Below are 60,948 nucleotides of genomic sequence, written 5' to 3'. Positions count from 1 at the left end.
TGTCTGTTGTTTTTGTTTGGTGGTATTCCATGTATGTTTCCTGTTTCCTCTTTTTTTTAAAGCTATATGTTCTGGTTTGGGGATTTTTATGTGTGGTTACCATTAGGTTTATGAAAAATGAAGTTGCATATTGTCAGGGTCAGGTCAATTCTCATTGGTGGGGCAGACAGAGGAGCCTTGAGAGGTTGTGGGTCTATAAGAATGAGTCTTTGCCGAAACCAGTTTGGCTCAGCGGATAGAGCGTCGGCCTGCGGACTGAAAGGTCCCAGGTTCGATTCCGGTCAAGGGCATGTACCTTGGTTGCGGGCACATCCCCAGTGGGAGATGTGCAGGAGGCAGCTGATCGATGTTTCTCTCCCATCGATGTTTCTAACTCTCTATCTCTCTCCCTTCCTCTCTGTAAAAAATCAATAAAATATATTAAAAAAAAAAAGAATGAGTCTTTATTGCACAAGCCAGTGGCCATATAGCCATCAGATAAAACAGTTCTTTACAACAAAGTCCATACAGGCAGGCAGCCGGACACCAGTTGGCTAACATGTACCTCTTTCCCACAAAGCCGTAGCAATCTCTGTGCTCACAGCTGTTATCTGAGCCGCTGCACGCTGCCCCCTAGACGCACCTCCTCACATCACAGCGGTACCTAAGCTCTCTGCCTCCGCAGCTTCTCTAGCCTCTCTGGCTCAGCAGCTGCTCCTGTCTCCCTGCCCAGCACACTGGCTGGTCTCTGCAGCCTCACACAGTAACTACCTCTGAGCTCTCTATGAGCTCTTATTCTTACATCATATCAGCAGCTCTCAGCTTCGTCTGAGCTCTCGAGCCTCTCCTGCACACATAGGAGCTACATTCTCTGTGCCTACTGCCTGTGCTTCTCTGAGCTCCCTCTCCTCTCTCTCATCAGTAACCTGTATATTACTCCAGAGACAAAGAAGGCTAGCTGCCAACAGTGACATCAATCATTTTGGCTACAGAAGGGCACAGCGTACCGTGAGATCACTGTGGCCTTGTAGCTGTTTATGTATCTTGGTCTTGGGCACCCCTATTAGGCTCATGCTCAGAGCACTCTTGGCCATCCTGGTGAATTGACAATGAGGCCTCTGTGCTCCCATTGGCCTGACTATCCTGGGACCCATATATATATGGGTTCCCACACGTATATATCGTAGTTTTTTTCTTTTGAGTTCATCTGCTCTTCATCTTCTTTGCCAGTTCAGACCTTTCCCCTCTCCCTTTTTATGTTTTTGTTGTCACAAATGATCCCTGTTTATGCTATAAAGTTTTTGGTGATCTTACTTGTAGTGTTGTGACTTTGTGTTCTTTGATTTAGGCAGAATTACTCCCTTGAGTATTTCCTGCATTTGAGGCTTTCTGGTGATAAAATCTCTTAGCTTCTGCATGTCTGGGAATGTCTTTATGTCTCCTTCATATTTAAAGGAAAATTTTGCTGGATATATCACTCATGGCTGGTAATTTCTCTCTTTCAGATGTTTGAATACTTGGTTTAACTCTCTTCTGGCTTGTAGAGTTTCTGCTGAGAAGTCAGGTGAAATTTTGAGCCAAACCGGCTGGGCAGTAGTTCACTCTTTTTTTAAAAAAAAAATATTGTATTGATTTTTTACAGAGAGGAAGGGAGAGGGATAGAGAGTTAGAAACATCGATGAGAGAGAAGCATCGATCAGCTGCCTCCTGCACACCCCTTACTGGGGATTTGCCCACAACCAAGGTACATGCCCTTGACTGGAATCGAACCTGGGACCCTTCAGTCTGCAGGCTGACGCTCTATCCACTGAGCCAAACCAGTTAGGGCAGTAGTTCACTCTTAATCTCCTTAATTGCATGCTTCATTTCCAGGATTATGGATTGGTTCTTTTTTAAAGTTTAATCTCTTTAGTAAAGTTACTTGTTTTGTCCATTAATTTGTTTTCTGAGGGCACTGAATTGCCTGTGAGTATTTTCTCACATCTTGTTGAGTATTTTCAAAACTGCAACCTTGAAATCTCTGTCATTTATATCACACATTTCCATGTGTTCCCGCTTGCTTTCTAGGGATTTTTCATTTTCTTTCTGGTCATTGTCATTACTGATTCTTCATGGTATTTGCTGTCCTCCTTTGCTTACACATGATCTCTGATGAGCTTTCTACTATTTTCCAGTAGATGGCACTGAATTGCAAGATTTTTTACCTCTGTGGTCTCCCAGTCTTGACCCTCTGGGTTCTGTAAGACAGCACTGCCACACTGCTTGGGAGTAGGGTTGTTTGCCCTCGCTGGAATGGCGACCCCTGACCTCCATGGGGTTCCACCCCAAGCACCCTTCCTGGGGATCAGTCACAGAGGGAAACAGTGGTTCTATGCAACAGCTCTTGGTTTACAGACAATGTGCTCCTGGACCCGACTCCAAGGGCAATGGGACTTGAGCTTGGGGAGTCCAAGTGGCGGCACAGCTCTGTGGTTCTGTGTCTTTGTCTGAAGCACCACTGCCTGGCCCGACAGGGGAGAGCCGCACGGCAGAATCTTGTGCTCTGTCAGGTGTCTGCTAGCTCAGACTCTGTTCGCTCTCTTACCACTCACCCTGCTGGGCTGCCTCCGTAGCTCTCTGTTCCTCCTGCCAAAGGAAGTGCCTCTACCACAGCCCTCTCCCGTCTCCCGGCCGGCCGAGCTGTGGGCGCCTAGCTGCGGGGCTGTGTCTGCGGGCTCCTAGCTGCGGGGCTGCGTCTGCGGGCTCCTAGCTGCGGGGCTGCATCTGCGGGGCTGCGTCTGCGGGCTCCTACTGTGGGGCTGCATCTGTGGGCTCCTAGCTGCGGGGCTGTGTCTGTGGGCTCCTACTGTGGGGCTGCATCTGTGGGCTCCTAGGTGCGGGGCTGTGTCTGCGGGCTCCTACTGTGGGGCTGCATCTGTGGGCTCCTAGGTGCGGGGCTGTGTCTGCGGGCTCCTACTGTGGGGCTGTGTCTGCGGGCTCCTAGCTGCGGGGCTGCATGTGCGGGCTCCTAGCTGCGGGGCTGCATGTGCGGGGCTGCGTCTGCGGGCTCCTACTGTGGGGCTGTGTCTGCGGGCTCCTAGCTGAGGGCTGTGTCTGCGGGCTCCTAGCTGCGGGGCTGCGTCTGCGGGCTCCTACTGTGGGGCTGTGTCTGCGGGCTCCTAGCTGCGGGGCTGCATCTGTGGGCTCCTAGCTGCGGGGCTGCGTCTGTGGGCTCCTAGCTGCGGGGCTGCATCTGTGGGCTCCTAGCTGCGGGGCTGTGTCTGTGGGCTCCTAGCTGCGGGGCTGCATCTGTGGGCTCCTAGCTGCGGGGCTGCGCCTGCGGCTCATCTCCCTGTTTACTCCCCGTTCCCCACCTTTAGCGGTTTCAGGGTGCGGGTCTCTCAGGCGTGCGTCTGGGTTGAGCAGGCATTCCTTGATCTAACTACATTGGTTAGCTTGTTGAAATTTCAGCGGGAGAGGAAAAGGTGTGCTCTCACAGGGCCATTCCTCTGACATCACTCCTGAGCCTCCAGGTGGGACCCTTCCTCACCCCCTGCAGCTCCCGGTGGTTCCGATGCTCCTTGGCTTATGGCCGCCTCAGGCCAGTCTCTCCCCTTCTCCTCTTACAAGGACAGCGGTCATATTGGCTTAGCGCCCACCCTACCTCAGTAGGCCTCATCGTAAACTCATCACATTGGCAAAGACTGCATTTGTAAATACGGTCACATTCCTAGGGACCAGGGGTGAGGACGGATACAGTTTGGGGGCAATGATTCAGCTATGATAGGGACTTGTGCAGAGGCCATGTGACAGGGCCGAGGGCTGAAGACAAGGATTAAGGGCAGCGACAGAGTCGGTGAATGAGGGGCTCTCACCCCGAAACACCCAGACCCTCAGGGAGGATGTCATGTGGTGATGATGTGGTGACAGTGATGGCCAGTTCACTGGCTCTACTTTGCTTCCACACGATATTGTTTTCTAATTCTCACCCGAGGATATGTTTATTGATCTTAGAGAGAGAGGAAGGGAGAGGGAGAAGGAAGGAGAGACGTCCACCAGTTGCCTCCCATATGCAACCCAACTGGGGATTGAACCGCAACCTAGGTATGTGCCTGGCTGGGAATTGAACCTGCCACCTGTCAGTGCACAGACGACACTCGCACCACTGAGCCCGTGCCCAGGCAGGAGTCTTTCTGAAGGGCATGGGCAGTGATCAGGCCTGCGCTGGAGCCAAGCTCCATGGGCTGCAGAAGTAGCCACAGGCCTGAAGCAGGTGATGGTGGCGCTTCAGTTGGGCTTGTCCAGGTAGAGCTCAAGTGAAAACATGTAGTTTCCGAGTAAGACACGGGGTGGCGCTCCTCCACCACACTGAGCTGGGCCTGGCTGAGCAGGACCCGGGACTGGGAGTGGAGCTCAGGCAGCTTTTCCCTTCTTCGTTCCTGCGCATTTAACGCCGGCTGGGCCTTCCCTCCCGGGTCCCATGTCATTGCATTGTTTTCATTATTTTACTGCCTCTTAAGCTGAAGCTATTTTTTTCAGTCAAAGTTAGGAAATGTTTCTAAAGGATAAAACGAGGCTGCCTGGCTCCGTCGCCTCTTCTTTCGTGTTCGGGGGACGTAGAGACGAGGTGTCTGAATTAAAAGGAACGTCCACAGGCTCCTGCGCAAAGGCTCACGTCAACGGTCCACTCAGAACCACCGGAGCCACTGTGCCGGGAAGTTCACAGAATCAGGTGACAGAGTGAAAGGGCTTTTAAAAACCAACAAGTGCCCAGAACAGAGGTGGCCGGTGGTGCTTTTGTTGTAAGGGTCGCCTGGGCAGGAGGCTGAAGTGCCTTCAAACTGCTGAGGACTTGGCCGGTCTCCTGCCGCGGAGCAAACCGCGGAGAGCCCTGCTGCCCCGGTGCGTCCGGCAGGGCCGTCCCTTGGCCCTGGGTGAGCCGCGGCACCTCCCCCTGTTCACCGGAGCCTGGCACGTCACCTCCTCCTGAGCAAAGAGCCCCGTCTGCTCCCTGGCGTCTCCTGCCTCACGTCCCCGCATCGCGGTGCCGGCTGAGCTCCCGCTCTGGTCCTTCTCGCGCCTGCAGATGCAGCTGTAAACTCGGTTGTAAAAGGGGGCGGCCCTGGTGCGCTTGGTCTTGTTCCGCGCGGACCGCCTTTGTTTCTTACTTTTCCGTTGCTTTGAGGCTCCCACTCCTTAGACACACCCCTCGGCTGTGTCTCCTTCTCTTTAACTGCGTCCCAAAGCCTCCGTGGCACGGAGTGGCCCCGTGTGCCGGCCGCCGGCGACGCTGCGCCGTGGGCCTCCTCCAGCTACTTCCTCTCTGCGGAAGCCAAACTTCTGAGCTGTGAAGCGGAGAAATTTAAAGAAACTACGAATAAGCCTCTTAGCAACATGCCCAGTGCAGTCAGCACCATAAGGTGTGATTCCCAGTTTCCCATCCACGTCAGTTCCACATGCATTGTCCACATGCCTGCAGACGCTTGGCCCTTGGAGCTGGACGGACCATGGTCGGCCGCAGCCCTTGCCCGAGAAACTGCGGGCCAAAGCCACGGGTCGGCGGGAGCAGGTGTGTCGCTGACACCTGAAAAGCAACACACCTTCGAGCCAGCTGTCGGAAGAGGGTCGGGGAGACCCAGCTCACAGCCTCTGTAATGGGGGCCGGGCGCTGTTTAATCTCAGGTCTCAACTGTTCATTCTTAAGACAACAGCTCGGGCCCCCCGTCCCCTGTCCTCCTCATGTTACAGGGCAGGGGACGAGATAGAGAGGGTGGGGCACCCGTGAGGAGTCCTGGCCCTCAGAGGGGTGTCCCGGGAGGTGGGACAGCTTGCCAGTCCCGGAAGCAGACCACACACAGGTCTTTGCCAAAAGCCCCGTCAGCTGTGGGCACCCGGCCTGCGAGGCAGGGACACCCAGGGCCGCTCAGGACATCCGTGGCTCTGCTCCTGCGTTGGCATCACGCTGACTGCAGTTGAGGGGCCCCTGGCCGACCCCGGGGAAGGGGGTCGTTTGGGCAGCAGCCACTGGGGCAGAGCAGGGAGTTCCTTCTCCCGCGCCCTCACCCTTTGCCCACACGCCAGCCTTCCTCAGGCCCGGGTCAGGCGTGCAGGTCAGAGCCTGCTTCTCTGCGCCCAGCGCAGCCTCCTCCCATCCCGGCCCGGGCCATCCGAGAGGCGAGGGACCGCGCAGGCCGGCTTTCCCTGTGACTTCCTGGGCGTCCTGGCCCCCCCCTGCCCTGAGCAAGGCCCCTTCCAGCTCCTTTCCAGCACCTGAGAGCGTGGCGACGTGGACCTGCGTGTGGACAGGGCAGGCAGTGGGGGGAGACGAGACTGCTCCTGGCCCAGAGCCGCATCCTGCCTGCTGCCCGTGCCCACGTCCCGCATTCCCCACCCTGTGTCCCCGGGGGGGCGGGGGGGTGTTGGGCCCAGCAGATGTTCGCTAAGTGCATGACTTCCAGCCTGCGCCGCGCCTGCCTGGCAGGGCTCCAAGGGCCTGCAGAACCAGATGGCTGTCCCCAGGTCCCCTCGCTTCCCCTGGGTGCAGGGGAGCACGTAGCCCAGAGGCAGGGCCCCGGGGGGGGGGGGGCGAGGAGAGGAGAGGGACTGGTGTGTCACTGTCTCCATGTGTCTGGACACATTCGGCACCGTCTGCCCCCTGCCCACCTCTGACCCCAGGGCACAAAGACAAAGCTGACACTGAACAGCCCGTGGCTTCTTCGCCCTGTGGTCCCACAAACACCGAAAAGACGGGCCCCTCAGCCCTGACTGCAGGCGGTGCGGCCTGGGAAAGCTGCAGCGGGAAGCCGTGTGTTGTCGGGCAGCACGCACTCGCCTCTGAGATGGACCTGCAGGAACTGCTGGTGTGGGGGCCGTGCCAGCGTTAGGACTGAGCTGACTGGGCTCCCGCTGCTGCCTGGGTTTGCGGAGTGACAAAACTCGCAGCCTGCCCGCCTCCCCGCTCATGGCCTCAGCTGTTCTCCCTGCGCCCCGCGGTGCTCAGCTGCGGACACGCTGGTTCCCCACAGCGTGAGGGTGGGTGGGGTGACACAGGGTCACTGTTGCGGAACACAGCCAGACCGGGACACGCGTGGACACCTACTCACCCTGCCAACCAGCTGCTCCAGCAGCCCTGCCACTGGCCCCGCCCCGCACCTCGCGTTGCGGCCGCCTCGTCCGTGGGAGGCGTTGGTGGCCGGCGCCTGTGTCTCACCCCTGTCTGCAGGTTCTCGACTCCTGTCACTCGGTGCCCCTCTGTTGTTACATCTCCTCTGACGTCACTGCAGCCTCGACCCCAGTGGGCCTGTGACCTGAAGGCTGCTGCCTCGTTTCCCGCCCGCCGCCTCTCTGACGCCGCTTCCTGGCCCTGGGCATCCTTCCTGCCCCGTGCCCGGACCAGGTGTCCGCTCCCCGCCCGCCTTGCTGTGACAGTGCAGGCCCCCGGCCTCCCGGGACCACCCCACGGCCTCCGTGTCTCGGTGCCATCTCCTGCCACCGGGTGAAGACGTGTCCCTTGCCCAAGGACCAGCACCAGGGCTGGGGCCCTCTGACAGACGCAGAGCAGGTGGCGTGGGAGCCAGCGCCGAGAGCCACGGTCAGGCTGGCTGTCGGCAAGGCCAGTGAGGAGGTCTTGATTCTGAGGCCAGGTGTAGGATGAGTTGACGGGAGAAGAGTGAACTATTAGTGAGAAAGTTACGGCTCATCTGTTGCTCCAAACAATCACTTTTTAAAGTAATGGCTGTTCAATACTCATTGACTCTACATGGCTTGATGAATATGCTTTTATTTTTAAAAAAAGGAATAGTAGCCGGGCCAGTGTGGCTCAGTGGTTGAGCATCAACCTATGAACCAGGAGGTCATGGTTCAGTTCCCAGTCAAGGGCACGTGCCCGGGTTGTGGGCTCGATCCCCAGTGGGCGGCGTGCAGGAGGCAGCCGATCCATGATTCTCTCTCATCGTTGTTTCTCTCTCTCCCTCTCCCTTCCTCTCTGAAATAAAAACGAAAGGGGTAGTGAATGCCTGCTGTGCTTGGGCACAGGGCCCCTCGGACTCAGCAGGGGCGGCTGTGTCACTTCATCCGTAGCCACGCGCGGCCCTCACCTCCCCCATCACCCACAGGGCAGCCTGTCTACCAAATGTTGGTCAACTTCTTGAAAGACAAGCAACTCCTTGAGAATTTGCTGTTTAAAACTGAAGTGGCTGCAAGTCCCCGGCGCAGGGCTTGCCAGAGGCCTGTGTGGGGTCAGTCCTCGACCCCCAGCCGGCGGTTCCTGCCCTTGGGAATCAGTCAGGTGGGAGCTCAGAAAGCCCTGCTCGCGGCTCAGGCCATTCATCAGTGTCCCGGGGGTGGGGACAGGCCTTCTCACCACAATTCCTTTTGTTTTTTCCAAACATTGTAATGTTTAAAAAATTTTTAAATTGATTTGAGAAAGGGAGAGAGAGAGAGAGAGAGAGAGAGAGAGAGAAATCAACTGGCTGCTTCCAGGGACTGAACCCGCAACCTGGGTTCGTGGCCTGACTGGGATCCAACCGGCGGCCTTTCGGTGCATGGACGGCGCGCCAACCACTGAGCCCCAGCCAGCGCCTCGCCATTATTCTTTTAATGCTTCGGCATCTCAGTCGCCTGAGGGCTTGTTAGGACACAGGTCTGTGTCTCACCTGAGTTTCTAATCCGAGGTTGGCGTGAGGCCGGGAAGTCCATGTTTCCGGTACTTTCCCCGGTGCTGTTGGGGAAGTCCATGTTTCCGGCACTTTCCCCGGTGCTGTTGGGGAAGTCCATGTTTCCAGCACTTTTCCCGGTGCTGTTGGGGAAGTCCATGTTTCTGGTACTTTCCCCGGTGCTGTTGGGGAAGTCCATGTTTCTGGTACTTTCCCCGGTGCTGTTGGGTTGGTCTGGGGCTGTGCTCTGGGGGCCCGGGTTGTCTCTCCACCCAAAGCAATGACCTTGCTGTTCACAGCATTCTATCAGAAGGCGAGTGAGCCGCGCCTCAGACTGACGTGTGCCCGTCCATGCTCGGCGTTTTTGCAAGAAAAAGGGTTGGCCATACCTCCTCCTGTCCCTGTCCTCAGGGCGGGCACAGGTGTGCGGGGCGGGCACAGGTGCGTGTGGCGGGCACAGGTTTGTGGGGTGGGCACAGGTGCGTGTGGCGGGAACAGGTGTGCGGGGCGGGCACAGGTGCCTGTGGCGGGCACAGGTGCGTGGGGTGGGCACAGGTGTGTGTGGCGGGCACAGGTGCGTGGGGCGGGCACAGGTGCGCGGGGCGGGCACAGGTGTGCGGGGTGGGCACAGGTGTGCGGGGTGGGCACAGGTTTGTGGGGCGGGCACAGGTGTGCGGGGTGGGCACAGGTTTGTGGGGCGGGCACAGGTGTGCGGGGTGGGCACAGGTGTGCGGGGTGGGCATAGGTTTGTGGGGTGGGCACAGGTGTGCGGGGTGGGCATAGGTTTGTGGGGTGGGCACAGGTGTGCGGGGTGGGCATAGGTTTGTGGGGTGGGCACAGGTGTGTGGGGTGGGCATAGGTTTGTGGGGTGGGCACAGGTGTGCGGGGTGGGCATAGGTTTGTGGGGTGGGCACAGGTGTGCGGGGTGGGCATAGGTTTGTGGGGTGGGCACAGGTGTGCGGGGTGGGCATAGGTTTGTGGGGTGGGCACAGGTGTGCGGGGTGGGCACAGGTTTGTGGGGTGGGCACAGGTGTATGGGGCGGGCACAGGTGTGTGGGGTGGGCACAAGTTTGTGGGATGGGCACAGGTGCGTGTGGCGGGCACAGGTGCGTGGGGTGGGCACAGGTGTGCGGGGCGGGAACAGGTTGCGGGGCGGGAACAGGTATGTGGGGCGGGAACAGGTGTGTGGGGGCGGGCACAGGTGTGTGGGGCGGGGCACAGGTTTGTGGGGTGGGCACAGGTTTGTGGGGTGGGCACAGGTGTACGGGGCGGGCACAGGTGTGTGGGGTGGGCACAGGTGTACGGGGCGGGCACAGGTGTGTGGGGTGGGCACAGGTGTACGGGGCGGGCACAGGTGTGTGGGGTGGGCACAGGTGTACGGGGCGGGGCACAGGTGTGTGGGGTGGGCACAGGTGTACGGGGCGGGCACAGGTGCGCGGGGTGGGCACAGGTGCACATGTCTGTAGAGAAAAAGCGGCACATTTAAAACTTTGGCTGGAGTTTCCGTCTTGTCTGCATCTCCTCCAGAGGCAAGGCAGCTGTCAGCGAGGGTCCTGGACAGTTTCTAACCCCAGTTTCCTGGCCCTTAGGTAATGGTGATGCTGAGAAAATGCTCATTTTCCTGAAACAAAGTTTCTTGTTCTCCGGGATCCATGAGGGAGCTCTTTTCCGAGGTTGGTGGCGGTGGTCCCCGAGGGGCTGTGGCGGAGAGAGGCCTCCACGTCCCTGGGAGGTTGTTCATGCTCCAGTCCAGCGCCCACAGCAGGCGGGGCCGGGCTCAAGCGCTGACCTTGCTCCTCTCCAGCTTCTATTTTGGTCTTCCTTGTAAACAGATTAGCCCAGATGGATGGTATTCGTCCTCCAACCATGGCCTGTTGGGGTTAGAATAATCCGGAAATGTAGGGGCAGGGCTGTGTTCTTTCTCCAACGCCTCAGGCCAATCGGCACTAGTTGCACTGGCTGCTGCCCCCAGGTCCCAGGGAGGGTCTGCCCCCAGGTCCCAGGGAGGGTCTGCCCGCTCAGTGGCCGGCTCACTGTCCATCTATGGTCTGGAGGATCAGGGCTTTGCAGAGACAAGGCCACGGGGCCCGAGATTCTCTGGCCCGTTTCCTCTGCTGAGTCCTCTGGCCCTGAGTGTCTGTCAGACGTCCTGCTATCCCCCAGGTAGGGGGCGGCGGGGTCCCCAAGACTCATGGTCCAGGAGACGGTCGAGTCCCGACGCGGCCGACAGGGCTCTGGTGCCCCGATTTCCCCGGTGCAGGCCACGCAGGCTCCCCGAGTTGGTTCTGCTCCTGCACCCAAACCATGGACAAGCGACGGAGCCGTCTAATGCAGGGGCCGCGGTGGCCTGACCTCACTCCCTCAGTCACAGGAAGTGACACGTTTCATGCCACGGTACCTGCTGAGCACCCACGGCAGTGAGTCTGGCACGCACTCCGCGGGGACACGGTGGGCTCCCTGCCGCCAGTCATCACCGAGCGAAGCACGTGGCAGAGAATTCCTTCAAGCTGGTGGAGGAAGCACCACATGACGGAGGCGCCGCGGGGTCACCCCTCCCCAGCTTCTCCTGACCTGGCCCCGCTCTGCCCGCCGTGTCCCGGGCCTGGGAGGGAGGGCAGGCCCCACGGGACAGGGCGCTCGGCTCCGCCCCCAGCGCCACCTCCTTAGCACGTCACCGCGTGAACTGCTGGGCGTGGAAATCGGGAACTTGGGAGCCGGGCCTGTGTGATGGGAAGACAAGACGGGTCCCCATGTCCCCCAGACACTCGCGCTCCCCAGGACTTGGTGCCTGAGCCACTCGCTGGACCCGGGACACAGGGACCGAAGCGACAAAAATGGAGACCAGCCACTTGCCGTCGTCCGAGCCTCAGCGCGTCCTGGGAGAGGACACGGGCACACGGAGGAGTCGTGTTAAAGGCCCTTCACAGCGCCCGGGGCCTGTGCCTCTCAGAGGAGGGGAGAGCAGCCTGGACGGTGCGTCACAATTCCCCCGAGGAAGCCCTCCCCGCCCCAGCCCGGGGACGTCCGGTGCAGGATGTTTTCTGGTCCTTTGGGGTCAGGACAGGAGCAACATGGCTGCGGGGCGCTGGGGACCCCACGAAAGCCATATGGTCTGGGTTGCAAATGGGGGCCAGGGCGTGGGGACACTGTCTGGGCCTGTGTGGGGTGAGCATCGCCTGACAGGGCATAGGGACCACTGACGCGGCTTTAGGTCCGGACCATGGATCACAGCGAGGCCCAGATTCAGGCACGTCCTCTGCTTCTTGCTTAATTGCAGGTGTTTTTAAGCAGATGGGCCCCTTAATGGCCACTTAGGTTTTGGCGGGGAGGTCACAGCCGGGCTCCCGTCTGCTCCCGGTGGGAGGGGAGTGCCTGGGCCCTGGCAGCCTGAGGGGCGGAGACTGGGCTGGGGAGACAGACGGCCGGTGCTGCCTGGACCAGAGGGAGCCCAGGACACCTCCCGGGACGCGGCAGTGACTGTGAGCTGGCAGGGGCACCGCCGGCTCTGTCGTGACGAGGGCTGCTGTGGGCTCCTTGGGGCAGCGCCGGAGGGCAGGTGCTGGTGTGACTGCGTCGGGCGGCCGGAGCCCCAGGTCGCCTCTGCTGTCCTCTTCTCGAGTCACCGTGATTAGAGGGAAAACAGGGTTCTCCTCGGTCAGCGAGTCTACTGAGCGGTGGGCTCTGACCAGCCCCTGAATGATTGGACGGGCCCAGTGTCGAGAGTGGGACATACTATTTCCACGTCACGGAGGCAGACACGGAGGCAGCGGGTGAAGCCCTTGGACGTGGTGTGTCCGGCACCAGCCTCTCCCAATGGCGCTCCGCCCGGCGTGGCCCCGCTGGTCTCCAACCCACACCCTTGAGCCACATCTGCTCCTTTTCCATCAGAGGAAGGAGACATGTCCTCTTCTGTTTCTCTCGGAGACGAGGATGGAACAATGGCATCACCGTCAGCGTGAAGAAGCCCAGCTCCCGCTCCCTCCCCTCATCCCCTGCTTCTGGGGGCCCCAGCGGAGCAGTTTCAGGCAGGAGCGCAGGAGCGGCTGTGCGCGTCCTCGCTGCACAGGCCTTGGCGGGCCTCCCGCGAAGGTTCCAGGCAGGAGATGCGGGAGGCAGCCCGGGAGCGAAGACGGGCCGGCCTCGGCCTCCTCTTTCCCGATAGGTTGGAGGTAGGCCTTCCTCTGGCTTGAACCGGACACATGGTTCCAGCTGAATGGTCAGAGGTGGGCATGCAGGCAAATGGAGATACTCATTAAATCGGCGGCATTTTAACACTAAGGTTTCCTCCCCCTCTGTGCATGGGCCCCACGTGCAAACAGCGCCACGTGCTCCACGGCGAGAGGCGTGGTGCCTCTGAGAACTGGCAGGGGTGCTCTCGCTTCTTCCCGTTGGAAGCAGTGCTCAGGCCTCTGGACCGACGTGCTTCGCTGGCGGTGGAACCAGGACGTCGGGGACTGAGTGAGCCGCGGGGTCGGCGTCTGCACTTCAGCCGCCTGCCGCTCACATCCCGGCCGTGGAAACTGCTTGGTGTCTCACGTCTCTGAGCCTCCGTTTCCACCTGTCCCATGAGGACACGGCACATCCCAGGGTCAGTGTGAAGAGCCAGTACGATCATGTGTGATGTGCACGGTGGACCGAGTGCTGCTGACCCACCTGCGTCCTGAGAGCCCTGAGCTGCGGACCCACCAACGTTCTGTGGTGCTGGCCTGCGGGATGGCCCTCCCTGCCCAGTCCCCACCCTGTCCCGCTCCGTCTCTGCTCCACTTAAAGGTGGAGAAAACCTCCCTCCCAGCATGAGACTCCACCTTCAGGTGTCCGTTGGTGTCAGTCACCCGGTGTCCTCAAATGCCTCCCGTTCCTTCCTCTCCTGCCTGACCCTCGGCACTCCCGCCGTCCAGGTTTAACGCAGGCCCGTGCTCAGGAGGACAGGGGACGCTGCAGCTTCTCTTCGGCACCAGGACCCGATGCCCTCGTCCTGCTGAGCTCAAGTCCTTCGGAAAGGAGGGCGGTCACGTCTGCCCTGCAGCTGCGTCCCCAGGGTGGGCGGGAACCTGGGAGACGTGCTTCGTGTTCTTGGTTTGGGGCAGTTGGGGACTTCAGGTCCTTCTTAGTCCTGGGCCGTCCCTGGGCACAAACATTACACCGCGTGGATGCGAAAGGCCCTGACAGCAGTCCCATGTCTCCTTCCAGACGGGCAGGTGGGAAGGAAATACTCGGGTTGAGGCTGACGCACAGGTGCAGAAGCAGACACTGGGCTTACTTATCAGAGGAGTCTTTGAAGATGCTTTTATCATGAGCACAGTGTTGATTCATTTATTTAACTTTCATTGATCCATTCCCAACTCGTCGGAATGGTTGTCAGTATGCTACATCTACATATAATATAGTATAATATAATATAACCCTTTAAGATTATGTTTTAAGACTATATATCTATATATCTGTAATGACACAGAGCTAAAATCCAATGGTTCAATATTAAATAATTTGATTCAGGAATCAAATCTCTTATAATGTATAATCCCAATTTTATAAAAATTATAGCTGTGCCTAAAACAGATAAACCAAAATACTAACAGGGATTGTCTGGGCTTACTATTGGTTTTGTTTGCTTGTTTATTTTTTTCATTATACTTTGCTGTGCTTTCTAACTTTTCTACCATAAAAGGTATATTTGTTTAATTAGAAAATGTCATGTTAAAAAGGAGATGTAGAAAGGATTTTCAGAACTTTCTGAGTTAATGAAATGCAAAATATTTCAGGAATTTTTTTCACAAACTTCCCTCATTCTTCCTGTGGGAGATAAAATTGGCATTACAGATGGCTTAAAGATTAAACATAAAAATAGCAACATTTCCCCAGGAAAGCGCTGGTTGCTATACTGCTCATCTTGGAATGAGCAAGCCTTCAGGCGAGAGAGAGGAACCCGAGTCCCGTGGAAAATGTTTGACGTGTTTCACTGCATAAAGAGTTTCTTAAAAAATCTGTTTGGCAAGAAGAAATGCCTCAAGTAACGTTAAAAGTCAAACCACCAAGAAGAAAGCCTTTTGTAGCAGACGTGATGGCTAACTAATCGTCTTCACTTACAAAGAGGCCATCTCAGTCATTAGGAAAAGAGACCTCAGGAACATGGGCAAAGGGGTTTCTGCTTTTCCGGGAGCAGGCTGGTGCTGTAGACCCACCATCTCGTCCTGATAGGGCCCAGAAGGTAAAGGAGAGCTTACAACATGCCGGGGAACTGGGGGCAGGGTCCAGGGCGACCGGGATCCCCCGGTGAGCCGGGGCCTTGACCGTCGGGAAAGGGCGGCGAGGCGAGGGGACACTGCCCTGAGCGCAGCCGGGCAGGGAGGGTGGGGGAATGTTGATTCCAAGACGATGGAGTCAGCTGCCTGCCATGGGCACACAATGAAAGGCTGAGGGTAACTGATCACAGGCGTCAAGGCGATTATGAAAGACGGGGATCTTCTCCGCTACAGAAGGACCTGAGCAGCAGGCCAGGACTAGTTGTCAGGGTAGCAGAGGTGCAGAGGAAGTTGACTTCGAAGCTGAGCCGCTGTCGTGACAGCAACCCTTGAGGGAGCCGGTGAGCCTCGATGGCACGTGGCTTCCAAGAGATGCCTCCCCCTGCCCCTCCACTCGGTGTTCCACTCGCCGCCTGGTCACCTCTTGTCCTTCGCTCCTAGTGAGGACCTGGTCCCCTGTATCTTGCAGCCTTTCTGCAGTTTGAGGTTCACCCTCTACCGTGTCCGTCCGGGAGGTGGAGCTTAAGCCGGGCTCCACCGATCATTGGTGTGACAGCGGGCGAGTGAACACAGTTTATCTAAGGCCAAGTACAAGCAGACCCCTCTCACAATTCTCCGAAACCCGGAGAAACAGATGTGGAGGAGGTTAAAGAATGTCTGAGAAGTTGCTGGTCAGGGTACCAGCCCAGAGCCACCTGTACCCCAAACCCATTCCGTGGTCGGCCTCAGAGTCTCCGGGTGGAACATGCGAATAATCACGCTGCCTCGTGGACCGTGGGGAAGGCGCACGGTGCGTGGAGAGGTGCTTTGCACAGAGCGGGCCACGCGGACGCAGGAGCTGACATTTGTGGAGGGATATTAGGTGCCAGGCCCAGCCTGAGAGCATCAGCGCGTGTCATCCATGAGCGGGGACACTGACACCCATCGCAGAGCTCCGGGGATGGGCCCCAAGGCTGAGCCATGTCCTCGCGGCTCTGCGGCGTCCAGGGACAGACCCAGGCTGTCCTCAGGCCGCTGGTCTGGAAGCCGAGAGCCTGAGCTCCGGCCATCGCACCCACCTTCCACCCACGGGTGCTGCTCCTGATTCACTAAATTGTGGCCTGTGTTCGTTTCCTAGAGCTGCGGGGACAATCCAAGAGGCTCAAACAACCGACCTTTCCTGTCTCGGTCCTGGAGCTACAGACCCAGGTCAAGTGCTGGTCCCGTGTGAGGGGGAATCTCTCTGACCTCTCCCCCTCCCCCCCACACCCTGCCCCCCGCCGCTGGTGGTTTGCGGACAGTCTTTGGGGTTCCTTGGCTTGTAGAAGCATCACCCCAGTCTCTGCCTTCGTCTTCCCATGCTGTTGTCATAACTGGGTTAGGAGCCCATCCTAACTCATCACAACAGCAACAAGCTCTTTCCAAATGAGGTCACTTGCTGGTGTGCGGGGGAGGGGCTAGGACTTCAGTGCCTGGCGTGTGGGGCCACACTCAGTCCCGAGGGCCCATCAGCAGAACACTCTCTGGATACTCTTCTCTTCTTGCTGCTGAGCGAACCGATGCTGTGCAGGGGCTGCGGCGACAGTGCCCCCTCTTGGCACCTTCGGAACCATGGGGCTGGGAGGCGTCTGCACTGGGAGTTTCCCAACCAGGTGAGGGGCGGGGGCTGGGACAGCACCACCTCACCCATCAGGAGGCTGTGTACACAGTGCACGCTCTGGGGACAAATGTGATTGACGTGTTTCTAATCGCTTCTTTTTATTGCTGTTTGCTTTGGTCAGCACCGCTCTCAATTCAGTCCCCTCTTTAAGAGAAGGTTTGCCTTGTAGCAGGGCCCAGTGGAAGTCTGGAGACCGTGGACTTGAGCCAGATCCCCCTTCTCTGGGCTCAGTTTCCTCCTCCGGGGATCTTCCCGGGGTGGTACGTGCCCTTGGTCTTCCTAATCCAGCTACCCCTGCCCTGGCCCACATGTCACACCTGCCCCCAGCCTTCAGTCTGGCCTAATCAAGTTGTATACATTCTTATCTCCCACCTTGGACCCCACATGCACCTTAATTAGCGGCAAACTCCTCACTGGTCTGCAGGGGTCCTAGGTACGGGCTGGACTGAGGTCTGTCCTCACAGGAAGGGTCTGGCGTCAGGAGCAGGACAGACAGTCCCCATGGACACTGGCTCCTCAGGGGCGGGGTGGGGGGAGGGCAGAGAGATGGGCAAAGCAGACTCACTCTCCATGGACAGGGGTGAGGGGCGCAGAGAGGGAAGAAAATGTCAGGAAGCTGGGGGAGTCTTACTGCCCCAGCCCCTCCAACAGGAAGGATTTACCCAAGTTAACAAGCCCAGTTTCAGCAGAGCTGAGACCAGAACGGGACTTGGGAGCACTTGCCGCCAGGAGTTCCGCCCTCTCCAATGAGGAGCCAATGCCAAACGGTCCCACTGTCTCCACTGCAGACAACAGGCATCCAAGAGGCCACAACCCCACCGACAGGGCTCCCAGAGCCTTCTTATGACTGAAGATGCTTTCATCCCATTTCCCAGGGTGACTGAGGCCAAGGCTGAGAGATGGAGTCACCAGTCCACAGGCACAGAGCTTGGCGAACGCAGGGCTCAGGGCTCGCGTCTGTCTGCGGCTGAAGTCGGTTCTTCTATGACCTGAGCACTTCCTGAAGGATGCGGCCTGAAAGGTGGGCAGGCAGACGGTGAGGGCGGCCAGCACAGGCGCCCGTCCAGGGAGCTGCCAGGCCAGGTGACAATTCTCTTTGGAGTAACTGCAACTCACGCCCAGAAGGACGTCCTGCCTAAGGAGAAGCCGATGCTTTTCCAGGAAGAGGCAGTTACGTTCTGTCTCCTGGGGTCAGGGTCCTGGTGGCCCTTCCGTGCTCACACAGTGACCCAAACACAGGGTGTCCAAAGGAAAGCTGCCCTCTGCTCTCCTGGGTGGCAGCGAACTGGAAAACACAGTTCTCGGTGTGTCTGCCCTGAGTGGGCACAGCACGGGGAGGACCCCGTTGGAGGTACAACGAAGACAGTAATAAAATGACTGCCAGAGCCACTGGAATTCTTCTCCATTTGTTTCCTTGTGGGGGCTGTTGAAGACCGAATGGGAGGTGTACAGGTGCTGTTAGCTACTACTGAGCTCATCCCACAGCTTCGAGGGTCCTGGGCGAAGGGGTCCCCTGTACTTTGGAAAGCACCGTCAATAGGCTCTTAGGTGGCAGTGGGTGAGCCAGATGATCTCAACAGTGAGTGGGATGAATAAAGGGAAGAAAACAGTATTTTTCAGATGCACCTGCTCCAAGCTCTGTTTCTTGAGGTGGGGGTTGAACACATACAAACAGTGAGGGAGGAAGATCACATCAGGAAGACATGGACGTCTCTGCCAGGTCCGCTCAGCCTTTAGACGTACTTTCAGGTTTATGTGTGGTGCTCTGTGGTGCAGATCATGGTGTTAGGAACATCTGCCGCTATTTGGTGTTCTTCCTCCAGGTCTAGGACACACTGGATGACCCTCTGCCTATAAGTGACACCTTTCACAGCACTGTGTCTTCCTGCTGCCCAGGGAGCTTGGCTTTCACACCAAATGAATTCCTGGGAAAAGTCTTTGCTGGAGGGGGTGGGGGTGGGGAAATGGGGTGGAGTAGTGGAAGCTACACTGACACTCTCCCAGGACCAAACTGGAAATACAACTACAATACAGAAAAAAACACCCTGAAAAATCAACTGAAGACTAGCTGGGGAGAACCCTGATAACCAAAGACAGAAAGTGCAGACTGCATAGAGACTGGGAGGAAGTGCGAAGGTGCTAAAGGGCTGGCCGGGCTCCCACACAGAGCAGCTGAAGGTCTGCATGGATATCCTAACTGTGGGGGGTTCCCACTGAGAACTCTGGGGTCTAACCTCCAAGCTGGGCCCCCAAGCAGAGAGCACCAGAATGGAGAAGGGTGCCTACACAACATCTGGCTGTGTTAGGCACCAGGGTTGCTGTCTGCCAGCCAGAGATGGCTGGATATGCAGGTACCCTCTTAAAAGGCCAACACAAAATTTCATGTGCAGCTACTCGCCTTGGGTTCTGGCAGAGGGCAGGCAGAGTGAACTGCAGCTGTGTGAGGAGAGTCCAGGGTTGGTAGCTCTGGGGTTGGAGCTTAGAAGGCAGCCACCCCAGTTTCCTGTGCTGAGTCATTCCCTCATGCTGTGGAGGACATCTTTCTCCACAGACCTTTGCTCTCCAGGTGGTTTTAGACTGGGGGAAGGCAGTTGCCCCACACTAATGAAAGATCTCTCACCCCACCCTGTGGTTGATAGCCTGATGCTAATCAAGCCTGAATACAATCATACTGCAGGCAGAGGTGGATCTCTGGGAGCTTTGAGTCTTTGCCTGATCTCCTTCTGGGCAGGTTCTGGAAAAGCAGACCCTGGTGCACATTTTGGTCCTTTCCCAAGGCACCCAGCCCCAGCAGAGGGAGCCACAGCTGTGGATTGCTGATAGCTCCAAACAGAGTACTCAGGGTCAGTCAGAAATAGCATCTGACATTATCCTGCACTAGAGATTGGGAGTCATAGCAGATCTACCTAATACATAGGCACAAACCCAAACAGGCAGCCAAAATAGGGAGACAAAAAAACAAAACAAAATACACACACACACACACACACACACACACAATCCCCACTTGAAAGAACAAGAGAATTCTTCAGAAGAAGAGCTAAGCAAAATGGAGATACGAAATTTGTCAGATATAGAGTTCAGATTAATGATGGCAAAGATGCTCAACAGCATGAGAAAAGATAGAGTAATTATGAAAAAAAAAATCCAGAAATAAAGAATGGCATAGCACTAATAAAGAACACATTGGAAGGAATACACAGCAGATTAGGGGAAGCCAAGGATCAGTGAATTAGAAGACAGGTTAGAGAAAATCACTCAATCAGAGAACCAAAAAATAAAAACAATTTTAAAAAAGGACAGCTTACGGGAGCTATGGGACAATGTGAAATGTAATAATATTCACATAATAAGAGTGCCAGAAGGAGAAAAAAGTGAGCAAGGGATAGAGAATGTTTTTGAGGAAATAATGACAGCATACTTGCCTAATCTGGTGAAGGAAAAAGTCACACAAGTCTAGGAAGCACAGAGATTCCCAAGCAAGAAAAACCCAAACAGGCCCATGACAAGACACATCATAATTAAAATGCCCAAAATTAAAGACAAAGAGAGAACCTTAAAAGCAGCAAGAGCAAAGCAATTTGTTACCTACAAAGGAGCTCCCATAAGGCTGTCAGCTGATTTCTCATCAGTAACTCTACAGGCCAGAAGGAAATGGCATGAAGTATTCAAGGTAATGAAAAGCAAGGATCTGAAACCAAGATTACCATATCCAGAAAGGCTACTATTCAAAAATAGATGGTGAAATAAAGAGCTTCCCAGACAAAAAAAAAAAAAAAAAGACGCCTAAAGGAGTTCATCACCACCAAACCAGCACTGCAAGAAATGCTAAAGGAACTGCTGTAATGAGAAGAAATAGAGAGAGAAACATAGGCATACAGAATTAAAATAGCAATAAATAAGTACCTATCAATAATAACCTTAAATGTAAATGGATTAAATGCTCCAATAGAAAGGCATAGGGTAGCTGAATGGATACAAAAACATGACCCAATTATATACTGTCTAAAGAGACCCACTCAGAACAAAAGACTCACACAGGATGAGAGTGAGGGATGGAGATTTTTTTCCATGCAAATGGAAAAGAAAAAAAAGCTAGGCTAGCAATACTCATATTAAAAAAAATAGACTTCAAAATGAAGGCCATCACAAGAGATAACAAAGGTCACTACATATTACTAAAGGGATTGATCCAACAAGAGGATATAACCCTGGTAAACACCTATGCACCCAATATAGAAGCACCTAAATATACAAAAAACAACAACAAAAACACAAGACTTTTAGAGGACTTTAGGGAGAGATCAACAGCAATACAGTCATACTATAAACACCCCACTGACTTCACTGGATAGATCTTCCAGACAAAAAATCAACAAGGCAACAATGTCTATAAATGACACACTGGATCAGATAGATTTAATTGACATTTATAGAACATTTCACCACAAAACTGCAGAATATACATTCTTCTCAAGTGCACACTGGTCATCCTCAAAAATAAACCACATTTTAGGACACAAAAGAAGTATCTACAAGTTCAAGAATATTGAAATCATACCAAGCATTTTCTAAGATGACAATAAAATGAAATTAGAAATCAACTACAGTAAAAACACTCAAAAACATTCAAACATATGGAGTCTAAATAGCATGTTATTAAACAATGACTGGGTTACCAATGAGATCAAGAAAGGTATAAAAAACTTCTAGGAAACAAATGAAAATGAACACAAAATGACCCCACATTTCTAGGACACAGCAAAAGCAGTCCTGAGAGGGAAATTCATAGCACTACAGGCCTACTTCAAAAGACAAGAAAAATTGCCCTAGTCGGGTTGGCTCAGTGGATAGAGCGTTGGCCTGTGGAATAAAGCATCACAGGTTCAATTACAGTTAAGGGTATGCACCTTGGTTGCAGGCTCCTCCCTGGCCCAGGCCCTGATCAGGGTGTGTGTAGGAGGCAACCAGCCGATGTGTTTCTCACACGATGTTTCTCTCTGTCTTTCCCTCTCTCTTCCACTCTCTCTAGAACAGTGGTTCTCAATCTTCCTAATGCTGCGACCCTTTAATACAGTTCCTCATGTTGTGGTGACCCCCAATTTCATTGTTACAAATTGAACATAATTAAAGCATAGTGATTAATCACAAAAACAATATGTAATTATATATGTGTTTTCCGATGGGTTGAGGCGACCCCTGTGAAAAGGTCGTTCGACCCCCAAAGGGGTCACGACCCACAGGTTGAGAACCGCTGCTCTAAAAGATCAATGGGAAAATATCCTTAGGTGAGGATTAACAATATCAACAACAAAAACACACAAGAAAAATTAATAATAAACTATTTTACCCTACAACATAAAGAATTAGAAAAATAACAACAAGAAAAGCCAAGAATAAGTAGAAGGAAGGAAATAATAAAGATTAGACCAGAAATAAATGACATAGAGACAAAAAAAGAATACAAAAATCAATGAAACAAAGAGCTGGGTTTTGAAAAGATAAACAAGATGGATAAACTGTAGCCAGACTTATCAAGAAACAAAGAGAGAGAACCCAAATAAAATCAGAAAGGAAAGTGGTGAAGTAACAGCTGACACAACAGAAATACAAAGGATTGTAAGAAAATACTATGAACAACTTTATGCCAACAAGCTGGACGAAGTGGATGAAATGGACACATTCCTAGAAAAACACAATCTCCCCAAACTGAACCACGAAGAATTAGAAAACCTGAGTATGCCAATAACAATCGAGGAACTAGAAGCAGTAGTAAAAAAAAAAACTCCCAGAAAGCAAAGGGCCTGGTATAGATGGCTTCACAGGGGAGTTTTATCAAACATTCAAAGAAGAACTAACACTTATACTCCTCAAACTGTTCCAAAAAAGCCAAGAGGAAGGAACACTTCCAAGCTCTTCTTATGAAGCCCACATTATCTTAATTCCAAAACCAGGTAAACACACTACAAAGAAAGAGCTTGTAGGGATATTATAGGCCAATATCCCTGAAGAACATAGATGCTAAAATCCTCAACAAAATATTAGCAAATTGGATCCAGCATTACATTAGAAAGATCATACACCAGGAGGACCAAGTGGGATTTATTATGGGGATGCAAGGCTGGTACAATATCACGTCAATAAATGTGATACATCACATAAACAAATTGAAATACAAAAATCACATGATCATATCAACAGAGGCAGAAAAAGCATTCGACAAAATCCAGCACCCTTATTTGATAAAAACTCTCAGCAAAGTGGGAATAGAGGGTTCATATCAACATAATAAAGGCCACACATGACAAACCTGCAGCGAACATCATGCTCAATGGGCAAAAACTAAAACCATTTCCCCTAAGAACAGGAGCAAGAAAGGGATGACTGCTTTCACACTCTTATTCAACATAGTACTGGAAGTCCCAGTCACAGCGATCAAACAGGAGAAAGAAATAAAAGGCATTCAAATTAGAAAGGAGGAAGTAAAACTTATTATTCACAGATGACATGACATTGTACATAGAAAATCCTAAAGGCTCCACCAAAATAAATAATATAGATTTAATAATGAATTCAGCAATATAGCAGGATACAAAACTAACATCCAGATATCAATGGCATTTTTATACACCAATAATGAATTCTCAGGAGAGAAACTAAACAATCCCATTTACCATTGCAACAAAAAATTAAGATACTTAGGAATAAACTTAACCAAGGAGGCAAAAGACTTGTACTCAGAAAACTACAGGATGTTAAAAAAAAAAGAGATAGAGGAAGATATAAAGAAGTGGAAGAATATGCCATGTTCATGGATTAGTAGAATCAACATCATTAAAATGTCTATACTACCCAAAGCAATCTACAGATTCAATGCATTCCCTATTAAAATACCAACAGCATATTTCACAGATCTAGAACAAATACTCCAAAAATTCATATGGAACCAAAAAAGACCCCAAATAGCTGCAGCAATCTTGAGAAAAAAGAACAAAGTTGGAGGGATCACAATACCAGATATCAACTTATACTACAAAGCCAATGTAATTGAAACAGGCTGGTACTGATACTGGCACAAAGACAGGAATAAAGATCAATGGACCAGAACAGAGACCCCAGAAATTGACCCAAGCCATTACTATCAATTAATATTTGACAAATCAGACAAGAACATAAAATGGAATCAAGACAGTCTCTTTAATAAATTGTGTTGGGAAAATTGGATGGATACATGCAAAAAAATAAAACTAGATCACCTATTTACAGCATACACAAGAATAAACTCAAAATGGATAAAAGATTTAAATGTAAGTCAAGAAAACATAAAAACCCTAGAAGAAACCATAGGCAGCAAAATATCAGACATCTCTCATAGCAATATATTTACGAATACATCTCATAGGGCAAAGGAAACTAAGGAGAAAATAAATAAATGGGACTACATCAAAATAAAAAGCTTCTGCACAGCAAAAGAAACCATCAACAAAATGAAAAGGGGGCCCACTGTATGGGAGAACCTACTTGCCAATGATACATCTGATAAAGTGTTAATATCCAAAATATATAAGAAACTCTTACAACTTAACAAAAGGTAGACAAACAATCCAATTAATAAATGGGCAAAGGTCCTAAATAGACACTTCTCCAAAGAAGACATACAGATGGCCAGAGACATCTATACTAATAAAAGGGTAATATGCTAATTAGACCAGATAGACTGGACATCTTCCGGTTGCCCCGTCCTCCTTCCAGACAAAGCCAAGGTGGCAGGGGCTGAGGCAGAGGCAGTTATGGGTGATCAGGCCAGCAGGGGAGCAGTTAGGGGTGATCAGGCTGGCAGGGGAGGGCAGTTAGGGACAATCAGGCTGGCAGGCAGAGGGGTTAGGGGTGATCAGGTAGGCAGGCAGGGATGGTTAGGGGTGATCAGGTCGGCAGGCAGAGGGGTTAGGGGTGATTAGGCAGACAGGCAGGTAAGCAGTTAGGTGCCAGCGGTCTCGGATTGCGAGAGGTATGTCTGACTGCTGGTTTAGGCCCATTCCATGAAGGGTCCCGGATTGGAGAGGGTGCAGGCCAGGCTGAGGGACCACTCCCCCTGTTCACAAATTTTGTGTACTAGGCCTCTAGTCTATCTATATAAAAACCTATGCGACCAGATGACTGGACGATCAGATGACTGGATGATCGGCCAGTAGCTATGACGCACACTGACCCAGACAGGAGGGTGGAGGGAGCCCGATTCCTCATGGAATCAGCTGTTGGTTAGCTTACTGCTGGGGCCCTGACAGCCCGAATTTGCTTCACCTGCACCCTGGACCCAGACAGGAGGGAGGAGGGAATATGCCTGAAGACCAACTATTGGCACAACATACCTCTGAAGTCGAAAGAAGCTGGCGTCATTGACAGAATATGTCTGAAGAATAGTCATCAACAAGTACTACCAATACTGGTGGGAACTGCCTTCACAGCAAAAATAAAGTAAGTGAGGATGCAATTATCAAACATAGCTGTGGTGGAATGACTGTTAATGTCAATTTTGCCTATCACTAAACTTCTCTGATGAAAAACCACCTGATGGAAAATTTACTCGATGTTGTAGCAAAGGTAAAGTTTGTCCAAATGATATACATTTTCCAGATTACCCAGCATATTTTAAAAAATTAATGATAAACAAAGATTCTGACAGTAAAAATTCCATGAAAAATATTCATTCCTTAAATAGGTCTTTTGCTTTTGCATCAATGGGTGCAAATATTGCATCACCGTCAGGATATGGGCCATGCTGTTTTAGAATACACAGACAAGTTTATCACCGTACTGGAACTTTACATCCTTCGGATGGTGTTTCTCAGAAGTTTGCTCAACTCTATATTTTAGATACAGCTGAAGCGATGAGTAAAAGATTAGCTATGCCAGAAAACCAAGGTTGTTCAGGAAGACTCATGATCAACATCAACAACCTTATGCATGAAATAAATGAATTAACAAAATCATACTAGAAGCCCAGTGCATGAAATTTGTGCACAGGGGTGGGGGGGGGGTGTCTCTCAGCCCGGCCTGTATCCTCTCGCAATCCAGGACCCCTTGGGGGATGTCTGACTGCCAGTTTAGGCCTGACCAGCAGTTGGATATCCCTCTCAAAATCTGGGACCGCTGGCTCCTAACTGCTTGCCTGCCTGCCTGCCTGATCACCCCTAACACCTCTGCCTGCCTGCTGATCACCCCAACCCCTCTGCCTGCCTGCTGAATCACCCCTAACTGCTCACCTGCCTACCTGATCTCCCCTAACCACTCACCTGCCTGCCTGATCACCCCTAACTACTCACCTGCCTGCCTGATTGCCCCGAACACTCTCTTTCTCAACCCCCACCGTGGTGACTTCACCTGGAAGGATGTCTGGAATGACGTCCAGAAGGTCGTTCAGCTGTCTGGTCTAATTAGCATATTACACTTTTATTATTATAGACAAGATGCTACATGAGGTAGAAAAGGAAGCCCAATCTGAAGCAATAGTGAAAGATATTGCTCCCATGGAAGTGACAATGTGATTAAATATGATCATAATAGTGACCCAGGTAGATATAATTCTCCCCATGTAACCGAGGTTGCCGTCATGTTCAGAAACGAAGATGGAGAATCTCCTTTGAAAGGGATTTGCTCATTCATTGTAAACCAGATCCCAATAATCCAAATGCCACTAAAATGAAACAATCAGTATCCTGTTTCCTACATTAGATGCAATGACATATCCTATTCTTTTTCCACATGCTGAAAAAGGCTGGGGACCAGATATTGCATTAAGACTCAGAGACAACAGTGTAATCCACAATAACACTAGACAAAATGTAAGGACACAAGTCACACAAATGCAGTATTATGAATTTAATCTCTCCGTCCGGGACACGTTCAATCCTATTTTAAATGCAGGAAAATTAACTCAACAGTATATTGTCAATTCATATTAAAAAATGGAAGCCAATCGGACAAATTTCATCAAAGCAATCCAATCTAAGTTGAAAGTTGAAAAATATAGTGGGTTGATGGATTATTTCACATCTAGATCTGAAAATGACAATGTGCCGATTGGTAAAATGATAACACTTCCGTCGTCTTTTGAGGGTAGTCCCAGAAATATGCAGCAGTGATATCAGGATGCTATGGCAATTGTAACGAAGTATGGCAAGCCCGATTTGTTCATAACCATGATGTGCAACCCAAAATGGGCAGATATTGGAAACAATTTACAATGCTGGCAAAATAGTTGAAAACAGACCTGACTTGGTAGCCAGGGTTTTTAACATTAAGCTGAATGCTCTTTTAAATGATATATGTAAATTGGATTTATTTGGCAAAGTAATAGCTAAAATTCATGTCATCGAATTTTAGAAACACGGACTGCCTCATGCTCAGATACTATTGATATTAGATAGTGAGTCCAAATTACGAACGGAAAATGACATTGACCATATAGTTAAGGCAGAAATTCCAGATGAAGACCAGTGTCCTCGACTTCTTTAAATTGTAAAATCAAATATGGTACATGGACCATGTGGAATGCAAAATCCAAATAGTCCATGCATGGAAAATGGAAAATGTTCAAAGGGATATCTGAAAGAATTTCAAATGCGACCACTGGAAATATTGATGGATATCCCAAATACAAATGAAGATCTGATACCGCCATCTCTATGGGAAATAAAGTTGTCGATAACACTTGGATTGTCCCTTATAACCCATATTTGTGCCTTAAATGCAACTGTCATATAAACGTTGAAGTCTGCGCATTGATTAAGTGTCAAATATTTATTTAAATACATCTATAAAGGGCATGATTGTGCAAATATTCAAATTTTTGAAAAAAATATTATCAATCATGACGAAGTACAGGACTTCATTGACTCCAGGTATGTGAGTGCTCCTGAGGCTGTTTGGAGACTTTCTGCAATGCGAATGCATGACCAATCTCATGCAATCACAAGATTAGCTATTCATTTGCCAAATGATCAGAATTTGTATTTTCATACCGATGGTTTTGCTGAAGTTATAGATAGGGCTAGAAAGCATAACTCAACTTTGATGGCTTGGTTTTTATTGAATAGAGATTCTGACGTGCATAATTATTATTATTGGGAGATTCCACAACATTATGTGTTTAATAATTCTTCGTGGAGAAAACGCCAAAAGGGTGGGAATGAAGTATTAGGTAGACTGTTCACTGTGAGCTTTAGAGAACCAGAACAATATTACCTTAGACTTCTGCATCTGCATGTAAAAGGTGCGGTAAGTTTTGCGGATCTGCGAACTGCAGGAGGTGTAATTTATGATACATTTTGTGAAGCTGCTAAACATCGAGGATCATTAATCAACGACACTATCTGGAAAGATACGATTAACAATGTGATCATCCTTAATATGTCCAAATAACTATGGCAACTTTTTGCATATATATATGTGTTTGGATATCTTTCTGATGTAGACAAATTATGGGATGAGAATAAATCTCATTTTATTGAAGATTTTTGTTGGAAATTACACCGAAGAGAAGGTGCCTGTGTGAACTGTGAAACACATGCCCTTAACGAAATTCAAGAAGTATTCACATTGCATGGAATGAAACGTTCGCATTTCAAACTTCTGGACTATCCTTTATTAATGAATACAAATACATGTGATGAATCATACGAGTGACAACAGGCAGAAATTTTGATAAATTCTCTGAATGATGAACAGTTGGCAGCCTTTCAGACTATAACTTCCGCCATCGAAGATCAAACTGTACACCCCAAATGCTTTTGCTTGGATGGTCCAGACGGTAGTGGAAAAGCATATCTTTATGCAGTTTTAATACATTATATTAGAGGTCATGGTGGTACTGTTTTACCCACAGTGTCTACAGGAATTCCTGCAGATTTACTTCTCAGTGGAAGAACATTTCATTCCCAATATAAATTAACAATTCCATTAAATGAAACTTCAATTTCTAGACTCAATATAAACAGTGAAGTTGCTAAAACTATTAAAAAGGCCCAACTTCTCACCTTGACCGGTTTGGCTCAGTGGATAGAGCGTCGGCCTGCAGACTGAGGGGTCCTGGGTTCGATTCCGGTCAAGGGCATGTACCTTGGTTGCGGGCACATCCCCAGTGGGAGGTATGCAGGAGGCAGCTGATCGATGCTTCTCTCTCATCGATGTTTCTAACTCTCTATCCTTCTCCCTTCCTCTCTGTAAAAAATCAATAAAATATATTAAAAATAAAAATAAAAAGGCCCAACTTCTCATTATTGATGAATGCACCATGGCATCCAGTCATGCTATAAACACCATAGACAGATTACTAAGAGAAATTTTGAATTTGGATGTTGCATTTGGTGGGAAAGTTCTCCTTCTCGGAGGGGATTTTCGACAATGTCTCAGTATTGTGCCACATGCTATGCGATCAGCCATAGTACAAGCCAGTTTAAAGTACTGCAATGTTTGGGGATGTTTCAGAAAGTTGTCTCTTACAGCAAATATGAGATCATAGGATTCTGCTTATAGTGAGTGGTTAGTAAAATTTGGAGATGGCAAACTTGATAGCAGTTTTCATCTAGGAATGGATATTATTGAAATCCCCTGTGAAATGATTTGTAATGGGTCTATTATTGAAGCTACCTTTGGAAATAGTATATCTATAGATAATATTAAAAATATGTCTAAACGTGCGATTCTTTGTTCAAAAAATGAACATATTCATAAATTAAATGAAGAGAGTTCTACGGAGTTGGGAGACGCTGCCATGTGGGGCCGGGGTGGGGGCGAGTGCAGATTCTGGGCACTGACATCCCCGTCCTGTTCCCACAGAAGCCAATCCTGCTGCAGGGCCATGAGCGGTCCATTACGCAGATTAAGTACAACCGCGAGGGCAACCTCCTCTTCACAGTGGCCAAGGACCCTATTGTCAATGTGTGGTACCCTGTGAATGGGGAGAGGCTGGGCACCTACATGGGCCATACTGGAGCTGTGTGGTGTGTAGACGCTGACTGGGACACCAAGCATGTCCTCACCGGCTCAGCTGACAATAGCTGTTGTCTCTGAGACTGTGAAACAGGGAAGCAGCTGGCTCTACTCAAGACCAATTCAGCTGTCCGGACCTGTGGCTTTGACTTTGGAAGCAATATCATCATGTTCTCCACGGACAAGCAGATGGGCTGCCAGTGCTTTGTGAGCTTCTTTGACCTGCGGGATCTGAGCCAGATTGACAGCAATGAGCCCTACATGAAGATCCCTTGCAATGACTCCAAGATCACCAGTGCCATTTGGGGACCCCTAGAGGAGTGCATCATTGTGGGCCATGAGAGTGGAGAGCTCAACCAGTATAGTGCCAAGACAGAGTTCGCCAGTCTGGGCTATAGGAGCTGCGGGTGCAGGTGCGGGTGTGGGTGCTGCGGAGGCAATTTTGGACAGGAACCAAGATGGCAGCATAAGGTACAGACCTGTGCATGCTGCCTCCCACAACAACATTGAAAATACCAGCTATAAGACAAAACAGCTATCATTCAGAACCATGGGAAAGCTGGCCCAGTGGAAGTTCTACAACTGGAAGGAAAGAAAGAAGAGCATTGAGACTGAGTAGGCGCCAAGAACAGAGGTATGGAGTCGCACGCCAGGCAGGCTGCAACTGGATGCGCGGTTTTTTTCAATTGAAAGGGGTTACCAACTCTCAAATCCAATGAGCTTGTTTGGGGCGGGATTCTGAGGTCCCAGACCCCTACGGGGAGAGGTGGGACGGCCTTGCAGTGGGTCGGAAAGCGAGAGTGGCTTTCTTGCGGAGCTGCTTGCCGGCACTCGGGGACATGGAGAGGCAAGGAGTCGAGGAGATGCCATTGCTGTTTGCTCCGCCCTGGTGATTCCCTGAGACCCCACCCTACTCATTTTACATCACTGCCCAAGCTGTGCCAGTGGCACAAAAGGAACCACATGCGCTTTTGCAGCTTAACCCAACAAACTGCAGATTTCAACTCCTCGCACCCATAAGGGACACACTCTAGAAGCAGAATCAGGTTCAGAGGAACCCGGAACTGGACCTGGCTGGGCCAGCAACATGGAACCGCTGTACCAGCAAACGCACAAACAGGTCCACCAGATCCAGTCTCACATGGGATGCCAGGAGACGGCAGACAAGCAGTCTGTGCACTTAGTAGAAAACAAAATCTAAGCAAGCATACCAGCAATTCATCCAGCAAGAATGCCTGGAGATTTTGTCCAGCAAGGAGCCGCCCAACAAAAGACAGAATGCCAAACTTTGTGTTGCTGAGACGGCCCCCGTAAGGCTGTGACGGCCCCCGTGAGGCTGAGACGGCCCCTGTGAGGCTGTGACGGCCCCCATGAGGCTGTGACGGCCCCTGTGAGGCTGGGATGGTCCCGGTGAGGCTGCGCCGGCCCCAGTGAGGTTGAGATGGCCCCTGTGAGGCTGGGACGGCCCCTGGGAAGCCAAGAAAGATACCACATGATCTCACTCATTTATGGATAATAAAGATCACTATAAACTGATGAACAAAAATAGATACAAAGGCAGAGCACCATTGAACAGACTGTCAAACTACAGTGGGAAGCCTAGGGAGGGTTGGGAGAGGTAAGAGATCAACCAAAAGACTTGTATGCATGCATATAAGAATAACCAATGGACACAAGACACTGGCGGGTAGAGGAGGCCGGGGGAATGTCAAGGGGGGGCAAAGGGAGACATGTGTAATACTCTTTGTAATACTTTAAGACATAAAACAAAAAAAATAAATTAAATGAAGAAATTTTGGATATACTCGATGGAGATTTTCACACATATTTGAGTGATGATTCCATCGGTTCAATGGATGATGCCAAAAAGGAAAATTTTACCATCGAATTTCTTAATAATATTACTCCTTTGGGAATGCCGTGTCATAAATTAAAATTGAAAGTGGTGCAATCATCATGCTACTGAGAAATCTTAATAATAAATGGGTCTTTGTAATGGTACCAGATTTATTATCAAAAGATTGTGACCTAACATAACCAAAGCTGAAGTATTCACAGGATCTGCAGAAGGAGAGGTTGTTCTGATTCCAAGAATTGATTTGTCCCCATCTGACACTGGCCTCCCATTTAAATTAATTTGAAGACAGTTTCCTATGATTCCAGCACTTGCGATGACTATTAATAAATCACAAGGACAAACTCTATACAGAGTAGGAATATTCCTACCTGAACCTGTTTTCAGACATGGTCAGTTATATGTTGCTTTCTCTTGAGTTCGAAGAGCGTGTGATGTTAAAGTTAAAGTTGTAAATGCTTCATCACAAGGGAAATTAGTCAAGCACTCTGAAAGTGTTTTCACTCTTAATGTGGTGTACAGGGAGATGTTAGAATAAGTTTAATCACTTTATCAGTCATTGTTTGTATCAATGTTGTTTTTATATCATGTTTTTGTTGCTTTTATATCATGTCTTTGTTGTTATGTCATGTTGTTATTATTTATTTATTGATAAATTTATATATTATTTTCATATACATTTTACTAATTTTTTCATCTCTGACACTTCTATTATAGAGAAAGGGCAAATAGCAATATTAAAATATTTCTTCTAATTAATTCCCTTTCAATGTGCATGAAGCTGTGCACCAGGCCACTAGTCTTTTATATACTAGTATATAAAAGCCTAAGCAATCAGACGACTGAACGACCGGTTGCTATGACACGCACTGACCACCAAGGGGCAGACACTCAATGCAGGAGCTGCCCCCTGGTGGTCAGTGTGCTCCCACAGCAGGAGCACTGCCTGATGGGCACCAGACGCCAGGCTTATAGCTGGCAAGTGCAGCTGTGGCGGCGTGAGCCTCTCCTGCCTCTGCGGCAGCCCTACTGAGCAGTGGCCAGGATGAGTGGGAGCGGTGTGGCACCCGGCCTGGGCTCGGGCTCCTCCCTGGCTGCCTGCTGCTTTGTGCACTACTGCATCCCTCGGGGGCTGTTGGACTGCCGGTTTCAGCCTGATAGCCACAGACATCCCCCGAGGAGTCCTGGATTGCAAGAGGGTGCAGGCCAGGCTGAGGGACCCCACTGGTGCACAAATTTGTGCACCAGGCCTCTAGTATGAAATAATGCTCAAAGTCACTGATCATCAAAGAGATACAAATTAAAACGACAATGAGGTATCACCTTACATCTGTGAGAATGGCTAGCATCAACACATGACAGGTGCTGGCGAGGATGTGGAGAAAAGGGAGCCCTCGTGTACTGCTGGTGGGAATGCAGACTGGTGCAGCCACTGTGGAAGACGGTATGGAGTTCCCTCAAAAAAAATTAAATATGGAACTGCCATTTGACCCAGTGATCCCACTTCTAGGAATATATCCTAAGAAACCCAAAGCACCAATCAGAAAGGATATATGCACCCCTATGTTCATAGCAGCACAGTTTACAATAGCTAAGATCTGGAAACAGCCCAAGTGCCCATCAGTAGACGAGTGGACAAAAAAGCTGTGGTACATTTATACCAGGGAATACTATGCAGCAGTAAAAGAGAAGGATCTCTTACCCTTTGGGACAGCACGGAGGGACCTGGAGAGTATTATGCTAAGAGAAATAAGCCAGTCAGAGAAAGACAGGTATCACATGATCTCACTCATATATGGAATCTAATAAACTGAACAAAATAAATCCAGATACATAGAAGCATGGAACAGGCTGAGGAAGCTTAGAGGGAAGGCAGGGGAGCGTGGGTAGGTGGGAAGAGATCAACCAAAGAACTTGTATGCATATATGCATAACCCATGAATATAGACAATAGGGTGGTGAAGGCCTGAGGTAGGGGGTGAGGGTGGGCTAGAAGTGATAGGAGCAGAAATAGAATGTTGGGGACTAGCTATAATTGTAAGAAATATGAATCATGCTCTGTTAACCGTGATTGTTTTGTTCTGATTAAAGAAGGCACATTCGGACATGGCTGGGAGTTGCAGTGGGACCTGGGAGCTCACCTGGAAATGCGGCCCACCCTCCCCATCCAGGAGCTGCCTGTTATGGAAAGATGACCAACCTTGTTGCAGAAACCAGGGCCACCAGCCCTTTGAAGACACCCAGCCCTTTGCATACCTGCAGGCCTTTGCAAATCTCCAGCCTGCTCTTGGCATACCCTTTTGTTTACTTCCCCTGTAATCTTTGTCCTTGGACCCCGTATAGGCAGCTGGCTTACGGGGGCAGAGCAGATGTTTGTGGACGGCCTGCTGCTCTCCACGCTGCCGGCAGTACTGGAACACACGCTCATATGATTCCACCCTGTTCTGCTGAATTGGCTCACGTAGTGACAGGCAGCGCGGACGCATTGATTGTCCGGTTACAGAAGGGGTCCATGGAGGAAAAAATGGGACATACCCAATACTTTCAACAATGAAGGTTTAACTTTTAAAAAAGTCTCTGTCACTTGCAGTGTGACGTTGCTTCTGAGTTCAGGCACGGACAGAAGGATCCCTGCTGGACCATGACCATCTTCCTGACCCCACGTGACCTCCAGCCCAGGCTGCCCTTTTCCTGTGACTTTTCTGATCTTTGCCTCTGAATCTCCCATACACAATCGTCTCCTTCTGGTATTCTTGGAACTTTTATTGTCCTTTTTGAGAAAAGAAAGCTCCCCTAAGCCATTGTTCTTACAATTCATCTGAAGTAGGCGGAGTTTGATTGAAAATAGCCATCAGGATTTGGGTTCCCGGAGTGGATGGACCAGACCCACAGTACCTTTCAGAACAAGGTGAGAACGAGGCTCCTCCTACCCGCAGGTGGCCCAGGTCACAGATGCGCTGCATCACCTTGGAGGACCCCCTACCCCTGGCATCAGGGCCCCGCCGCCCAGTGGGCCATTCTCACCTGGCGAGGTCTCAGAACTAAGTGCGGCGGTGCCACCACTCTGGTCACAACGCGAGTGGCACTCACCCAGGGCCATCGCGTCTGCACTGTGCCCGCGCTCACATAGATCACCTCAGGAGTGATGCTCTCTGGGTTTGTTCTGGGCCTGACGACCCTACAGGGTCTGTACTGAGGAGCAGGTATTTCGTTTCTGGCACCGATCTCCTAAAACCCTTGGAATTTCCTGCGCTAAGAGCTATAGAGTCGCCTTCTGCGTGTTAATGAGGTGACCTGGAAAGCCCTAAGTTACCTAAGGAAGGGGGAGGGGAGCGGCTGGAGGTTGGAACCTCCCTCTGCAGCCAGAGGGTCAGAAGTACAGGTAACAACCTGAACTTGGCGGTGGTGTCTGATGTGGCAGGGGTCGTGGGGGGCAATCTTGTAGGACTCAGCCCTTAACCTGTGGAGTCTGATGCTGTTCCCAGTCACACAGGGTCAGGATTGAGTTGAAGTGAGTTGTCTTTAGGATGCCCACCGTTATCTAGAGAACTGTTTGTTAATTGTATGGGGACACCCCCCCCCCCCAAACACACACATTGGAAATTGGGTCTCAGAACACAGAAGACTACTGTATAATCTGTACCTCTTATAGAAGTGCAGTTTGCCAATTAAGTCTCAGCTCCATGCACTTACTGGTGTCGAATCTCCAGCCTCTCACTTACATGTGTTAACATAAAAAACATTCAAACCCGTAAAGAATGTTTGTGAGTTTATTTGAGCCAAACTGTCGACAGTTGTCGGGAAGCACAATCTCAACGTTCCGGAGAATGGCAGGTTTTCCGCCTTGTTTTGTACATCACAATCCAAGGAGGAGACGCAAGTGGGTCACATGAACTCCACTGGTGATGGATTAGGGAGGCGGGAGAAAGCAAAGCGGGGAACCTCTGCGATTGGATAAAAAGTAAAATGATAGACACACACTCCTTTACTTAGGTGCGTGCAGGATAGGGAACAGTCAACAATTAACTCAGTAACAATGAGGGGATTTGTGGCCTCTGCAGGGTGGTGTCTGTGCTTTGACGGGTCCAGGAAAAGGAAAATTACTTTGACATTCCAAGGATATGTTATCGCAGATGCAAAAGGACAACAGGCTCAGTGAAGGTAAAGGTTGACCTTTGTCAGGGAAGATACCGGCCTAGGACGTGACTGCCCACCATCACTGCTTCTAGTTAAAGTTTAATTTCAGACCATCCTGTGTGGTGACTTTAGGTCTCTGAGTTTGCAAGACCGCCATGCAGGCCTCCCCTGAGCTGTCAGGTCAGCATGTGGCCCCTTTCGTCCACACATCCCCCTTTTGGCCATAAATCAATCTGAAGGATGCACTGGTGACCAGCCTTCTGGTTGGATCATGGGCCCCACGGTGCTAGGCAGGCTCATTCCTGGGAATTCTCAGGGGCAGCATTTGTCTTGCTGAACAGGGTGGACCACTGGGGATGGGGCAAGACCATAACCTTAGATGGCACTTAAGGTCGAATTATTATTATTCAAAATAAAAGGCAAGTAAATGAGAGGCAGTCAGATCCTATATGTCCTGGTTAAAAAGTATCTTGGATCATTTCTAATATTTGAGCCACCATGATCCAAGTATTTTTGCTGCTTGTCTTAAGTTTTATTTTTCTGCACCTAGTGTAACATTTACATACCAGGAACAAAAGCAATAATACTAAACCAGTAACACTGATTAGGAACAGAAAATGTCTAATATTAGACAAGGAAGGATCCGAGGGGAACAAGTATCTGCTACTACCCGGAAGTTCTCATTTTCCTTCTGGGCAGTTAGTTTCATCCATTCTTATAATTAGACAATACTCATCTCAAATACTCATCTAGATCAGATCCATATATAACGGCACCAGGGGAGTCATTAGGGAGGTGTTCTTGGAGGGGTTTGTCCAAGATGGTCCTTTGTAATAGATTAGCCTGAAAAATGTACCAAAGCTTATACTGATAGTAAAGACCACCAGTGTGTGGCCAACAAAACATTAACTTCATTATCATAGCTCAGTGGTCGGCAAACCTCGGCTCGAGAGCCACATGCGGCTCTTTGGCCCCTTGAGTGTGGCTCTTCCACAAAATACCACGTGCGGGCGCACGTACAGTGCGATTGAAACTTCGTGGCCCATGCGCAGAAGTCGGTTTTTGGCCTGGGCGAGTCTACTTTGAAGAAGTGGCATTAGAAGAAGTGGGGGGTGCTGGTCGGTCGGGTGACAGGAGACTCGGCGCAGGTGGGCTGCAGGATACGCAGCACGGGGGAGGTACATTGTTTTGAGGTACATTCGCTGAGGTTGACCCCTTCCAACTCTCCCATCCACACTCGTCTTGTACTTGTTTCAGATAGACGAGTGTGGATGGGAGAGTTGGAAGGGGTCGACCTCAGCGAACATACCTCAATCAGATTGAGGACGTTTTTAGCAAAGGCCAGCTTAGGAGTACCTTAATTAAGTTAATAACAACTTACCTACCTATATAGTTTAAGTTTAAAAAATTTGGGTCTCAAAAGAAATTTTAATCGTTTTCCTGTTGATATTTGGCTCTGTTGACTAATGAGTTTGCCGACCACTGTCATAGCTGATAATCAGAATATCATTGTCTAATAGGTGGGAGAGATTAGTAGATACCCAAGTTAAATGTTTTTCATATCTAATAAGGCAGAGAGGTGGATATTGTTTCTACTAGATATATAATTTCAGCATGTAAAGAACAAAAAATATGTAAGATTTTAAAATGTGGCCCATGGGTTATCAGGAGGGTGTATTGAGCTTTGAAAATAATTCATAAACTCCCAATATGTGAAATGCAAATACCTAGAGCATCCCTGGCAGATGCCCCACAGGGAACCATCACTCTGGCTTGCCTGGTGTCCCTGCCTGGACACCTGCTGCCCCTGAGAGGTTCCTGTTTGAACTTGGCTCTGAATCTTTGCAAGTTCCTGTGGAGCAGACTGAAATTTCTGTAACATTCATTTTAACAAAACATATGTATATAAATAGAATATAGTTATTATTAATTTTTATTTGACAAAGCTTCCCACATAATTTCAAGTATATTAAATCTGCCTAATTTAGTTTAAAAATATTTCTTTTAAGAAGAGAAAATAAATCCTTGAGTTATTCCAGAGCCCATTGGAATGACTCAAAGTCATTTCTCAGTTAAAAAGTCTTAAAATTTAAACTTTGGGAAGGTTGTCAAATATACTTAACAAAAGATTACATCATAAATTCTTTGTAAATCTAGGCAAAAACATGTATTTTATAGTAGCAACTCTAAAAGACATTAATCAAACTTAAAATGGTTTTAATATTAAATATTTTGTCCAGACCACAGAATTCTGCTTAATTTAACTATTTAATATATTTTTAAAAAATTAGGCCAGTGAAAGAGTATATCCTAGTAATGCCACAGGGAGTGTGAAGAGTCACCACATATAATACACTGACAAACACATATCATATAAATACCTGTGGATGAAAAAGGAGCCATATGCTAACCTGACAAGCTTAGGGGAGGCCTGCATGGCGGTCTTGCAAACTCAGAGACCTAAAGTCACCACACAGGATGGTCTGAAATTAAACTTTAACTAGAAGCAGTGATGGTGGGCAGTCACGTCCTAGGCCAGAATCTTCCCTGACAAAGGGCGACCTTTACCTTCACTGAGCCTGTTGTCTTCTTGCATCTAAGATAACATCCCTGTGAAATGTCAGGGTAACTTGTAACTTCCCTTTATCCGGACCCCTCAGGGCACAACCAAATGTGCCTGGGCGCTGGGACAGGGACCACAAATCCCCTCGTTGTTACTGGTTAGTTGCTGACTGTTCCCTATCCTGCACGCACCTAAGTAAAGGAGTGTGTGTCTATCACTTTACTTTTTACCCAATCGCAGAGGTTTCCCCCTTTGCTTTCTCCCGTCTCCCTAATCCATCACCAGTGGAGTTCATGTGACCCACTTGCGTCTCCTCCTTGGATTGTGATGTACAAAACAAGGTGGAAAACTGTGATTCTCCAGAGCATTATCCCAATACGTTGAGATTCTGCTTCCTGACAATTGTTGACAGCTTGGCTCAAATAAGCTCACAAACATTCTTGCCGGTTTGATGTGTGTGTGTGTTAATAGACCATACATAAAATTTGAATTTTTTCTTTTTTTTGCAGAGAAAAGTCAATAATTTTTTAAAATAAACTTAAAATTTTTAAAAACTTTTATAAACTCACAACATTTTATGAACCTTTCTACATTTTTCACAAATCTTCTTGCCCATTCAGAAATAATTGTTTTTAGAACAAGTCATTTTCTTCCTTTCCCCTCAGAAATGAATCTCTATACTTATGCCTTCTATTATCACAGCCATTTAATTTCTCCCAACTTAACTTGAACTTTTAACTCTTCAAGAAGCCTCAATTTCCAGTAGTAACCAAATAAAATAAAATGACCAGCATTCCTTACATCGACATCTATTAACATGCTTTAAGCACACTTTCAAGAAACACACCTTCAACAAAGCATAATACATTAAATAACAGCTCAAATCCACTTTGCAGACTTTCTGCAATACAGACACAAGCAGGCGAATTCAAGACTTATCTAGCAATTAGTCTTTCAGTATTTTATGTTATTTCAAAATATCTAGAAATTTAATAACATTAATTAAAATTCACTAATTTAGAAAGGAATGGTTGAAATAAGTTACAGTGATTTTCGTAGGTGGCTATCTTCCAGAGATTTGTATTTTAAAAACGGCCCAGACCAGAGTTCCTGGTATTTGGATCTCAAAGGTTCTGGGACTTTGGTTTTGGAAAGCCAATTATCTATAAGCGTTTTGAGCTGAACAGGGGGGTTTGGGGAATGTGAAGGATTCAGTGGGCTTTGGTACTCTGAGCCCCACACCTCTGACCCTGTCAAGACTGCACTGTAAGCAAGGACAGTACTTTTTCATTCCTCGAGGATTGGCAGATGTTGGGAAAGGACTAACAATTCACCCATTTTGAAATGTTTCTTTCCATTTGAGTAGGTTTCTCTGTGGCTCTGCAGCATTTAGATCCAGTTTACAGGAGCATAGAGCGGAGGCCGCGTCTGGCTCATCAGGGCTCGCCTGTATGGAGAAAACACGTTGATCTCAGAGGCCTCGTTCTCCATTCACTTCCCCGGGAACGGGAAGCAGGGTCAGCCGCAGGGTAGCTTTCCACTGAACGGTGCCAGTACCCGGCCACACCTCTCCACTGCCCACTTCAGAGGGGGCCAGGCTATGCTGCAAAAGAAGATTCGCCTTTTTTCTTGAGGGACCCCCAGTCAATGTCTCCCAGTTGAAGAGTGTGTACCCCAAAAGAAAAGGGGACCCTCAAGGCCCTGTGCCCCGGTTCCCATCTCCAGAGGCATGTGTAGCAAGCAGAGGGTTAGGCATCTCTGCACATCTCTGGGCTGTTTGGGCCATTCTGAGGGGCGGGTCCCCTGTTAAGCCTCCTCTCAGGCTGTCATGGAAGTTAGTCATGAAGAAAAGGCGGTTAGCAAACGTTCGGTCAGTCTCAAGGTTAGTTTCCTCTTGGGAGGTTCTTTTAAAATCATCATTTTCCCTTCTTGGTTCAGTATCTGGTTCATTTAGTTCTAAATGCTTATTACCCGTCTGCAAAAACATACGTGGGCGTCAGTGACGTTAAAAGCCTCTCCCTGTCAGGGGAATTGGAGCCGATTTGACCAGTAAAATCTATGCTGTCCCTTAACGTGCTCCAGTTGAAAGGGGACCGGTCCTGACTGTAAAGCAGCCATTGGTTGGGTAGGTACCCCCACCATTTGTACAGAAGCCTTACTCTGAGGCAGAGGGAACCTGACATGGGCAGGGTTAGTAACAGATAAAGTAGCCCCAGTATCTACAAGGCCCTTAGGAACTTCCCCTTTTATGGTAATTTCAATTTCTCCTAAAGAGTTAGTAAGGAGAAGGGGAAATACCCTCTCATAGTCCTGGAGCAGCCCTATGCTCGCTTCTGTTTTCTCTTTGTAAATCACACTTCAGGTTTTCTTTTTAAACCATCTTTCTTATGGTGACCTGGCTTTTTACAGCAAAAGACTCCTCTACAGTTTCACAGCAGACCTTGCTGAGTAACTCTGTCGCTTGCTCTTAGAAACCAGTGGGTGTTTTAATTGGAACAGGTCAGAATAGCCAGGATCACATGTCCTGACAGTTAAGTTTTTGTGAATCCATCAGGGTCCTGGGTAAAGTCGGGAACAATTGCTGGTTCCTCTCTAGCTGAGACCAGCTTTTCCCAAAGGGAGCTGTTGGAATCCCTCTTCTCATTTTCCTTCAAGTCAGTGGTGGTAGAGGAGCTGGAAGGGAAGGAAGAAGGAGGGGAAAGGGCAAGTGTGGACAAGGAAGCTCAGAAAGGAAGGGGGGATGGGGGGCAGGCATTTATTAGCTTCAGAACACTAGTTATAAGACAATCTCTAAAATTTCTTATTAATTTCTTTGTTTTTGGAAGAATCTTTTTTCTATGCTTTTCTTTAGAAGCTTCTAATTTCCAAATCAAGATATGCTTCCCATATAGTCATTCAGTTTAATGTTAGAGCCGGCATTTTTCTGCAGGCAAAATATTAATGTAGGTACCCAAGGACAACAGCATTTGGGCCATTTCTAAGTTAATGTTTTCTGGTTAAATCTTCCCATTTCTGCAAAGCACTTGCAAGTAAAGGCTTCCTATTGGGAGTATTAAGTGAGGGCTGGGGTCTGGGAGTTTCTAGCTTTGAAAGCACAATTTCCCGTGTTGATATATTATTTTTGGATATCTGCAGTCTGAGCAAATTTCCTAGGGATGTTATGTAGAGCAAGCATGTCAGACTCGAAGGCCAGCACGGGCCAAATAAACAGGTGTAAGTGTTTGTGGGCCACAAAAAAACAAAAGCTTCAATTTTCATAGAAACGTAGGTTTATTTCGATAGAGACATGCTGACTACAAAGGGCTAAAATAAATGAGTTATCTTAACATAAAATAATAGAACATTTTAATAAAAATTAATATTTTCTTCTTGAACATTAACTTACCAGACACTGAATAACTGCACAAATTAATAAGCATAACGCAAATAAGCCTATTTTTCTTGTTCTCAAAAAGCGAAATATTTCCTGTTGCGCACACCAAACATGTCAGTCCAAGACTAATGACGTGGCCATTGGCTGCTAAAATATTCGCTGTTAGTGTTAGTAGAGAGAAATGGTGTGCCTGTGTATAAGGTGTGTAAGGAAAATGAATGCAACACGATTATAGTAATCAGTCATTATCGAATGTTGTAGTTTGTTATTAATAATTATGCATAACAGGATATTGTAAAAATTAAGTTATGACTTTTATTAAAACATTTCTTACATACCGTTATATTGGCTGGGCCGCAAAAACATTCGTTGTGGGCTGCGAGTTTGACATGCTTGCTGTAGTGGGTCCAGGTGTGCTGCCTATGGATTGAGCTCCACGAGGCCCTCACCCCCGAAGGCACATTCAACCCTCTTAGGTGTCTCAGTTTCTCACCTGCTGTCTAAAACAACCAGAAAGGCCGGGGCCCTGCAGACCAAGCCTTATGGGGCCCCGGGATCAGCCAGGTAGTTAATTACGGTTGAGTTGGGGCTTCCCTATGGGGCTCTTGCACAACATGGGAAGGACCTCTGACACCTCCACAAAGATTCTCAGTCACCTAAGGACACCCGAGAACGGCGCTGCAGGGAGCATGGGCCCCTTTATCTTCGGAGCTGAAGGAGTTCAGCTCTCATTTATATAGTGAGGGGTTTGCCCAGACTCTCAGAAAGCAATTCCAATTGAAAAGCCAAAATCAAAACCAGCCCCCCATTTTCCCCTCCAGTCTTGCCTTAGCCTGGGTTCTTAACCTTAACCTTAGTTCCACCTCTAGGATTTAAAAATACAGCACAAATAAAGTCAGACCGTCTCCCAAAAGCAAGGGAAGGTCCCAGATCCAAGAGACAACTCACCCAAGTTCAGCCAATGGGCGGGGAATCAGCGGGCTCAATGGGCCCCTTGCTGGATCCCAGCACCGGGTCCGGGTCCGCAGGATGGTCCCGGGCGAGCTTCTTTGGAATCCTGCCTCCCTATGCCAAGTAATGTTAATGTAAAAACATTCAAACTGTGAAGAATGTTTGTGAGTTTATTTGAGCCAAACTGTCGACAATTGCCGGGAAGCAGGATCTCAACGTATTGGGATAATGCTTCGGAGAATGGCGGCTTTCCACCTTGTTTTGTACATCACAATCAAAGGAGGAGACGTAAGTGGGTTACATGAACTCCACTGGTGATGGGAGGCGGGAGAAAGCAAAAGGGGGAACCTCTGGGATTGGGTAAAAAGTAAAGTGATAGACACACACTCCTTTACTTAGGTGCGTGCAGGATAGGGAACAGTCAACAATTAACTCAGTAACAATGAGGGGATTTGTGGTCTCTGCAGAGGGTGCCTGTGGTTTGAGGGGTCCAGGAAAAGGAAAATTACTTTCACATTCCAAGGATATATCGCAGATGCAAAAAAACAACAGGCTCAGCTTTGTCAGGGAACATACCAGCCCAGGTTGTGACTACCCACCATAAACTGCTTTTAGTTAAAGTTTCATTTCAGACCATCCTTTGTGGTGACTTTAGGTCTCTCAATTTGCAAAACTGTCATGCAGGCCTCCCCTGAGCTGTTGGTAGTAATGTGGCCCCTTTTCCATCCACAAAGCTATGAGAGTTATTTGGCCCTTCCTCTGGGCCGTCCACTCTTCTAAGTCCTTTGTGTTAACTTGTTTAACTCTCAGCACAGCCCTTGATATAGAAACTGTGTTTATCCCCATTTTACAAATGGGCAAAGTGAAGTTGAACGTGGTCAAGTGACAGAGATGGGGTTTGAATGCAGTCTGGTCCCAGAGGCTGGCCCAGGCACGGAAGGGACTTGGACCGGGGTGACTGTGAGGTCCTGGGCGGTCGGGAGGGGTGGTGGGGAGGCGAGGCTGGAGTCCTGGCAGGACTGGGTGTGTTCTGCATCTGAGTATCTGAAAGGACTCAAAAAGGGACTTGAGCTAAAGTTTTGTGGTTTTGTTTGTTTTGCTTTGTTTTTGTGTGTGTGTTGCTGGTTATTTCGAAGGTTGGTTTTTAGTTTAATTATGTTCTTCATTTGGGTGGTGCCGTAGGTAGGGTCCTTGGGAAGCTAACTCTGAGATGTCAGCTATTGCACCAAGACAGTGTTAGGGAGCGCTCTTGATATCCACCCCGTGGAAGGAGGTGAAGGACGGGACCGCAGAAGCCCCGGGCGGCCTCCACCACCACCTGAAGGTGTGGAGGGGGCGTTACGCACCTGTCCTCTCATGGACCTGGAGTGGGTGCCGGCTGCCCTGCTGCATCGCTGGTGGGATGCCTGTCCTTGGGCAGGGCCATGTTCTGCTGTTCTCAGAGGGCTGACAGCCGAGGGCCTTCTTCTGGCAGCAGCCCCAGGGGCTGGGACAGTCATTTCTTCCTGAAGAGAGGTCTACTCCACGCACCAGTGCCCATCACAGGGAGCAAATTGTAACATCTGAGGATTTTAACACGTTAAGCCCCATGTCAGTCACCAGTGACTATACTTTCCGTCTGGAAGACAAAACAGGCTGGGCGCTTAACGTGTTAAAGATAAAGTTAGAGCAGAGGAAGCTAATTGGACAAAAATCAAAGCATTTCATTATCCGCACCCTTTTCTTTTATCCTCACCTGAGGATATTTTCCCATTGATTTTTGTGTGTGTGTGTGAAAGAGTAAAGAGGAGAGGAGAGAGAGAAACATCAATGTGATAGAGATACATTGATTGGTTGCCTCCAGCACACACCCCAGCTGGGGCCAGGGTTGGAGCTTGCAACTGAGGGTACCTGCCCTTGACTGGGATTAAACCCACGACTCATCCGTCCTCGGGCAGATGCTCTACCCACTGAGCCCCGGCCAGACTCCTGATTAAAACCTGAGCAAGAGACTTCCATGTCCTCAGTTTTCAGTTTAGTAAAGTATTTGACTTAATTTCTGTATCTCTTACTACATTTAATGAAATTTGACATTAAAATGTAATGTCAAATATACAGTTACAGGGTAATATTAGAAAGAATTCATAGGTCAAATGGGCCTGACTTAAGAGAATGACATTTTATTACACAGTTTATCTGCATCAGACCAGTGACTTTTCTGAGAAACAGCGTGGTGGATAAAAGTAAGGGAAAGGGGGTGGGAGTGACCTGGGTGCTAACCTCAGTTCTGCCATTTCCAAGTGGGAAGCTGGGCGGGGCCAGCCACCTAACCTGGAGTGAGTTCATTTTCTCATCTGTAAAATGGGGAGGGAAGACTTATCCGATTAATTCACAGTGTTTGTGAAACTAAAATAAATGCACATGAACACAAATGACAGAGAGGGGGAGAAGATAGATAGATGATAGATAGATAGATGATAGATAGATAGATAGATAGATAGATAGCGAGAGAAGACAAGGGGGTTGAGAGGGGGAGGGGCAGGGGAGGGGCTTGAGTGTGTAGAGAGCCTCTAGCTCACCCTTCAGATGAGCAGAGGGAGCTCGGGGTCAAGGCCCTGCTCAGTTATGTGTAAAGGGAAATGCCTCGTATGTATCAGGGTGTTTGCATTTACCTCAGAAGGCAGGGTTCACACTCAAGGCTGCAAGTAAAGCTCCATGAGTTTGAGTGTTGAAACAGGAACGAGAACAGCGTGTGAGGCCCTCACGCTCCCGCAGTCCTGGCCCCTGTGGCTGTAGTGGCGGCTTGGCCCCTCCGTGCAGCCTGCTGCCTGCCTCCCGCCTGCTGTAGAATTAGCTCTGTCTCTCCACCCACCACACACCATCCTTCCCGTTCGGCAGGAGGAGATGTTAGTGAAGTTCCCTGAGCCCAGTTCTGGTCCTAGCTCTGTCTCAGAACCAGCGACGTGACCTTAGGCTTGTCACCTCCGTTCACTGTGTAAAATTGGGTGATAATACTTGTCCTGCTGGTCTGTCACGCTTGTCTCAAGGATCAAGCGATACCATGTATGAGAAACATGCTGAAATGCACCAGATACCCTACAGGTGCTCCTCCTCGGCCCGGCGGGTTTCCTGCCGGGATGTGGAGAAGTTGTGAACCGTGAAGTGCCATTTTGGGGAGCTGCTCTTGACTAGTGGGAATCTAATTAGATTACTGGGAGTCCCGGGGTGAGGGTGGGGTATAAAAAATGAAATAAATTGCATCTGAAAGAAATATTTTATTTCCACTAATAACAGAAGTATTGGCCTGCAATTGTAGCAAAGACATTTGAAGAAGATTACTTAAGATATTGGGGTGAGACTGGCAAGAGCTTGACTCTTGAGTCCCTGCGCCTCGGGGGCTCAGGGCCTTTGCCAGGTGCTGCCCCTCCTGATGGGAGCCTCTCGTCCTAGGCTCGCTGGCACCGGGCAGGGGAGCCGTGTACACTTCCAACCCCGAGGTCAAAATTCCCAAGGATAAACGTGAGTTGGGAGGAGCTGGGGGGGGGGGGGGGGAGCCAGCCAGGGTCCTGTCTTCTCTATTTGTTGCTGCTTCCTCCCACTCACATCGATCTTGTCTGTAGCCGCCAAGTTGTCCTGCTCCTACTCGGGCTTCTCCTATCCCCGAGTGGAGTGGAAGTTTGCCCAGGGTGACATCACCAGCCTCGTCTGCTATAACAACAAGATCACAGGTGAGTCCTGCATCTGGATGCCAGGTCCCCAGGGCCTTCCCACCTCCTCGCTTAGGTGCCTCGGTGTCACGGGCACCAGCTTCTCCCAGCTCTCCAGCGCCCCCTACGCTGGCTCCTCTCCCCGCAGCTCCCTTTGAGGACAGAGTCACTTTCTCGAACACTGGCATCACCTTCCACTCCGTGACCCGGAAGGACACAGGGATGTACACGTGCATGGTCTCGGATGAAGGCGGCACCGCCTACGGGGAGGTCAGCGTCCAGCTCATTGTCCTTGGTATGTGCCAGGTCTCTGTGCCCACTGGGCATGGTTGCTTCCCCCAATGCTGGGTGGGCTCTGCCGAGCCTGGGAGCTCGCTGATGGTGAGGTGCTCTGGGTGGGGACTCAGTCACAGGGAGGCAGGGAGGCAGGGAGGCCAGCGTGGAGGCTGGGGTAGCGCCCTCGTCAGCCACTTTGCCTCCAGGAGCCCGCCCTGCCCTGTGGTCAGCACCTTCTCTCCTTTCCAGTGCCGCCATCCAAACCCACAGTCACCATCCCCTCCTCCGCCACCATCGGGAGCCGGGCGGTGCTGACCTGTTCGGAGGCGGACGGCTCCCCGCCCTCTGAGTACCTGTGGTACAGGGATGGAGCCCTGATGCCTCTGGAGCCCAAGAGAAACCGTGCCTTCAGCAACTCTTCCTACAGCCTGAACCCCAAGACAGGGGAGCTGGTACGGACAGGCAGGCTGAAAAGGGTCGGGACACAGGGGCAGAAGCCCTGAAGGTGGGGAGGAGGGACAGCAGCAAGGCGCGCTGGGCTTTAGGATCCAGAGACATAAAAGGCAGGCACGTGGCTATCCAGCGGGACAGATGGTTTTCTGCCCTGCAGGTCTTTGATCCCGTCTCGGCCTCTGATACCGGAGAATACTCTTGCCAGGCACAGAACGGGTACAGGACACCCATGCTGTCCGATGCTGTGCGCATGGAGGCTGGTGCGTGCGGGCAGGGTGACAGGGGCGGGGCTCAGACCTGGAGGGGGCGCTTGGGGTCTTTTCCTGCTGCTGGACCGTGTAGTTGGTACAGTAAGTGAGCATTCATGTGCCCGACCTCTCATTTGTGTCTCGTAGTGGAGCTGAATGTTGGGGGCATCGTGGCAGCTGTCCTAGTGACGCTCATTCTCCTTGGATTCCTGATTTTCGGCATCTGGTTCGCCTACAGCCGTGGCTACTTTGACAGTAAGTCCTTGGCCTCAGAGGCTCTCCCTCCTCCGGTCCCCATGCTGGGCTCAGCTCCGGGGCGGTGTGGGGGCTGCATGCTGGCTCCCATCTTCCTGGCTGAGCTGCCTGTTCTGCTGACGTGCACAGTCCATTTCTTCTCTTTCAGGAAAGAAGAAAGGGTGAGTGAGGCGCTGTGCCGGGCTCTCCGAGGTGGAGAACATGGATGCGTGTGGTTTGATGCTGAGAGGGGCCCAAGGGAAGGGGGTGGAGGTGGAGGCCACGCCTGGCAGGGAGACATGAGTTTCTCCGGCTCACGGCGGTCTGTGCTGTCCTTTCCCCTCCACCCGCGTCCCCACCCGAGACCTCGTGATTCTGTCCGGTTCTCACTTCTGACCTCAAAGGTTGGCAAGGAGAGGGGCTCGGGTTTGACTGTCCCGTCTTCTGCAGGACCAAGAGCAAGAAGGTCATTTACAGCCAGCCCACCGCTCGGAGCGAGGCAAGTGTCGCCGGGGGAGGAGGGCTCTGGGGCCTGGGTTTGTGTGTTCAGTATATGAACTGAAGAAGATGAGAGGGCCCTGGCCGGTGTGGCTCAGTGGATAGAGCGTCAGCCCACGGACTGCAGGGTCCCAGGTTTAATTCAGGTCAAGGGCATGTACTTTGGTTGCAGGATCCCTGGCCCGGGTGGGGCCTGTGCAGGAGGCAACCAGTGGATGTCTCTCTCTCTCCCATTGCTGTTCTCTCTCTCTCCCCCTCCCTTCCACTCTCTCTGAAAATCAATGGAAAAATATCCTCGGTGATAATTACCCCCCAAAAAAGCAGCAGCAGCAGCAGCAGAAGAAGAAGGCTGGAAAGATTGACGGGTTTCGTTTCCGCAGGGGGAATTCAGACAGACTTCATCCTTCCTGGTGTGAGCCGCCCTGGTCTCGCCGCCGCCGGACTCTGGCCCTGAAGCGTCGTCCACAGGAGGCCTGGCATCTTCCAGCCCCGCGGGCACCCTCTGTCTTCACTGGGATGTGTTTTTAATATCAGCTCAGCCCCCCGCACCCTCCCCTCCTTCCTGGCCCTGCCAGCAGCTCCCTGTTCTCGGAGATGCGGGAGCCCTGGGACCCTCAGCTCCTTCCTCCGACGGCGGACAGTGCCCGAGGTCTAGGGGTGCCGCGCAGCTCCAGGGGTGGTTTGCCGGCATCGGTTTGTTACGCCTCTGCGTCCCTCCCAAAGTGCACACCAGCAGAGGGACCTCCCTGTGCCTGGAGGAGCCCGCCTGGTTGTGGGGAGCGTCCAAGCTTGTGGGGTGCGAAGCGGAGTCGCAGCGCTCGGCCCTGGAGGAGAAGCTGGAGCTGTGGCTGCGCAGCCGAGGGCCCGCCCTGCCCGCACGTGGCCGCGCCCCGTGGGCCCGCGCGGTGGGCAGGAGTGCGTGCTCAGGGCTGCCTAGCTCTTCCGTGAGGTTGTGTTGGTGTGTTTGGATGTTGCTGGAAATAAAACCTCGGATGGTGGAAGCTTCTGCTGTGAGTGGGAGGTGGTTCTTGGGCTCCTTTGTACCAACAAGGAAATGCCTAAAGCCCCGCTTCCTACATTTGGCGGCCCCTGCTCCCTCCTCTCGAGGTGGAGCCTCCGGGACCTTGACCCTCCGCCCAGCCCCCTGTGGCGGCGCCCCGCTGGCTGGGGAGGGCTCAGCAGGGAGGGAGCCAGTGTCTCCCCGCCCACCCCCCCACCCTGCCTCCAGCACCTGCACAGACCGCGGGGCCGCAGGCAGGGTTTCTCAGGCCTTTGAAGAGCTGCCCGGCCCGCGGGAGGTGGGCACCTGGTGCGTCATCTGTGGGTGGGCGGTCAGGAAGGGACGGTCGTGCGGCTACGCGAGTGTGCATGTGTGCGTGCGTGTGTGTGAGAGGGAGAGTGCAGGCCTGCCCAGCCTCGCCTTTCTCTCCCCACTCTCATCCTTCTTTGCTCTGAAATGACCGTTTCCCCTCCACCCGCCCTGGCCTATGGCATAACCAGCAGATGCGGCTTTCCTAGCGGGGCGGGGCTGTTTCTGTGGGGAGGAAGCGCCCCTTTGCCCCATTGGAAATCCCTGGTGGAACCGAGTTTTCTATCCAGGTTCCAAAAGGAAAAACAAAAACAAGCAACCATCAGGTAAAGGTCACGCACCAATAAGACAGTTTTCCAGATGGAAATAAAATCCAATTAGCCAACAAAAGTAGAGATGAGGACACGGTTCAGGAGGAATGGGAAGCACGTTTCGGATCTGTGTCCTGGTGGGAGGAGGTGGGAGTGAGGGAAAGGCCGGCCTGTGATTCACGTGTGTCCGCTGTTACCGCCTTGGAATTCACCTCTGGCTGCAACAGCCCCTTTGACTGGAAAACATGTCAGCTTTGTGGAATGTCAAAACCAATTTTTTAAATAAGTTGTTCACATTGAGTATTTAAATCCTGAAGTAATACATTTAAAGAATTTTGTCCTTCAAAGTCCTTCTGATAGTCTTACTGATTAAGAAATTTGCCCTGGAGCAGCTGTGTGTGAAGCCTCCCCCCACCAGCCAGAAGATCCACCACAACTGTGAATAGCACCCACCAGAGGAGCTGCTACCAACTGAGGAGCAGCTGCTACCACAACCACCTGAGGAGCAACCGCAGCCGGAGGAGCCACTGTCACCCAAGGAGCAGCCACTGAATGACTCAACATCTAGATATGGCGGTGAGATCAAACATGGGTAGACAAAGAAACCGCCAAAGGAAAGAAAAGGAGGACTTGCCAGAAAAGCAGCTAAGTGATACAGAGGCATGCGACATGACAGAAAAAGAATTCAAATTAAGGGTCCTAGAGTGCATAAACCGGATGGAGGAAAAAATCAACAACTTATGCAAGAAGCAAGAAGAAACAGATGAAAAAATCAATAAATTATGTAAGAACCAAGAAGAAATGAAGAGTGATATAGCTGCAATAACAAACACAATTGAAAGTTTCAACAGTAGACTAGAAGCGGAGGACCGAATTAGCGAATTAGAAGACAGGGAAACAAAACACACCCAAACTGAACAGCAATTGGAGAAAAAAATTAAAAGACAGGAGGAGAGCCTAATGGAGCTATGGGACAACATGAAATGAAACAACATACGAATAGAATAATAGGGGTGTCAGAACAACAGAAAGAGGAACAAGGGTTAGAAAACCTATTTGAAGAAATAATATCAGAAAAATTCCCTGAGGTGGGGAAGAAAAAAAATCACACAAGAACAGAGAGTCCCAAACAAGGTGAACCCAAAAAGACCCACACCAAGACACATCATAATTACCATGGCAAATGTTCAGGACAAAGAGAGAGCCTTACAGGCTGCAAGAGAGAGACGGAAAGTTACATACAAGGGATCTCCCATTAGATTATCAAATGATTTCTCAACAGAAACACATCAGGCCAGAAAAGAATGGACAGAAATTTACAAAGTGATGCAAAGCAAAGGACTGAATCCAAGAATACTCTATCCAGCAAGGCTATCATTCAAAATTGAAGGGGAAATAAGAAGCTTCACAGACAAAAAATGGCTAAGGGAGTTTATCACCACCAAGCCAGCAATGCAAGAAATGCTAAAGGGACTGGTGTAAAAAGAAGAAATAAAAAGCTCAGAAAGAAAACAGCCACACAAAAAAGAAATGGCTACAAACAAGTACCTTTCAATAATAACTTTAAACGTAAATGGACTAAATGCTCCAACCAAAAGACATCGAGTGGCTGAATGGATAAAAAAACATGACCCATACATTTGCTGTCTACAAGAGACGCACCTCAGAAGAAGGGACTCACACAGACTGAAAGTGAAGGGATGGAAAAATATCTTTCAGGCAAATGGAAATGAAAAAAAAGCTGGGGTAGCAATACTTATATCGGACAAAATAGACCTCAAAGTGAAGGCCATACAAGAGATAAGGAAGGCCACTTCATAATACTAAAGGGATCAATACAACAAGAAGATATAACCCTGATAAACATATATGCACCCAATGCAGGAGCACCCAAATACATAAAAAAACTCCTAGAAGATATCAAAGGAGAGATTGACAATAATACAATCATAGTAGGGGACTTTAATACACCACTGACATCACTGGATAAATCCTCTAGACAAACAATCAGCAAAGAAACAGCAATCTTAAATGACTCACTAGATCAGATGGACTTAATTGACATCTTCAGAACACTTCACCCCAAAGCCACAAAATATACGTTCTTCTCAAGGGCTCATGGGACATATTCAAAAATAGACCACATATTGGATCACAAACAAAGTCTCCCCAAATTCAAGAAGATTGAAATCATACTAAGCATCTTCTCAGACCATGATGGCATAATATTAGAAATAAACTACAATAAAAACAACCCAAAATACTCAAACACTTGGAAGCTGAATAGCATGTTATTAAATATTGATTGGGTTACTGCTGGGGTCCAGTCCCAGCGGTCCAGGGGTTCCCAAAGGTGTGGACGGAGTCGGCAAAGAAGGAATGACACGGAGGCAGCAGCGTTTAGGTGATCATCATGGCGAGGTTCCTCCTAGCCAGGTTCCTCCTAGCCAGGTTCCTCTCTTTATTGTCCTCTTACATTTGTATTTATCCTATTTGATCTTAATCCTATCCATTCTATTCCAAAGGTTAGTTTCTTATCTCCATTCCAAGGTTACTCTATTGTTCTATTAAGCTACAAGGAAGTAACTGAAGGAGGTTATTCTAAATAAAGATTATGTAGCTTAAGCATGATTGTTCTTAGTTAAAGTGATTAACTACCCCTCTGTCACTTAGTTAAAGGGTTTACTGATAAAAATCCTCACCTGGGGAAACAACCTTTCTTGGAGAGGTGACCTTGGTTAAAACACATAGCACTTAAGAAGGGGAGCAAACATATTAAGAACAGTATGCCATATATACCAGGTCCCTTGAAACATCTCTGCAGCGACTGTGTCAAGCAGCCAGGGTGGATCAGCTTCCAGCAGGTTACCAATGAGATCAAAGAAGAAATTAAAAACATCCTGGAAACTAATGACAATGAAAACACAACAATCCAAAACCTATGGGACACAATGAAAGCAATCCTGAGAGGGAAGTTTATAGCTCTACAGGCCTATCTCAAAAAACAAGAAAAAATGATAGTAAATCATCTAACTCCACAACTCAAAGAATTAGAAAGAGAGCAACAAGAAAAGCCCAGAGTGAGCAAAAGGAAGGAGATAATAAAGATTAGAGCAGAAATAAATGACATAGACACCAAAAAAACAATACAGAAAATCAATGAAACCAAGAGCTGGTTCTTTGGAAGGATAAACAAGATTGATGAACCTCTAGCCAGGCTCACCAAGAAGCAAAGAGAGAGGACCCAAATAAACAAAATCAGAAATGATAGAGGTGAAATAACAACAGACCTCACAGAAATACAAATGATTGTTAAACAATACTATGGACAACTCTACTCCAACAAATTAGACAACCTGGAGGAAATGGACATATTCCTAGAAAAATACAACATTCCAAAACTCAATCAGGAAGAATCTAAAAATCTCAACAGGCCAATAACTATGGAAGAAATTGAAGCAGTCATCAAAAAGCTTCCAGCAAACAAAAGCCCAGGATCAGACAGCTTCACAGGGGAGTTTTGCCAAACATTCAAGGAAGAACTAAAACCTATCCTCCTCAGACTACTACAAAAAATCCAAGAGGAAGGAACACTTCCAAGCTCATTCTATGAAGCCAGCATCACCCTAATACCAGAAACCAGGTAAAGACATCACAATGAAAGAGAATTACAGGCCAATATCCCTCATGAACATAGATGCCAAAATCCTCAACAAAATCTTAGCAAATCGGATCCAGCAGTACATCAGAAAGATCATACACCATGACCAAGTAGGATTTCTCCCAGGGATGCAAGGATGGTACAATATCAGAAAATCAATAAACGTGACACATCACATAAACAAATTGAAAGAAAAAAACCACATGGTCATATCAATTGATGCAGAAAAAGCATTTGGCAAAATCCAACACCCATTTTTGATAAAAACTCTCAGCAAGGTGGGAATAGAAGGATCATACCTCAACATAATAAAAGCCATATATGACAAACCCACAGCCAACATCATACTCAATGGACAAAAACTAACATCATTTCCCCTAAGAACAGGAACAAGACAGGGATGCCCACTCTCACCACTCCTGTTCGATAAAGTACTGGAAGTATTAGCCATTGCAATTAGACAGAAGAAGAAATAAAAGACATCCAAATTGGAAAAGAAGAAGTAAAACTGTCCTTATTTGCAGATGACAAGATATTATACATAAAAAACCCTAAAGACGCCATCAAAAAACTATTAGACTTAATAAATGAATTCGGCAATGTAGCAGGATACAAAATTAAAGCCAAGAAATCTATGGCATTTCTATACACCAATAGTGAACTTGCAGAAAGAGAGACTAAAAAAACAATCCCATTTACCATCGCACCAAAAAAATTAAGCTACCGAGGAATAAACTTAACTAAGGAGGTAAAAGACCTCTACTCAGAAAACTACAGGATGTTGAAAAAAGAGATAGAGGAAGACATAAAGAAATGGAAGAACATACCATGTTCTTGGGTTGGTAGAATCAACATCATTAAAATGTCCATACTACCCAAAACAATCTATAAATTCAATGCACTTCCCATTAAAATACCAACGGCATATTTCACAGGCCTAGAACAAACTCTCCAAAAATTCATCTGGAATAAAAAACGACCCCGAATAGCTGCAGCGATCCTGAGAAAGAACAAAGTAGGTGGGATCTCAATACCAGATATCAAGCTGTATTACAAAGCCACTGTTCTCAAAACTGCCTGGTACTGGCACAAGAACAGACATATAGATCAATGGAATAGAATAGAGAGCCCAGAAATCGGCCGGAACTAATATGCTCAATTAATATTTGACAAAGGGCAAGAACATACAATGGAGTCAATATATCTCTTCAACAAATGGTGTTGGGAAAATTGGACGGATACATGCAAGAAAATGAAACTAGACCACCAACTGACACCATACACAAAAATAAACTCAAAATGGATAACGGACTTAAATGTACGACGGGAAACCATAAAAATACTAGAAGAATCCAAAGGCAACAAAATCTCAGACATATGCTGAAGCAATTTCTTCACCGATACAGCTCCTAGGGCATTGGAAACTAAAGAGAAAATAAACAAATGGGACTACATCAAAATAAAAAGCTTCTGCACAGCAAAAGAAACCATCAACAAAACAACAAGAAAGCCCACTGGATGGGAAAACATATTTGCCAATGTTATATCTGATAAGGGCCTAATCTCCAAAATTTATAGGGAACTCATATAAATTAACAAAAGGAAGATAAACAATCCAATCAAAAAACGGGCAACGGACCTAAATAGACACCTTTCAAAAGAGGACATTCAGAAAGCCAAGAGACATATGAAAACTTGCTCAAAGTCACTAATCATCCAAGAGATGCGAATCAAAACAACAATGAGGTACCATCTCACACCTGTCAGAATGGCTATCATCAACAAATCCACAAACGACAAGTGCTGGCGAGGATGTGGAGAAAAAGGAACACTTGTGCACTGCTGGTGGGAATGCAGACTGGTGCAGCCACTATGGAAGACAGTATGGAGTTTCCTCAAAAAACTAAAAATGGAACTCCCATTTGACCCTGTGATCTCACTTCTAGGAATATATCCCAAGAAACAAGAAACACCAATCAGAAAGGATATGTGCACCCATATGTTCATAGCAGCACAATTCACCATAGCTAAGATCTGGAAACAGCCTAAGTGCCCATCAGTAGATGAATGGATTAGAATACTGTGGTACATCTACACGACGGAATACTATGCTGCTGTAAAAAAAGAAGGAACTCTTACCATTTGCAACGGCATGGATGGAACGGGAGAGCATTATGCTAAGTGAAATAAGCCAGTCAATGAAGGAAAAACACCACATGATCTCACTCACTCATGGATAATAAAGACCATTATAAACTTATGAACAAAAATAGATACAGAGGCAGAGCTGCCTCGAACAGACTGTCAAACTACAGCAGGAAAGCCGGGGAGGGTTGAGGGGCGGGGGGCGGGGGGGGCGGGTAAGAGATCAACCAAAGGAATTGTATGCATGCATTTAAGCATAACCAATGGACATAAGACACTGGGGGGTAGGGGAGGCCAGGGGATTGTTAAGGGCGGGGAAAAAAAAAGAAATTTGCCTTGGCCAGTTTGCTCAGTGGATAGAGTGTCAGCCTGTGGACTGAAGGGTTCCAGGTTCAATCCTGGGTTGTGGGCTTGATCCCCAGTGGGGGGCATGCAGGAGGCAGCCGATCCATGATTATCATCATTGATGTTTCTGTGTCCCTCTACCTCTCCCTTCCTCTGTGAAATAAAAAGAAAAGAAATTAGAGATCACCTTTTCTAAGACTTGATGATTATACTTTAAATAGAGGCCCAGTGCATGAAATTTGTGCAGGTGGGGGTGGTCCCCTCAGCCCAGCCTGCACTCTTTCCAATCCGGGACCCCTTGGGGGATGTCCAACTGCTGGTTTAGGCCCGATCCAAGGGCCAGCAGTCAGACATCCCTCTCACAATCCGGGACCACTGGCTCCTAACTGCTCACCTGCCTGCCTGCCTGGTCACTCCCAACTGCCCCCCTGATGCCGGCCTGGTTGCCCCAACTGCCCCCCCCCCCCCGCCCCGCCAGCCTGGTCGCCCCAACTGCCCCCCCTGCCAGCCTCGTCACCCAGTGCAGCCTGCTGTTCAGTCATTACTGTTACTGTGACAGTGTCCTGGACAATTTGCATATTGCTCTATTATTAGTATAGATTTGACCTGTGCTTAAATGGGAATGACGGACTGGGAGGTGGATACCAGCACAATTTCCTGGACATGGTGTCTGACATGAATCCACCACAACAGGGAAGAAATGGTTGAGTGTTAAGGGTTGTTCCCACTTTGCTGAGAGTTTTTATAAAAAATGGGTGTTGGATTTTGTCGAATGCTTTTTCTGTGTCTATTGATATGATCATGTGATTTTTGTCTTTCAGTTTGTTTATGTGATGTATGATGTTTATTGATTTGCGAATATTGTACCAGTCTTGTATCCCTGGAATAAATCCCACTTAGTCATGGTGTATGATCTTTTTAATATATTGCTGGATGCAACTTGCTAATATTTTGTTGAGGATTTTAGCATCCATGTTCATCAGGGATATTGGGCTGTAATTCTCTTTCTTTGTAGTGTTTTTATCTGGTTTTGGAATTAGGATAAGGTTGGCCTCATAAAAAGAGCTTGGAAGTGTTCCTTACTCTTGGATTTTCTGAAACAGTGTGAGGAATATAAGTGTCAGTTCTTCTTTGGATGTTTGGTAAAACTCCCCTGTGAAGCCATGCAGACCAGGGCTTTTGTTTGCTGGGAGATTTTTTATTACTACTTCTATTTCCTCAGTTGTTATTGGCCTATTCAGGCTTTCAGATTCTTCCTGATTCAGTTTTGGGAGATTGTATTTTTCTAGGAATTTGTCCATTTCATCCACATTGTCCAGCTTGTTGGCATATAGTTGTTCCTGGTATTTTCTTACAATCCTTTCTTCACTGCTTTTGTTTCTGATGTTATTGATGTGGGTCATCTCTCTCTTTGTTTCTTGATGAGACTGGCTAACGCTTCATTAATCTTGTTTATGTTTTCAAAGAACTATCTTTTAGTTTCATTGATTATTTTTTTAGTATCTATGTCATTTATTTCTGCTCTAATCTTTATTATTTCCTTTCTTCTACTTACTCTGTGTTTTTCTTGTTCTCTTTCTAGTTCTTTAAGTTGTAGGGTTAAATAGTTTATTATTATTATTTTTTTTGAGGTATGCCTGTAGTGCTATGAACTTCCCTCTCAGGACTGCTTTTGCTGTGTCCCAAAGATTTGGGGTTGTTGTGTGTTCATTTTCATTTGTTTACAGGAAGTTTTGATTTCTTTCTTGATCTCATTGGTAAGCCATTCACTGTTTAGTAACATGTTATTTAGTCTCCATGTGTTTGAATGTTCTTGGGTGTTTTTACTGTAGTTGATTTCTAATTCATTCCACTGATCTGAGAAGATGCTTGATATGATTTCTATCTTCTTGAGCTTGTAGAGACTTCTTTTGTGTCCTAACATGTGGTCTACTTTTGTCAGTGATCCATGTGCACTTGAGAAGAGTGTATATGCTGCAGCTTTGGGGTGAAATGTTCTATAAATGTCAACTAAATCCATCTGATCCAGTGTGTCCTTTAGGGTCACTATTTCCTTGTTAATTTTCAGTCTGGAAGATCTATCCAGTGAAGTCAGTGGAAATTAAAGTCCCTACTACGACTGTATTGTTGTCGATCTCTCCCTTAATGCCCTCTAGAATTTTTTTTATATATTGGGTGGATATATGTTTGCCAGGGTTATATCATCTTGTTGGATTATGTAGTATTATGTAGTGACATTTGTTGTCTCTTTGATAGCCTTCATTTTGAAGTCTATTTTGTCGGATATGAGTACTGCTAGCCCAGCTATTTTTCTTTTCCATTTGCATGGAAAGTTTTTTTTCCATCCCTTCACTCTCATCCTGTGTGAGTTTTTTGTTCTGAGTGGGTCTCTTGTAGACAGCATACAGTTGGGTCATGGTTTTGTATTCATTCAGCTACCTTATGCCTTTTGATTGGAGCATTTAATCCATTTACATTTAAGGTTATTATTATTTTTAAAAGTATATTTTTATTATTGATTTCAGAAAAGGAGAAGGAGAGAGAGATAGAAACATCAATGACGAGAGAGAATCATTGATTGGCTGCCTCCTGCATGACCCACATTGGGGATTGAGCCCACAACCCGGGCATCTGCCCTGACTTGGAATTGAACTGTGAGCTCTGACCCATGCCAGTTGGGCAAGGATATTATTCATAGGTACTTATTTGTTGCCATTTTAATTATGTATGCCTAGGTTTCTCTCTCTCTTCTTCTCATCACAGCAGTCCCATTAGCATTTCTTGTAATGCTGGCTAGGTGGTGATAAACTCCTTTAGCCATTTTGTGTGTTGTGTGTGTGTGTGTGTGTGTGGGAAGCTCTTTATTTTACCGTCTTTTTTTTTTTTTTTTTTTTTTTTATGACCACCAAGGTCGGTGTTCTGATCTGAGGGGAAAGGAAACTGGAAGGTTTGACAATTTATTTATTTTTAAAATATATTTTGATTGAATTTCATTTATTTATTTTTTTAATATATTTTTTTTTATTGAATTTCAAAGAGGAAGGGATAGGGAGAGAGACAGAAACATCAATGATGAGAGAGTATCATTGATCAGCTGCCTCCTGCACGCCCCCTACTGGAGATCGATCCCGCAACCCACGCATTTTCCCTTGACCGGAATCAAACCTGGGACCTTTCAGTCTGCAGGCCAATGCACTATCCACTGAGCCAAACCATCTAGGCTGACCATCTATTTTGAATGATTCTTGCTGGATGTAGTAATCTTAGTTTCAGATCCTTGCTTTCCATTACCTTGAGTACTTTATGCCATTCCCTTGTGGCCTGTAGAGTTTCTGATGAGAAATCAGTTCTTATGGGAGCTCCTTTGTAGGTAACTGTGCTTTTCTCTTGCTGTTTTTAAGATTCTCTCTTTGTCTTTAATTTTTGGAATTTTAATTATGATGTGTCTGGGTGTGGGCCTGTTTGGGTTCTCCTTGCTTGGGGTTCTCTGTGGGTCCTGAACTTGTGTGGCTTTTTCCTTCACCAGGTTAGGGAAGTTTTTTGCCATTATTTCTTCAAACACGTTCTCCATCCCTTTCTCCTTTTCTGCCTCTTCTGGCACTCCTGCTATTCGAATATTGTTATGTTTCATGTTGTCCCACAGCTCCCTTAGTTGTCCTCCTGTTTTTTAATTATTTTTTTCTTTTTGGTTCTCTGATTGTGTGATTTTTTTTTCTACCTTGTCTTCTAATTCACTGATCTGAAACTTGGCTTCCCCTAATCTGTTGTGTATTTCTTCCAATGTGTTCTTTATTTGTGCTATTTCATTCTTTATTTCTGTTTTCATAATTACTATATCTTTTATCATGCTGTTGAGCATCTTTGCCATCATTACTCTGAACTCTATGTCTAATAAATTTCTTTCTTTTTTTGTCCACACAATGTTTTTATTTTTATTCAACTGTCATCAAACAGCAGAATTAACACAACATTTGGCAACTCCAGACTGGCTTTTGTTTCACCAATGGAGAGTGATAAACTTAACACCACAGACTACGGATTCCAGAGAACCTCTCACTCAGCCCTGCAGCTCAACAGCAAAGAGACTCTGCAGGTTTCCTTACTGCTCTTCAGAGGATATGCCTTTAAATTCTCGGTTCTTATTCTTATATTAACAATCTGATGACCACATCATAGTATCAAAATAGCCTCCCCAAAATGGAGTTCAAATTTGATCAAAACATAAATCCAGATGTGTGACCCTGTACAATGATAAAGGACAGGCAGAAGGACAAGTTACCCTCCAGCTCTGCTCAGGTCTCGCCCATGAGAGTGGGAACAGGGAAGAGGAGAAATCAACATGCATCACTGAACTTGAGAACACTGCTTGGGGCCCCGGGGCGATGTCTGTCTCCTGGCTTTCCCCTACTTCCCAGCCAGCTGCTCATAGAGCTTGGGCACATAGTCATCCCATTCCGCCTGGTACGTGCCGGCCACTGGGGGCCCGAGCTCGTACTTTTTTGCAGAAAGATGCCACCTTGAATTTGCCATGGTGGTCTCCAGATTGGTTGCTGAGAATGGGCTTGTTACACTTCAGTGGCTTGGGTTGCTCGTCAACCAGCCAGATATAGCGGTAAAGGCCTGTGCCCTTAGGAGGCCCAGAGCCCACATAATCAGATAGGACGGTGCCACTGCTGATGTTGCCCTTCATGTTGACATGGTGCCATTCCCTAAATGTGGGGTCCTTTCTTCCTGGAGCATCTGGGTCTGTCAAGACCAAGGTGTAGCCCTAGCTGGTTTGGCTCAGTGGATAGATAGAGCATCAGCCTGTGGACTGAAGGGCCCCAGGTTCAGTTCCAGTCAAGGGTACATGCCCAGGTTGTGGGCTCAATCCCCAGTAGGGGGCATGCAGGAGGCAGCCAATCAATGATTCTCTCATCAATGTTTCTCTCTTTCTCTCCCTTCCTCTCTGAAATCAATTTATATATATAAAAGCCCAGCGACCATTATGGTGGAACCACAGGAACGACCAGAAAAACCAGTTGCTATGATGCACACTGACCACCACAGGGCAGATGCTCAATGCAGGAGCTGCCCCCAGGTGGTCAGTGCACTCCCACAATGGAAGTGCCACTCAGCCAGCACCAGGCTCATGGCTGGCAAGCGCAGTTACGGTGGAGGTAAGGGGCAAGCAGGAGGGTGGCAAGGAGCGACAGTCAGATATCTTCTGAGGGGTCCCAGATTGTGAGAGGGCTCAGACTGGACTGAGGAACCACCCCCCCGCCCCTGCTCATGCATGAATTTCATGCATTGGACCTCTAGAAAAAAATATCCACACTAATAAAAGATAAACATGCAAATTGACCGTACCTTCACTATGCCTTAAGCCACACCCACCAGACAATCAGAGCGACTATATGCAAATTAACCCAACCAAGATG

The 60,948-nt window shown here is 48.5% G+C and overlaps 1 protein-coding gene and 2 pseudogenes across 1 annotated transcript; 2 read left to right on the top strand and 1 right to left on the bottom strand.

The window, feature by feature from the left end:
• Window positions 1–11,446: 11,446 nt before the first annotated feature.
• Window positions 11,447–33,770, top strand: LOC138995497 (eukaryotic translation initiation factor 3 subunit I-like; annotated as a pseudogene).
• A 1,538-nt stretch (window positions 33,771–35,308) lies between these two features.
• Window positions 35,309–48,173, top strand: LOC138995546 (junctional adhesion molecule A-like). The gene is made up of 10 exons (XM_070396067.1): window positions 35,309–35,499; window positions 45,792–45,860; window positions 45,962–46,069; window positions 46,197–46,343; window positions 46,574–46,776; window positions 46,935–47,037; window positions 47,173–47,280; window positions 47,429–47,441; window positions 47,710–47,758; window positions 48,138–48,173. The coding sequence occupies exons 1-10, from the start codon at window positions 35,460–35,462 to the stop codon at window positions 48,171–48,173; spliced, it is 876 nt and encodes a 291-aa protein (XP_070252168.1). The 5' UTR covers window positions 35,309–35,459.
• An 11,745-nt stretch (window positions 48,174–59,918) lies between these two features.
• The window catches only part of LOC138996034 (phosphatidylethanolamine-binding protein 1 pseudogene), a 2,524-nt pseudogene continuing 1,494 nt past the window's right edge, over window positions 59,919–60,948 (bottom strand).

Source organism: Myotis yumanensis, unplaced genomic scaffold (assembly GCF_028538775.1).
Source record: "Myotis yumanensis isolate MYYU_CA2020_CCGP unplaced genomic scaffold, mMyoYum1.0.hap1 SCAF_17, whole genome shotgun sequence".
In the NCBI taxonomy this organism is placed as follows: domain Eukaryota; kingdom Metazoa; phylum Chordata; class Mammalia; order Chiroptera; family Vespertilionidae; genus Myotis; species Myotis yumanensis.
The sequence above is the reverse complement of the archived record's forward strand: the minus strand, read 5'-3'. Positions and strand labels throughout refer to the sequence as shown.

Bases quoted from the DNA above. Each gene is read 5' to 3' on its own strand.
- LOC138995546 (XM_070396067.1), top strand. From the start codon at position 35,460: ATGTTATCGCAGATGCAAAAGGACAACAGGCTCAGTGAAG. The intron at 46,344-46,573 runs GTATGTGCCAGG...TCTCCTTTCCAG, and splicing joins CGTCCAGCTCATTGTCCTTG to TGCCGCCATCCAAACCCACA. The intron at 47,038-47,172 runs GTGCGTGCGGGC...TGTGTCTCGTAG, and splicing joins TGCTGTGCGCATGGAGGCTG to TGGAGCTGAATGTTGGGGGC.